Genomic DNA, 72,089 nt, shown 5'->3' on the forward strand with positions numbered 1-72,089 from the left:
TATGAATACTAACATCCCTTTTATTTCTAAAAGTTATCTTTACATTATATATCCATTAAAAATCTAGCCTCTAGGACTTGGTTAATCGTTTCACTCAAGAAGTTTTCATCTAATTTTGGTGCTTGATTAGATGGGAGTAATTAGTACATTTTAATGTCTTATACCCTTTTGCTAGGAAATTCATCCATTGAAATTATTGGGTTTTGATTATACATCATCTGGAAAGATAGACAGAGATGCAGAGATATCCATCACAAATAAAAAGTGATAAATAAATGTCATAAGATTTTTAAAATAAATTCATTCTCTTTTAAGTGATATCTAAACTGCCAACATTTTATGTGTGATAATTGATAACCATTCCAACAAAGTATTGTTAGCTAATAGAAATTAGAAAGGCTTATGCACATCATATGCCTACAAGTACAAACCTAAAACAAGTTTTAAGCACTACTGTTAACACAATCGAACTATTTTATTTATTCATCATGCATCACTGTCATATCACTTAATAGTACTGGCAAAGTCATAAAATAGTTGACCAATATTCGCAAAGATATCATGGTCTCTTTTCAGCATCTTTAAGTAACATTTCAGTAATATACTAAAACTCAATATTTACTTTATCATGTAAAAGGCAATATGAAAAGGTAGTTCACCACATGGTTAGCAGCTTAATCAAACAAATGATAAATGAAGGAATCACCTGCAACTTATGGTTATCACCAAGAATAAGAGGTTGCTGATTCACCCCCAAAAATAAGACACATTCAACACAGCAACATTTTCTCAGATCTAACAACTCCATAACTTCATTTTTTCTGTTCATTAACTCTGTATATTTTTAAATAACTCTTTTAAATCACTAAACATAAAATCAGAAACTCACATAACAATACAAATAAGCCAATGATCAGTATCACAAGAACAAGAAAGAGCAATCAAAGAGACTCACTAGTAGTTAACAAAAACAACACAGCAACCTTAACTAAAAAACAAATCACTAAACATTTGTATATTTTCAACACAGCAACATTTTCTCAGATCTAACAACTCCAGAACTTCATTTTTTCTGTTCATTAACTCTATATATTTTTAAATAAGTCTTCCAAATCACTACACATACAATCAGAAACTCACATAACAATACAAATAACCAAACACAAAATCTAACCTCTGACGAAGACATAGTTCTGTTTTATTTTGGGTTTTTGAAGGAGAGGGACTTGTTGTTCGGCGGCTCGGCCTCTGGAGTCTTGCTCGGCGGCTAGACTGGTTGGATGTTGGAGTGCTGCTCGAGTGCTCGACTTTGCCTTTGTTGCTCGGCAACCCTGCGACGGCGACCCTGCGACGGAGACCCTGCGACGGAGACCCTACGACGGCGACCCTTCGACGACGATGATGAACGACCTTGAGGCTTCGAGCGACGATTGGCGAGTTCTCTGTCTCCCTCAGCCTCTCCTTCTCTCAAGTATGGAGCTCGGAGGTGGAACCGTGGAACCTTCGAAGAATGGGGGAGAGAGGTAAAGAAGAAAGGTGTGGGTGACTGGCAGAGGTGTGGGTGACTGGCAGACTGGGTAAGTAGGTACAGGCTAGGTAGGGTTCGCGGCTGAAGAAGAAAGGGGAAGAACCGAAGGAAGAAGAAAGCTAGGTTATTTTTCTGAGTTTCCTTTTTATACCTAGGTTAACGGGGGCAACTTAGTAAAATCACACTCCACTGAACCCTCATTTTTCGGTTCGGTTCGGTTTTAGCAAAGGCAACCGAAAACCGAACCGAACCGATCGGTTTAGTTCGAAAAAAACCAAAAAAACCGGTTTTTCCGGTTTTTCAATCAGTTGTTGTAAAATTCGGTTCGGTTCTGCGATAATTTTCGGTCCGGTTTGGTAACTTACACCCCTACTTTACAGCATAATAAGACACATAGCGTTTGCACAAACAAATATGAGCAAAATCTACTCAAACAAACAAAAAGTTCACCTATTTAAGGAGATCTATGCAAGTATATCCATCATAATTCACTCATTGATCTTATATCTTGTCTTCTTTTGATTTGTTGTTAGAGTTATGGTTAATGAATCAATTCTTTTGTTAGTGTCTATCCAAATGCAAATACGAGGAAAGTGGAGGATTGTGTAGTGTTTGAATATATCAACAATAATTGAGTTCTACCATTTTTTTTTTGTTATAAAAGGTACTATCTTGAGGGTTACTTGGAATTGAGTTATTTTTGGGCCTAAACGTTAGATTCTGATTTTTTTAAGGGCAGCGTCCAAATTTATTGGTGTCGAGGTGTCGCCGTTCGAGTTCCTCGTGAGGAGTGGGTGTTAGTGTATTTATAGTAGAGTTGATAACCATCTTTTAGAGTAGTTTCATCTTTGATGGTGGATAGCCATTCCTTTTTTCTAAGAAAGTTGTTGAGATCTCCCTTCTAACTAGATGGAAGATATTTTAGTAGTTACTTATTCAGATAAGTAGAGCTGAGCTGTTGTCATTGTGTCCGACCTCTATGAGGTTGGATAGGTGTAGCAAAGACAGATTTCTATGTTGAGCCTTTATTTGTTTTGGGCCTGACTTTATCTTTGGGTTAGGGTATGAACAGTTCCCTTACTTGACTCCGAGCTTTACGAGGTCGGACTTAAGCATTTGTAGATTTGCCTGATCTTAGGATGTGATCAAGCCAAGTCGGGTATGCCGCCTTTTTGAGGTAAGTTGGGTGCTCGACGTGTTTTTCAAAAATTTGAAACGTTGCAATTTATCGTAGTAATGCGCATGTTACCCTACGATTGCCTTGGTAACCATGCACCATAAATAAGGGGGTATGGAATTACTCTTTTTCCCCTACTGTCTTATAAATACCCAAACTCATTTCTCATTTCTCTTTTTTCTTTTTCACTCCTTCCTAAAACGTTTGCATTCTTCGTTTTCTCTCAGATTTCTTCATAATTTCTTTTACATTTCAAGATTTGAATTTCTGCTTGAAAATTTTCCTTCATTCGTTGGAGGTTCTTGGATCGTTCGTGTCTTGCTATTCAAGTGCCCTTTTCCTGCTTTGCATTCCTTCAAGGTTGGCATTTTATCCCTTTCAATTTATGTTTCTGCTTTTACGCTCTGGGTGATGCTTTTGCTTTATTGTTTTTGCTACCTTTGGCCATGTTTCTTTGTTTATTTAAAACCTTTGCTTCTTTCTTGACTTTGAACTTTTGTTGCTGCCGTTGTGAATCTGAGTGTGGGGGATTTTATTCTATGTTGCCCCCAAATGGTGCCTTTTTGCATTTTTGAATATTGCGTCATTTCCACACTTGATAACGTGGTGTGTTTGTTTTGCATACGGGAGGTTATAACACTCTTTTGTGTTTGATGAAGACGACCTGACCTCTTGCAATTTTGTATGAATGCTTTTATTTTGTCCGACTTGTAATGATGAATCTCACTTTAATGTATTTGTAGGTATAACTTTTATGTCTCGTTCAGAAATTTACAACATGCCTTCTAAAGTTTTATCCGACCTTACCTAGGTAGATATATCTATTTTTACTCTCATCCTTGTTATTGATAAAGAGTACACTGAGACCTTTTGTAGGCATCATAGGTTATGTTTGAGTCGGGAGGATGAATGAAAACATGAGATTGTGGTTGCTGACCTTGAAGAGAGGGTTTATTTTTCCCGACTTCGGAACGTCATTTTATATACGTGTATGATTGTTTTTTTTTTGCAAAATTGGTAGTTAGCCCTCCTTTCTCTGACTTTGAATCTGAGGTCTTTAGGATCTGTAATGTTTTCCTTTCCCAACTTCATCCCAATTCTTGGGGTTTTCTCAAACTTTGTTAACTTTTTTGTCGAAAACTTGACATCTGTCCCTCTGTTAAAGTTTTCTTTTACCTTTTTGTTCTTACAAAACCCTTTAGATATAAGAAATAGGGTTGGGTCTCCTTCCAAGCTATTCAAAGGACGAAGGTCTTTGTTATTTTTTATGCTTCTTTCCATGACTTCAAAAATTACTTTTTTAAGATCCGATCTGTCAAAAGTGTCCGACCTTTCTTCCTGGATGAGAAGGATGAACCCATTTTTAGTTTGTATTGGAAGAAGAATCATGTAGTTGTTGAGTATGGCTTGGATGACTTGGATGAGGTCGAGGAGAGTGTAGTCACCTTATTTCAGGAGTGTTAGGGTCGAGTTCCTTACCTGGATACCAAGAAATATTTATGAAATCCAAGCCAAATAACGTCTGGTAGCATTTCCTTTTAACTTTGTAGATAAATTTTGTTTATTTTACTAGCTTGTCATAACCCGACTTTGATGTCGTGTAGAAAATATGGCTCCTAAGTCGGCTGCCATGAAAATTCTTCAGACTGCCAAGAAGAACGTTGTTGCTCGTACTATCTAGTTAAAAGAAGCTAGTGAGTCAGGCGACCTTTCTTCTCTTTCCAAATCAGACTCGGGTGACTCGGCCTCCCTCAAAGTTACTCCTGATCCAACTCCTCCTCCTCTCGTTCCTCCTTCTATCTATGGTAATCAAGCAATTCCCTCTGCGCCTCCTCCTCCTGAGCCTAATCCTAAAAAACATATGACTTATAAGTCAGAAAGCATTTATGAAACTCGTTTGACGATATAGAGTTCTGTGAGAAACACATCCTTTCATACAGCTTCATTAGTATGGATGATATTTCCATAAAGAACCATCTTCAAGTACTTGCCTGACATGGAATTCGAACGGTTGGGATAGCTTCTGCTATGTTGAGAAAGTTGGAGAAGACTCCCCTTAGTGCCACTCAGCACACTCTAACCGGCCTTCAAGCTAAAGTGGCATCTTTGAGATAGTCCAAAAAGGAGTTAAAGGTTAAAAATGAGGCGCTTGTTTCTGACCTTGCCAAGGCTCGGGAGAGGGTGAAACTATCCCGGAATCTTATATCTTACATTATTGGGCATTGTTACCATAATGAAAACCTCCGGTTCTCATACCATAACCTATTGTTGTTTTTCAGATGCAGGTTGTAACCCACTTCGGTGAGTTGTGAGATGGTGACAGAGCGGAGGATCTTGATTATCTTTTGGAGTCTTTATATTACTTTTGTTTAGTACTCTCACTTTTGTATTTTATTTTTCTTAGAGGCTTACCTTGAGAGATATGTTGTATACTGTTTTAGCTTTCAAACTCTGTATGTCTATATATAACTAGTCAGCTTAAACTCCACGGGTTGTGGCTAGTATCTTATGATTATTATACTCCTATATCTACTTATGTCTTGTTATCTTGTATCTATACCTTGTACCCTTACGCTCGTAGCTTCGTGTGAACATTTCGCGCTTTTGTAACTCTATTTTTGAGCTTATTTCTTCATTGGGCTTCTCGTATTACTACTTCTTTCTACTTATCTATATATATAATTGTATAAGCCTTAGAATTATCGTAACCTTTAATTAACCTTTGCTTTACGGCATGAGGTAAGGCTTAAGGCAACTAGGGTGTTACAACTAGGCGATTAGTGAGAACGGACATGGGTTGGATACTTTGAGTCTTAAGAGAATTCCGACAGCACAAAGAGGGAAGGTCCTAAGTACGACGAACGGCGCCAGTGGCAATCTCTTATTCCGACAGATGGACGACGGACGACAACAGGGATTGGTGGAGGCTAGAGTTTTTCTTTAATTTGGTTGAGGTTGATCCATTAAGGGGAGTTTGCTTTCTGAAAGAAGGAGAGTAGAGAAGGTAAGGTTAAACGAACGAACGAAACGGCAGCATTTATTATAAATCGGTCGGGTTCTTGTCCTGTCTGACCGGCCGGTTTAGCAATTTATATTCGGTTTTTAAAACAATAGTTTCTGTTTGTGAACTGAATCGCAGGAGCTGTCGATTCATGGTCAGACCGATCTACCGGCCGGTCCGGTCCGGTCTTTAGAATCATGACAATTGTATATAAATAAGTAATAATTATTAGAAAAAAAGAAAAAAAAAGAACTCAAGCTTTTATAAAGACAAACTTTTCTGTGACGTGTATTGACTATGTGTATTTATTTCTATTATTTTTATGGCATTTCCTTTCTCTACTAAGGACCTTTGATTCTCATCCCGTTATGCTCTCATGTTTTTTAGAAAATGGAAAAGAAGAAGACTCTTTGAGCTTGGATAAGCAGATACCTTACAGATTTTTATTTTTTTTCTTAGATGTTTCTCTCGCCTTTTTGTTGTTGTTATATCTTTTAAAAGGAGGGATAGAAGTTACAATTATATATATATAACTTGTATAAACTATTCTTGAAAATAAAAAATGTTGTGATGATTTGAATGTATTCATATATATTTATGTAATTTGTTATTAGAAGAAAAAAATCATACCACTTTTTAAATAGAGTTCACTAAAATTTGTATGTAAAAAGCTTCTACTTTATATAGACATATATAAATAAGTTATTGTAATAACTTTACTATTAAAGCGACGCAACCGAAAGCATGACATTCTGATAGTGAAAGTGTTTCAGCAATAGCACAACCAATCCGAACAACACAAGCGGCAGTGACACAACTCCTCCCAACACCATAGTACAGGCAGAATAAGGAAGAACATGAAAGGAGGTAGTGACTATAGTGGCTCTAGCATCCTCAACAACGAGCTCCGGACTTGCATTTTTGATGAGCAGGGAAACAATGGGGTAGAAGTAGGAAGCAGAGTAGAAACAGAATAGAGAAGGAGCAGCTCTCTCTCTCTCTCTCTCTCTCTCTCTCTCTCTCTCTCTCTCTCTCTCTCTCTCCCCTCCTTTTTTGGCAATAATGATGATAGCTTCCCACACTGTCGCCGTCGCCACCTCCTTCCTCTCCTTTCTTTGCATCACTGCCAGCTCCTTCATCTTCCATCGCTCTTGTTCTCTTCTCTAGTCACTACAAGAAAATAGGCCTATGGCCATGCTTTTTTTTTGCCACGCTTGAAAAGCGTGACCAAAAGTGATCAATAGCCATGCTTTTATGAGGGTGGCGATTGAATAGAGATTTGGCCACATTTTTTCTTGTCACACTTTAAAAACGTGGCGAAAAGGGTCAACGGCCACGCTTTTGGAAGGGTGGCAATTGATTAGAGATATGGCCACGTTTTTTTTGCCATGCTTCAAAAACGTGGCTATAGAGTGAAACAGGGTCGTTTTAAAAGCGTGGCAACAGATCTTCATTATGGTTGCGGTTATGAAGCGTGGCCATATACTGGCACTCTTTGGCACGCTTTAGAGCGTGGCCAAAAAGTTATTGAACAATAAAACTCTTTTGACCCAAAACAAAGCTTCAATCCGGATCTCCTCCTCGCTCTTTATTGAACAAACCCTTATTACTGTCATCACTCTCAACTCTCAACTCTCATCTCCATGGCAACCCTGGAAGAGGGCAGATCCCCGCTGTGCCATTAGCCTCGTCTCCTCCTCGTCACTAGCGCCGATCTCCTTTGCATCTTCCTGCCACCATGCCCTAACCCTCACCATTGCATTCCTCAGTCATCGCGCTACTACATCCCCTCCACCGCGCCTCCACCGCACATCTGCTACATCACTCCTTTCAAAAGCGTGGCGAAAAGCTATCGCAACGCTTTTTTCAGCTTTTTGCCACGCTTTAAAAGCGTGACAATAGAGTTGTTTTCTTGTAGTGAGTTCAGTTTTCAATCTCTGCTCCATCTCTTTTATGCCCCGCAACCGCAAGCACAGGACGATGGTTTGAGAAAATCGTGATTATAAACACTTTTAGGTCATTTTTTAAAATTATAACCATAATTTTTTTAAATTACACTTTAAAATTGTGTCTATAAATTATTTTAGGTCACACTCTAAATTTGTTATCATAAATTTGTTTAAGTCACGGTTTTATAATATCATTTTTATTTTTAATAATATCACTCTATAAATAATTATTATACATGATATTTTTACGTTATATTTTATATGAGTTTATTTATAAAAAATATATTATTAAAATGAAAATGACTATATTATATTGCTATGTACTTTTAACAAAATTGGATAAGAACACGAAAACAAAAGAAAAGAGAGAAACAAAAGCGATAAAGATGGAGATTTATGAGAGCAAAGAAAACTAGAAAAGATTGGGTGGGTGGACAAAATCAGACTCGCTCGTCTTTGCATTGTCTTGTTTCAACATGAAGGATATCAATGCCCTTTATTTTGGTGGCAGTCATCTATTTGGTGCTTGCGGTTTCAAATTAGAACACGGCTTCTTCCACAATCAACAGAACCTTACTATGCTCTCAGCAATATGCACTTTAATGAACTAATTAATTAATTAAATATAGTACTAATCAAGTTCTGTTCAGTTTGTTCCGTTGCATTAGCATATATCTTAGCACTGCTATGCGCTATTGGTGTTAAACTAATCCACTGTCACATCTCACCAAACCTATGCTGGGAACATCAATTATTACAACAATCAAAGGGAATAAAGTCAATAACTAAATGTTTTTAACAAAATATTATATGCACATGTATATCCCCTCCTCGTGGGGGAAGGGCATTATTCTTTTTCATGCTTTGAAATTTGAACTACTTGTGTTTTATATATTTCAACTTACTATTTAAAAACTAAATAAATAAAATTATGACATTAACAAACAGAAAATTAAAGCTTGTTCTTTTCCTAAAGCACGATCTAATGCGAGATCCTTTTTAGTAAGAAAGGTGACCAAGTAAACTCTTTGGTTCGCGCTGTAATCACTTTTTCGTCAATCAACCTGGGGAATTTGTTTTGACACGTAAAGATTAAAGAACTAATTTTTTAGGTTGGTTATTTTTACGATGAGATCTTCATGTAAAAATAATAATATGAATTATTAAATTAATTAATTTAGTATATTTAATTAAATAATAAAATAATTCATAATATTATTTTTATATAAAAACATTTTTATAGAAATATATAATTGCTTTTTTTAAACCCTCAAATTTTTATGTTTTTTGTATTTACACCCACTGAGTATCATTTAAGTTTAGTATGATCTGTCCCTATTTTCTATTCTCTTTTTTGGTTAAAACATGTTTTACAACTTAACTTCTTATTTTGCATTATTAAATTAGATTATGAAATAATATGTAACAAATCGAATAGTTTAATGGTTGATAAAGTCTTGTTCATGTGTATGTGTTCTAGAAGTATATTTTAAAAGGGTAGCGCTAGGTAGCCAATGGCCTAAGTGTACAATGTGTACAATGGGCTAAATTTTTGGTCCATGAATAAAATGAACATCACCCACACTATCCAGAATAACCATCCGAATACCAGGATAATAAACATCTCATGTCATAAAATCACTCATCCTAAAAGTTTAAGTTAATTTTGGAGTTCACTAAGGATCAAACCCTTGACCTTTCGGATCTAGAACTCTAATACCATATCATGAATTCACTCATCCCAAAAGCGTAACTTGACAGGACAATGTAACACTAATGGTCATATTTCTAATACTTCCTAAACCTCCATGGTACACATTGTACGCTTAAACCATTAGCTCCCTATACTTTTCCATTTTTAAAAACACTACAAAAGAATATTTTATTAAAAATTATTGAAAAGATCATTTGTTATATTTACAATACAATAAATTTATCAAAAATTAAAAAAATTATTATTATACTTTTAAAATATATATTTATAATATAAATTAGCTAAATCCTTATTGATAATATCATACTTATATAAAAATTATAATAAACAAAGAACATAAATATCTTTATTTTGAATTCGAATCCCATTTTTAACTTCAGGGGAAAAAATGTGCAGTAGCAACAATAGAGTAAATAAATATGGTAAAAAGAAGGCCCTTTAAGTCTTAGTCCTTAAGCACGAGAAAAAGTAATAAAGCGACGTCGTAAATATCAGAAGCAAAAGCACCAAAACATCGAGACTTGAGTGTGTGGTGGAGAGTGGAGACCACAATAAAACGGTGCGGCAGTGATGGCTTTAAAAACAAATAGCGGGAATCATGGGATGAATGAATGAATATGAGTGTCAGTGATTGCTATGAATAGCTAACTAGCTATACTTTGCGAATCCCCAAACATTAAAATGCAAACTCAAAATAAAACTTACTAAAAAAATAAACAGATAATATTAAATAAATTTTAAATATTTTATTTTTTATATTTTATTTTTAAAAATAAATTAAATAATTTAAATATCACAATAAAAAATATTATAAATTTTGTTAAATAGAAAATAATTAACTAATATATATGCTTTAAGAGACAAATACAAATATTAGTAATTAAAATTTTTATAAAAAGTTTAAAATTATTTTAATAATAATTTTAATATAGATTTTAAAATTGCATATTTATTAAAGTCTAAACATGAAATTCATAAAAACAAAAATACTAAAAATAGTAAATGCCTTATAGCTGGCTTCTGGCGAGGTTGGCCCCATGACGCCCTCAGCAATCGCTTTTATGAGATTATTATTACGATTGACGGTTCCAAGGGAGACACCAGTGGTTCTGGCCACAGAAAACCAAGCCCCCTGCTAGTTGTTACTATACACGGATACACACAAATATTAAAAGTGTGTTTGGTTTAGTGTTTAAAACATTAAAAGTATGTTTTGAGATTTTATGAAAGCTTCTATTTTTGTTTGATAATTTTTTTTCTTGTGAACTTACAATATAATTTTGTATTTAAATATTAAACTCACGTTTATAATTATTAACTTTAAAATTTTTTTTTCTATCAACTTTATCTTTCATATGTATTATTGTTTTATTTATAGTTTTTTTATAAGCTTTTTTTTTTATTTTTTTTGTTAATTTATTTGACATTATATAATTATATAATTGTACTGTGGTTCTTGTATATTATATTTGTTATTGTTATTTTTTATAATATAATTTATTAATCTCACTAGGTAGAATAAATTAAACAAAAAATTAATTATAAATAACAATAATAATAAAAAATTATAGCATATTAAAAAAATTTAAAATTAAATATACTTAAAAAAATAATACTATAATTTAATATCATTTTTTTTAATAATTATCTATCTAGAGATAATTTTAATTAATATTATTCAAATAATATTTATTTTATCAAAATCAATTTAATTTAGAGTTACCAAACATAGATCATATTGGCACAATATCACTTCTATTCAAAATCAATTTTACAAAATCACATTTATTCAAACTTCAATTTTACAAACATGAATCCAAATACTCACTACTAATTAAACTCAATCGAGATAGCATATTAGCATCTTTTTAATATGTAGTATCCACATTCGAAAATTTTGGTAATGTCGGGTGATGGGTAAAAACCTTTAAAAATATTAAGTGTATGAGTTTGTGATGAATATTAATTTATTATATTAATTTTTTGTTAGCGTTGTGCATGAGTAAGTGGTATAACTATTAATATTATATTTTTTTAGTAATTTAAGTTTTTAGAATGAGTAGTTTTATGTATGAGATATTATTGTCATTTCTTTCTCCTCTTATATAAGAAGCTTTTCATTTTTTTCTTTTTGTGATATTTTTTTAATCTCGCAGAATGTTAATATTGTAGATAAAATTTTTGGTAATTTATTATAATGATTTAGTGAAACTACTAGTGTGTATATATATATATATATATATATATATATATATATATATATATATATATATATATATATATATTATAAAAGTGAGTTAAAATATGATAAAAAATATGATGTATTTTATTAGTGTTAATTTTAAAGGTCCATAAAGTGTGAATATTCAAAGTGAGAATAAAAAAATATTTTTTTACAGAATATTTAAAAATGATATTTTAATTATAAATTTTTTAATTTATTTCAGATTGGTGTTTCTGGTTAGGTGCCTCAAGCAGTCAGCATGCCAAAAAGATATAAAATGATACCATAACAAAATGATAACACTTGAATAAATAATTAAGCTAGAAAAGATGGTATTTTGATAATAAAGTTTTGAAATGATGACTTATTAAAAAAAACATGTAAAACATTTTGTAATACCGTACACGAAAATGACAAGAATACGAAATTTAGATTTTTTTTGTTTACAAGGAATGAAGAGGATTTTTTGTTTATACTTCATTGGTTGCGAACTACTATTTTATTTTTTTATTTTTGTATAGATTAAAGTAAAAAATTAATTTAATTTTAATATGGAAGTAAACTTGGTGTAATGCAAACTAGGCGATTTACACATGTAGGGAGTTAGCTTGCTTTTCACAAATTGCAAAAACTAGTGTCGCAAGATCCCTTTTCGCAAGTTGCAAAAGGTCTCAGGGTGTTATTTGTCTAACATGCTAAGTCGGTGGTTTGCATTGAAGTTTAATGAGCGTGTGAAATAAAGATTTGAATTTTTTAAGTTTGAATTTTACTTTAAAGAGTAAAATATAATCTTTTATTTTTAAATAATTTTTTTATATTTATTTTTTATCTCATCTATGAAATAAATGATGAAAAATCACACTTTACTCTCTAAAATAAAATTCAAATTTTAGAAAATCTAAATCTGCGTGAAATAAATAAGTATAAAAGAGAGAGTCCGAATATGTGTGTTTTCACATAGTAGAATATTTTGAGAGGAGACAAGAAAAAAAGTCTATGGTCACGCTATTTTTTGTCACATTTTAAAAGCGTGGCGAAAAAAGTTTATCGCCACATTTTTATGAGGGCGACAATTGATTCGAAATTTAACTATGCTTTTACAGGCATGCTTTTAAAGCATGGCAAAAAATTTTTAATCTTTGACATATTTTTAAAGCATCTCCATTTTCAATAACTCTATTGCCATCCCTAAAAAAGCGTGGCAAAAAGGTTCCACTAAAAAAAAGAAACTCCCTAAATTAAAATCAAATGCACTACACTACCTCATCAGACCCTTCTTCTTCTACTCTTCTCCCCTAACACTATTACACTAACAGTCTGAAAACCCTAACCCTAAGACTCCGTTGCTCATCCCCTACTCAGACGGACTCATCGTCAGCGCTTGCACTCTCCCCTCTGCCGGCGCTCCCTCTGTCATCTCTCCTAATCCGTCTCTGGTGGCGCTCGCACTCCCTCGGTGCTCACTACTCATCGCGGCGGTCACCCAACGGAGGTCGCCTTTCCTTCCTCCGCACCGCTAGTCTCTGCCCTCCTTCCTCTATCGTCTCTTCTCGTCTGCTCCACCGCCTTTGCTATGTGCCCCGATTCACTCTCTGTTGTTTTCACCTCCCCTATTCTCTCCTCTGTTTATGTCATCTCTCTCCAGTCTCTCTTTTTCCATTTCTGCATTTATAATGGAGCCTTAGGTAATTTATTTGGTCAAATTTTTCTTTGATATGATTATTTGCTCTTGAATTTGATTTTTTTTTATTTTCTTGGTTCTTTATTTTTTCTGACTTTTCTAAACTACTATTTTTTTTTCTATTCTGATATTTGGTTTAGATTTTCTCCTAAATTTTTTGATTTTCTATTTTTGTTATGATTTTTATTTCTGTTAGACAGTTTTATGGCTATTCATATTAGGGGTAAAACAGATCTTATATTTGTATACTGAGCAGGTAAGAGAAAAATTCATGAAGTGGTGACTCTAGTTAGTTAATTAGTAAATAATGTGTGTATATTATGAGAGTTTTAATTAATAACTGTGTGCAGCTGCTATATGTTTCATGCTGGACAACTAGAGTGGCATGGATAAGAAGAAAGTCAAAGATTACATATTGAATTACCAGATTTGTGGAGATGCATTACCTAATAATGAAAATGAAATTTTGGCATATATTTATGTCATGTGCACTATATTTTATGAAAATAAATTTCATGTCTTTCACTCTTTCTAGTTTATATGTGATTCGCTCGTCATAAGGTCTATCGCAATATTATTGTACTAAGTAATCATGACAAGAGTGGGTATTCATCCACAATTATTGGTTTACATACAGAGGCAGCTTATACAGGCTATTACATCGGCCCAATGTTCGAATTGATGAGAAACGGCAATTGTATATGGCTCCTGATGTGATATGAGTTGAAAATGATTTTTTTCTATTTTTTTTAAGATGTGGCAGAGAAGGAAATTAATTATAAAGAATAGATTAAAAATATATTTCATAAAAATAGGAGGTTGTCCAATACCTATATGCCAATGTGAGCATCTTCCTCAGAATAGTCATTAGCTGAAAACACCAAAAGGAGTTCATAAGTATAATCCTATCCTGAAATATGTTCAGGGGCATAGAAGCTTTTAATTTGAGCATTTTTATTCCAACCAATAAAAGTAGCACATTGCCAAAACATATTAGCCTTTTTATTATTGTGAACCCCTTTATAATGAACCATCAAAAAGTGCTCTAAGGTTAAGGTTAAGAGGTCAACCGATTCTAACCAAACATCAAAATTTATTTGCAATTTTAATTCTCATGTGAATTTACGTTGCACTTTTCAGGCTAAAGGAATGAATTACTTGCGTACAAGCAATCCTCCCATTGTTCATCGAGATTTGAAGTCTCCAAATTTTCTTGATGACGAACATTGGGTTGTTAAGGTATTTATAGTTTCATACTTGATTCCTTGTTTTGAGTTTGTTTGACAGCTTAAATTATAGAAGAGGTAAAAGCGTAGCAACAAAAAAGCGTAGTTATAGGTCACTAAAAGCGTGGTGATAGAGCAACCGGCACACTAGCAGATGTGACTCTTTTAAAATAAAGCATGCCAGTTGTTTAAAAAGTATGGCGAAAAGCTATAGCTGTACTTTTTCCCATTTTTTGCTATGCTTTAAAAGCATAGCAAAGTTCTAATTTTCTTGTAGTAAAAGTGAATACTTCCACCAAAAAACTTGCTTCATTTGGGTGAGAAAAAAGTGAGATTTTTAGTGAAGTTTTTAGTGAGAAAGAGCAATTTTTTTGAAAAATTCTATGATAACTCAAGATAAAATATTACCACAAGATTATATTATTGAACATCTTTATAATTCTGAAAGTGTTCTTTTTATATTAATCTTTTTTATTTTTTTTTAATGTTGATGTTAATATAATATTGTATAAATCAGTGACAATATGATAAAGATATGTTGTAATTAGGGCAATGTAATTAATGCTTGTTGTTTCTTTGTCTATGTTATTTGTTATAATATATTTATAATTAGTGTTTACCATTATATGTTATACATTATAATTTGATAAGAAGAAGAAGAAAAAAAAGCTTTTAGCAATCTACGAAAAACTTAGTCCACCAATGGTTGTTTTTCGCAACGTGCAAAATAGTTCGGGTGTCAACAAGCAATTTCCTTCTCTGCAAGTTGTGAAAAGGTAAACCTATGTATAAGTATTTCATCTAATTGTTCCATTTGATGAAAAACACTACTTATTTTGATTCGATATTTAAATTTTTGATCCTTAAAAAGTGAAAACAAAGAGTACTGAAGGCATAATTTTAAAATAGACCGCTGTTAAAGTTCTTTGTGAATTGTGATACATTAGTTTAAATTATGTTGGCAAAATTTCATAAGAAACTTTTTAACTATTAAATTTTTTCATTTATTTTTGTTTTATTAATATATTTTGTGATAATTTATGATGTAATTTAACTTTAACGGATGAAGTTCAGCAATTAATGATTTTACTTTTGTAGAAGGATAAACTTCTACTAATAACGGCTTTATCGCTTTTGTAATCGTGTTAGAATTTAATTTGAAATGATCTTAAAAAATGATATCTCTAGTACAAATGTAACTACTATTATAATTCTTTATTTCTCAACAATACTTTTTTCAAATTATGTTAGTCAATCGCAATTTGTTTCATATGAACATTGGCATAAAATATCATCAGTTCTGAATTAAATACCAGTTAATTTATGCATATACAAATGAACTCATCATAATCTTAGCCTCCCTTAAACTAAAATCCATTCTCACTATAAACTCATCATCTATGATAACAAGAAGCTCTACTATAACAACACTACAAAATAAAATTAAAGAGTCAAATATTATAAATATTCAAACTTATATATTATAAATGAGCAACAAATATATAAATAGAAATATAATTTTTTTAAAAATAAATACACTTATATAATTACAAATATATAAATTATAAATATCATTCATTTAACAAATCTTTTAACTTCAACATCATAAATATTTAAATATTTAAATAAAAATATATAAAAATTACAAACATATAAATTACAAATACGTAGACATAAATTAAAAATAAATGTGCAGATGAAAAAATCTTTAACCTCAAATATATACATTATAAATATTCAAACATATAACCAGAAATATATAAAAATAATAAATATAAATATACTTATATAATTAAAAATATATAAATTAAAATATCATCCATTTAACAAATTCTTCAATCTCAACATCATAAAATTTTATATATTTAAATAAAATATATAAAAATTACAAATATATAAATTATAAATAAATATCTAGATGAAATTTTGTTTAATCTCAAATATATACATTATAAATATTCAAATATCTAACCAAAAATATATGAAAAAGTATAAATATAAAAATTATAAATATTATCTGTATGACAAATTCTTTAACCTCAACATTACATATATCCAACTATTCAAATTAAAATATATAAAAATTAAAAATATATAAATTGTAAATAAATCTCCACATCATATTCTTAACATTATAGATACCAATATATGTTATAACTATTCACATAACATCTTAGTTAATCTCAAAAAATATTTAGACTACAAATCTATATTCTACAAAAACATATTAATCTACAGTATAAATATATAATTTAGATTCCTGTCATATCCATCAACTAATTGCATGATAAACTTAATATTAACCATATTATATTATACAAAATTTAACTAAATTTTTAATGTAAATTTACTATATAAATGTCCAAATTAGATACTTACATTTGAGTATTTAAAAAATTTCAGGACATACATAATCTCTAGATCTAATGTGCATAAAATTTGGCTTTTTGAAAAATTACTGATTTGTTAATACATTTATCATCACTTCTGTTACATTTGTCTTCATAATACTATTAATTTGATCTTTATCTTCTTTTAGATTAATAATTTTATAATTATTTTCAAATTTCTTTTCACTCTTGTAGTTATAATCTTTTCATTTGATATTTTAGTCTACTTGATATTGTTAGAATATAATATATAAGTCGATAAATGACACTTGAATCAAGTTTATTTGATGATAAATTAAAAATATTTTTTATTGTTCGTTTTGTCGATGACATACATCATTTAAAATTAAATAAATCTACCAAACATTGATACATGATGCATATACAAAATATGACACCTTATTTAATATTTAAAGATCTTTCATTTCATAAATTACATACACCTTTTAATTCCTTTAAACGATATTATAAAAAAAAAAACAAATTCAAATAAATTCTCATATATAAATCTTACTCCCTCAGATATTTATAATAAAATCTTACTATTATATAATATACTATTAACATAATTCTACCTATCTATTTTATTTTTCTCATTCAAGAGCTCCTACTAACTACCGCAGGAAAACTGAGAATGAAACCGAGGAAGAAGATGCATGCGCCAAATGAGGAAGGATACTGAATTTAAACATGCATAACTAAATCTCACCGTCGGATTTATATTTACATTTTTTTAAATATCATTAAATATATATTAGACTATCCAATTAGCTTTTAAAAATTTTAAAAAATAAAAAAATCAAATCAAACTCTACAATTCATACCATCAAAATTTTAAAAAAATTTAAATAATTAAATCAGAATATCTGATTTATATTTTTTTAAATATTTTAATTATTATAAGCACCTAAATCACACGATATGATTTTTGTTAAATTGAAATTTAAAAAATTAATTAACAAAATACATCCTTCACTTTGTGTTTTTTAAAATGTCCTTCATACTTTTGTAAAACTCCAAAAATGATCATATGTTTGTTAATTTCTCATGTTTTATTCATGTACAAAAAATTTAACTGAATTTTACACGATACGATACGTGACTACTTCTATTTGAAACTAAAAAAAAAAAGCAACTTATATTCAACAAAGTCGTTTTTTAAAAGTAAAACATAAAATAAGTAAATTTCTAATTTAGAAAATATTCTACCAACTTTTGTTTATTCTTCTCATATTTCTGTAAATTATCAATGATCTCTATTTTTAAAAATTTCTCCTCTCAAAAAGTTATATTAAAATTTTTTAACCTACTACTAGCTAGCTAGTGCTTTTTTACCAATAAAAAAGAATTTATTATTTTCTAAAATAGTTTAAATTCATTCGAGAATATATTGAATCACAAATCTAATAAGATTCCTACAAGTTAGAAAATATTGAAATATAGTTGTTGCGTAATTTATAGTTTTACAAGTATGCATAAAACACGTAACACCTGTTAATTAAGGGAAGTAATATCTAATAGACTCACACAAAGAAAAGGACGAATGACGTGTACAGAAAGAGGACATGGCGGGTGTGGAGTGTGGACTATGGACTTATCCTGTTATCCATGTGTGGCCGCGGGACCAGACCAACACCCTCTCTCTTGTTGCTCTTGTATTCAACAACGCCCACACCACCATATACGTGGCATAACCACTGTTTGTCCTTGTCCGTTCGAGAATGCACGGTGGCTACAGTAACACTAAACTCTGTCGTACGTTTTTCACGTGTTCCAAATATGCTACTTTGCCCCCACATAACATAGCTAAGCTACCACTACGATTCCATAAAAGATACTTACGTACCTCAAATTGAAGGGGTTACTATTGTTGGGGACCTTTACGGCCATTATTGAACACATACACCCAATTTTTATTTGTTTAATATCTCTTTCTTTTACCATCATTTGTTCTTTGCAGCTGCTGCTTGTTCCTTTGCTAATTTGCGGTGCTGATGGCTCCCCTAAATGCTATGAATTCAAAAAATTTTATGTTGAAAGAAAAAAAAATAATACATATTATTACCAAAAAATATATTAATTTAAAATTAAAAAAAATAAAAATATATTAATTATTTGAATAAAAAAATAAAAATAAAAATTATATTAGTCGCTAAATTTTTTTTAATTTTAAAGATACTTTTTTCTTGTTTTTATATTTTAAAAATATTGAATAATTGTTTCATTATCTATATATGTAACCAAACAATCATTCAACCACTCGTCTCCCATTCGATTACGAAGTCGACTCTTTATGATATTCATAACAGAAAATGTTCTTTCAACTGATGCCGTTGTCACAAGTAGAATCAAAGCTAATTTTAATAAAAGAAATACCAATAGATAAACAATATGTTTTTTTGTCTCAACTAACTTTTGAAATAATCTATACTCCATTTATATTTGAGAATTGATCATCAAGACGTATATCCAATATAGAATTTTCAAGTTGATTATCAAGTGCCAAAATTGAGAAGAAAATTCATGTGGATAAATTCAGCTAAACGAATCAACTTCTTCTTATCAAATGCAAAAAATGAGTCACTTGGATTCAAATAAGTTATACAAAGAAGCAACTCAATATTTACCTCTGTAAAACGATTGTTAAGCTCTTGAAGTTGTCTATCAACCACTTGATAAAATAATTCAACTTGAAAATTATGCAAGTTTGAGACCTTTTGAATTTTGCACCTTGATCTTCCTTATGTTACAAATATGTCATTCATATTTGAAATAAGAATATTGTGACTATCACAAAACAATGAAACTTCATTGAGCAAAGAGGACCAACCATCGTCTCTTATATTTTGCAATCGTTGCTTGTACACTTTAACCAATGTCATAGCATTTATAATGTCTTGATCATTTTTTTGTAGAGCTTGAGACAACTCATTAGTAACTATTAATATACAACTTTTCATCAAATGTAAATTGAATACAAATTCAAAAAATTGAATATGATTCAACAATTACATGTTTCAGCTCTTTTTTTTAGAATTATTTCTATCTTTCTCAATGACTTCAAGAACTTCTACTACAGAAGAAAAAATAGAAATCAAGCTAAGTATTGTACCATAATGTGAGCCCCCATCGTGTATCACCTGTTTTTTTTAATATTGTTTCTTGATTTAAGCCACGTCTACTAGAAACATCTTCATTTTATAATGCAACAATTGTCTTTTGTGTTTGACCTTCATGAAGCATGTTTTTATGTTTACTAGAAGCACTAACAATATTGCACAAACTAACAAGTAAATTAAAAAGTAGTACAGTTTTAATCTGTTTCTCTGCAACAACCACAAGCTAAGTGCTAATTGAAGTTGATGAGCAAAGCAATAATGAACATAAAAAGCACAAGCATTTTTTTTTTAGGATCAAACTTTTTAAGCCATTAAATTCTCCCTGTATATTATTAGCTCCATCGTAGCGATGTCCATCTATTCTTGCTAAGTTTTAATTATGCTTTGCTAATAAAGATTCCAAAGCTACTTTTAACGACAATACATTTGTGCTAGAAACATGAATAAAGCTAAGAAATCGCTCCATTATAATACCTTCTTTATTCACATACCGCAAACAACACAGCCATTTGCTCTTTAACAAAAATGTCTCGAGCTTCATCAACTAAAACAGAAAATACATCATCTCTAAGGTCATCAATAATAACTTTAATAATTTCACTTGCAGCAGCTCTAACAATATCTTTTTGAATTTTAGGTGCTACTAGTTTAAGATTTCCACAAACATTTTTGAAAATACGATCAATCTTTGTATTATGTTGAGCAAGAAAGTCAAGAAGTTCAAAAAATTTTTCTTGATTGTTTGAATTGTGCACTTCATCGTCACCACGAAAATTCAATTCTTTCGCAATAAGAATCTAATGCACTCAATTGTTGCTGTTAAGTGAGTTCGGTAATCTGTTTTAGCTTGGTCTGAATGTTTTTTAAAAACAACTTTAATATGTTTTTTTACTTCATAAGTGCTATGCATTTTCTTTGAGCTTGATTATGAGCAATATCATGGTTTTCAACATATATTTATAATCGCTCATTCTTTTTCCAATTTGAAAATCCCTCTTTACAAAAGAATCACCGCTTGCAGGTTTCATAAGATAGCAATAAAGACAAAAGACAGCATCTTTTGAAATATGTTTGTGAAAAATCACGTTCTCTTGGTTGACATAGACCTTTTTGCAAATAAGCTCGTCTAACTTCATCTCTGTCATTTGGATCATAATTTGAAATTTTGTGTCGTTGTCCAGGATCAGCTACCAGGCTTTTCACATTAAATTCTAAGAACTTCTTTTTATTAGAAGAGACTAATGGAGTGACTTCAGATTCTAATGGTAGCTTTTTTTGAAATATTTTTTCATTACTATATCTAAAAATAAAAAATATATATTCTAAATTAAATTAGTAAATTAATCAATTCACTTTAAAACTTTATATGCAACATAATTATATATAATAAAATTGAACGAAAAGTAAACAAATAAATAATAAGGATCACTAAATTCAGGATAAAATAAAATATATAAATTCATGAAGAAAATAAAAAATTAGATTAATACCTAAATTATAATTGTTTGAATTAAAATTTATAATTGAAAATATCAAAAAGAGATATAATAAAATTGAAAGATACATAAAGTCATTGAAAGCTATATAAAAAAAATAAAGAATTTAAAACTTACATTTTGATGAAGAGAAGATGACCACTAGACAAGGAATAGAAAAAGAAGGTTAAAAATATGAAACTAAGAAAAGGGTTTAAAAGAATAAAGGAGTGACAGTTGAAATTTGAGAATGAGAGAAGACTAAATTTAATTAGGTTAACTAATAGTCAAAATTATAGAAAAACAAAGTGAGTTTGGGACTTTAAATAATTGGATTTAATTTATTTGTAGTGGAGACATTTAAAATGGGGGCATATTATATATGTATATTTAAAAAAATTAAAATGAGAGTGGGGCAAGTACCCCCCATTGGACTATGTAGGTCTGTGCCGGACTAAATGGTCGTGTATTCATGCTTCCAGATATAAATTCGTGTTTGTTTTGAAAATTATTAAAAAGATGTTACTACAAAATTTCAATTGAAAATTCAATTATAATGGAATAGAATATCGACTATGAGAAAAATCGAGTTGAGAAGAATCTAAGTCGAAATTTTACAATTGCACGTAATTTTATCTGGGAGTACTATACAGAAGAACGTGGAATTTGGAGACCAAGATAAAAACAAAGACGTAGGGTGTCCACTTTGGAGAAAAAAAAATCTTTCACAGTCAAGGCAAGGTCGTGGATTGTGAGAGTCTGAGAAAAAGAGAGATGTTAGATCATAAAAAGAGAGAAGCATTATGCAATCCATCCTGGTGATCTATAATAAAAGAAGTTTAGAAGAGTTAAGAGACTTCAATTTGAACACTTCGTCATCACATAAAATTCTGCAAAATCCAAGTCACACTAACGCCAAGAAAAATCATAGAGTTTCATTTCTCTGCTTTATGTATTTTATTCTTATTTCTTTTCTTCAATCAGTTTCCTTTCTTTCTATCCCAATTTCACTATCTTATCTATTTAAAGTTTTCATTTATTTTATATATTTTCTTTTATTGTAATTCTTTGCATTATTTGTCACAATTTTACTAAGTCTTTTCATACATTTCTAGCATAAATAATATTTCGACACAAACACTAAGTAAATTCTAGGTCAAGTTTATTCTTTTAAGAGGAGTCGTATTTGTTATCTGAATTGAGATCTTGATACAAGTTTGATTCGACTTCTTGTCGAGGTTACCAAAAATCAAGTGAAATAAATTGGCATACCGGGTGGGACCCTAGGTTAAGTTAACATGTCAAACTTTGCATGCAATTACGCAGTGGTAAATTAATAATGTCTGATAGAGCCTCTACTTCGACTGATACGTCAAATAGCAATACTGGAGAGAATACGAGAGGCCCAAAAATAAAGGTTGTTCCATTAGTAGGTACTTCAAGTCGAAGGATGAATTTTGTCATCACAGAAGGAATTTCTTCGACTCCAGGTCTGCGGCCACTACATGGCCTCTATATGTATTGTCTCCAAATTATTATCTACTATTGAAAAATCCCAACATGGGATATATAGGAAGTACAACTATGACAAGGAACAACCCTTGTACAATCTTACATTTCCTCCAGGTTACGCTCCCGTAGGTATACTAGCTAACTATAATCCTAATATGAAAAATTATAATGCTTATCAGTATTTGATGAATAATCTTCCATATTTAAGATCAGCACACATATCTTCACAACCTACTTTGATGATTCCAACACAGGGTACAAGAGCAACCCCAATAAGATTGCCAGCTAGTGAAGGACGTACTTCTATATTTTCATAAATGTCGAGACAAGTTCTTGTTGGAACAACATCTCCTAACATGGTCGAATCTGTCGCTGTGTTTAGACACCAAATTGAAGACAAGCATCATGACTTAGCCAATATGCTTGCTCAACAGATGGCAATAATTTTAAATCCTATGATAAAAAATAATAATACTAGAATAGAGCAAGTAGCTAAACGTGTCATTGATATTGCAGAAGTAATTAGTCGACCATTTGTACACTGATATGTGGAGTGCATGCAAAAATCCTCAAGTAATTCTAAATAGAAGAGACGATCAAAATGGTTTTAAACGAGGTTAGAGTAAATAATGCTACTCAAGATTATGCTCAAAACATAACCCAAGCCATCAAACAAATCTTGAACAGGGCAAGATTTAATATAGAGGTGACAAATCAACCCTATCTTATCTCTCCCTTTTCAGATTATATTTTGCAAGCTGAACTGTTCAGGAGAGTCAAAACCAAAAATCTTTCATACTAAATTTGTAGAAGAAAGTGAAAATTTGACTTTTGAGCATGTGGCTCGTTATACAGTCAAAATTGATGAACTAGCTGGTAATGAATATTTAAAATGAGATATTTTTTCTCTTCTTTAATAAAGAATGCATTCACATGGTTTTTAAATTTACAGCCTAATTCAATCCATAGCTAGGTTCAATTAGAAAAAAGTTTTCATGATCAATTCTTTAAAGGTGAAATGAAAGTAACTTTATCCGATTTATTCACCGTAAAATGAAAGAAATCAGAGTTGATCGATGACTATTTGGTACAATTCAAGAATATGAGAAACAAATATTTTACTCCTATTCCAGAACCTAAAATAGTCAAAATGGTCATAATAGTATTGACTTCAATATTCGAAAGAAATTAGTAAAACAACAATTCCTAGATTTAGCTCAATTAGCCAATAAGGTTCAACAAATTGAAAAGTTGAATAAAAAAAAAAGAAGAACATGAGTCAAGGAAAAGGAGAACTTTCTTTAATAAGAAAGTAAATTTGTTGATTGTATGAACGAAGAAGAGCTGCATAACGAGTATGCTTTTGCTGCAGAACTAAAAGATGGACTTCCTTATGTGTGTAGATCTCTTAATCTAGCAAATGACAAAACTCCTTTGTTAGGAGGAAGAAGTTATAATTTTTACATGACAAAAGCATAACAAATATTCATCATACTTATGAAAGACAAACAGCTCATACTTCCTGAAGAAAAAAGAATGTCATCTATTTCTGAAATCAGAAATAAGATTTTGTAAATTTCATCAAGCTCTTGCCATTATACTAAAGTTCGCAAACCTGAGATGAAAGTGAATTCAGATCCTTTCCAGATCACATGGAACTTTGCTGAAACTGAGGAATTGATTTTCTCAATCAACATGGCTTCTGTCGAGCCTATAGGGAAGGATGATCAATTCGAACTTGATATGTTCGAAGCAAAAAGGCCTCTTTATCCCATGACAGGGGAGGACTTGTTGGATCTTTTGCTAAGGAAAAAAGAAGAGGAAGAAAATATTGCTATCTGTCCTCAATGTAGTGCTTTCTTTGATACTTCAGCTGCTAAGGCTTTTGACTCGTACAAAAAGAGTAAAAAAGGTGTGCATTAGGAAGACTTGAGGCAAGTTTGACTAAAGCAGGGTGGTAAGAGTTAGCACTCTGCAAGCATTCTTGTTAACCCACAAATGCAAACGGTGGTTACTGTTGATCATAAATTCCAAGGGGTGTCGAGTCAAACTAGAGTTTCTCCCGCTAATGTGTCAAATAATAAGTGGGTACAGAACAATACTTCAAACTACTCAAGAAATTATAACTTTAATGTTCCTAGAGGAGGTTTTAGAAATTGGGCTGGAAACTTAAAAAGAGGTGCTTCTCGATGAGGAGTAAGCAGAAGAGGTAGTGGTCGAATTAGATCTCGACACAACTTTTAGGACAGAGCCCCTTAATTCCAAGAGCTGTGGTTTAGGCACAAGGGACTTATGTCAACACAGAAGATCCGTATCCAGAGTTGAGTAAAGAGAGCAAGTCACCCAATAAGCAGGAACAAAAGGAGGATAAAGCATCCTCGGTCAAAGGTCAGGAACCAAAGGATGTGTCGAAAGAGGTCAGGAATAATACATAATTTTTAATGACTCTAGTTTTGAATACATGACATATAATTTAGATTAGAACAACTTTTAAAAATTGTGTTTTCTCATAAGATTCGCTCGGACAGGACTAGCTTCAATACGTGACATATAATCCGACCTAAGGACTACGTTTGAATCTTATGAGAAAATGAATCGGATTTGTGTTTAACCTCTTTAATTAATTTATTGACCAAGACATTGGCGGTTGGTTAATTGAAGAGAAATTGAGGAGCCAAGACATTGAAAATCAGTTAATTAAGATTCGTCCTGAAAAGATCCTTTGCATGCTTCAAAATAGATAAACAAGGTTTAATTCCAAAAGACTTAAACATCTCTGAAATCCTTGACTCTCTCCATTATTTTTTTTCAATCAATATCACGGCCTCCGAAGCACTCAACTTCTAAGATTTCAAGCAAGACACAAATTTGCCCTCATCAATCTAGGTTTATTTGATCTATTAGAAATTTAACTCGATATTTACGTGCTCAATCCTTTAATCCCCATGAGAACGATAGCCAGTCACCGTGGTATTATTTAGACGATCCGGTATACTTGTCAGTATCCATGAGCTTCAGTTTTTGCTCATCAAGTTTTTGGCACCACTGTCAGGAATTAATTGAGATTGACAACATACGTTGGGTTGAATTTCTAAATTAGATGCTTATTTTCTTTTATATTATTTTTATCTTATCTTATTTTTTACTATTTCATATTACTTCTTTTCATTCCACATGGTACATTTGATTCAAGTTGGTGTTTGTATATAAGGAAGCAATGGATACCATGAAGACAATCCTCTTACTCAATAACTGTATATTTCAACAAGTCTCCTTATTCATAATACAAGTAGAACAATTGCAAGATTCACAAGTCCTTGGTGATAAGAAATTTTAAAGGAGAAAGCAATGAGAAAAAGGATAGAGAAAAAAAAATGCAACAGAAAAAACACAGCGAAAATATAAAGGATAGATAAGGATTTTTCTACTAGACCTCTAAAAAATCTATTCTTAGCAACCTAGGTCACCGGAAGGGATTCCCTACTAGACCTTCAAAGAACCTATCATTGACAACCTAGATTAGAGGGATGAAAATTGAAGGAAACTACCATGCATATCACCTTAGTGTTGGATCCTTCAATCTTCTTCTTGCAACAAGCGAAGCAAATTACTTACCTCACTTAATCACACTAAAAAAACGTGTATAAAGCAACTAAAAATTTTATTCATCAAAATTTGTGTAAATGGTCTCACCAAAGGTGTTTAAATAGGTCCCTAACAAACTAACAAAAAGATAAGATAAGATTTTAAAATTTAAATCAATTTGATCTTAATGGATTATATCAGATTTGATCTAAATTTAAAATTCCTAAAAATACTACTAAGCAAATCAGAACTAAACAAATCTTCTAACAAACTCTAACCACAAAACAAACTAAAACAAAGGCATAAAAATCCGAAATTTAATGATAAATTATGCCTCCCACTGAATTTGGAAAGCATTATTGGGCTTCTTGCTATCCTGACTTAGCCCAATGGGCCTTGTCCATTCTTCCTTGGTTAGAACTTGATATAACTCCTTATGCATAAGTTCTATCAAGTTCTCAAAGCTCTCTCTGAGCTTCTTTACACGTGCTCTAGTGATGGGACCCACTAAAAGTGTAAAATTTTTATTCTTCTCTTTTGCCTTAGAATACCCCAGTTGTCTTTTCGAGCATGTATCACACGGCTATGATATCCATGGAGGATCATACATGGAATATTCTTCAAAATCAGAGAGTAATTCATACTTCCCTAGACAGAGGAATTATCCTGATGATAGATGGGATAGCCAAGGACAAAGGTATTCGAATTGTTCTTACCAATAGCAAGTTGAGCTAATGCAATCACGAGCGTCTCTTGAGCTTACCATAGAAAGACTAAAACAAACCGTGGCTGAGTTTTCTCTTGAAAATAAGATAGAAAGATTGTCTCAAGCCACTGCTAATTTTATTCAAGAAACTCAATATTTTCTACAAGAAACAAGAACAAACTTTAAAAACTAATAAATCTCCATAAAAAATTTGGAAGAGCAAGTGAAATTTATTGCAAAAAAGTGGCAAAGGAACAAGCAAATTCCTCCCTAAGAGAAATAGTAAAAATTCCTACAAAAGAATATAAGACTATCAATCAGAGGAATCCATAAACTTGTTATTATAAAAGTTGCATGGGGGTTGATTTAATTGACCCATTTATCCAAGAAGTTCTTGATCAAGGAGCCCTTTGGAACTATAAAAGTTGCATGGGGTTGATTTAATTGACCCATTTATCCAAGAAATTCTTGATCAAGGAGCCCTTTGGAACTCTACGCAGCACCTAAGTCCCAAAAAAGAAGAAGAACTAAAAGAGGTGCGGTCAATAGAGGAATTCGCTGAAAGAAAGATCGTAGTCAACAAACAAGAAATACTATCTTGGAGAATAAGAAGGTCAACAAAAATTAATTCATCCGCTATCCTAGAAAGCGGTATGAGTCAAGCTAGTGATATTAAAAGAGCACTTGTTGGTAGGCAACCTAGTCGTAGGGGTGGAAATAGGCCATGCGGCCTGCCAGGGGCCTGCAGCCTGGCCTGATAGGAAATATGTCCAGGCTCAGGCTATTAAAAAAATCTATATTCTTTAAAAGGTCAGGCCTAGGCTTTTGAAATAGGCTGTTGGGCCTGTCAGGCCGGCCTGAGCCTGCAAATATATATGGAGAGTTTTATTATACTAGTAAAAATGCTATTAGAAGGATTTAAACTTGGGTCTTCTATCTTATAATAATACCTTTATCCACTCAGCCATTTTTCTCTTTAATTATATATGTGTATTTTGTATCAATATTATTCATAAATTTATTATTTTATATTTTATAATTTTAAAAATTAAATTATATCTTAAATTTAATTATTATTAAAAAAAAAACAGGCCTATTGACAGGCTTCAGGCTAGGTCAGATTTAACAACAGGCCAGACTCAGTACTCATTAAAAAGTCTATACCAAACTACAGGCCAGGCTAAGGCCAATATACTCTATTACAGGCCTGGCCTGTTAAGAGTAAAACCTGGCCTGACCTGGCTTGTTTCCACCCCTAACTAGTCAGTTAGTATCCTTTTTCTTCTCTTCTACATTAAGGTCCTTTCTTTTAATTAATTGGAGAAAGCAAAAAATATTTTAATGAATAATTTAGATTTTAGTTAATTTCTGCTTTCTACTCATAGTTTCTTTTGTTAATTTTAGTTTTCAAAACTAGTTTTCAAAAGCTTTCGCTACCATCATTGTTTGTTCTTCTTCTTTTGCATGCATCCTTCATATTTTGTTTACGTTTTTATTTTACTTTGAAAGAAAAAAAAATCATGCATACATACATTTATCACGTAGCACACTACTCAGCATTCTATTCCCCTCTATACTCTACACCAGTTTATATAATCAAACTTTAAGTTTGGTGTTCACCGAGCTGTTATATGGCTAAACTCTAAATTTGGTGTTGCCACTAAGAACAAGAATGAGGATAAAGAGAGCAACAAGGATAGATAATGAATCTGGTAATAATTGTACACGATGATTAGTAATTCTTTCTTTTAAGTTTTTTCTTTTCTCATTTCTTTTACATGATGTTTGTTTCTTTTACTTTTCTATCCATGCTTATTATTATACTTGTCCTCCAAGCCTCCTATCACATGAAAAAAATGACTTTTAAATGGAAAAAAGTTGAATCCATTAAATAAAAGGGTCCTAGTATAAAAGTGGTGGTCCATGACTTGTGATTTATTCCATGGATATAACAACATGTGAATGGTCTCGACTGAAAGGGAAGAATGATTCTTCATAAAAAAAGATTTAGAGAAGTATTATAAGATCACCAAATATTTTGAAAATATCCTTGAACTGAAAAGAAGAAGAAAAGAGAGAAGAGAAAGTAAGAAAGAAAGAAGTATGAAAAGATAAAAAGAGATTTAAAAAATAACAAAGCTTTGAGCATCAATGGCTACAGCCTAGTTATGTGTCTGTGGTATTTATTGTCCAAGAAGAGTCTTGGATAATTAGATTTGAGTGGTTCTTTATCACCTGGTAACTTGGGCCAATTGGCCCGTGATTATTGATTTAAAACCCACAATCAAGAGCCGTCTTGAGACAAAGCACTTAGAGTTAATATTTCAAAAATCTCTCTTGGTTAAAAGTATGAAGTAAATGATTCAAGGATCAATAAAAAAAGAGAAATCTCATAATATCATTCGGACTTGAGTTCCTGAAAATTCTTCACTCCCTAGATTTCAAGATTCATTAAGAAAGAAAAGTCCATTTATGATCACAAGGCTACTAAATCCATTGTTAAGATGGACATAAACTTTCAAAGAGATTAATTCAATTCTTCTTCATTAAATCCAATTCTTTTCTTTTCTTTTCTTTTTGCTTGAGGACAAGCAAAATTTTTCTTATAGATAAATAAATAAATTTTTTTAGTTCATAATATTTATTCAAAACTTTTAATTATTTAATTTAAATTATATACGAAACTCTCTTTTACTTCTAATTACTAAAACTTTGAATTTTAATTAAGCAAGAACCATTAATTTCAGTAAATCAAAAATATCTAATTATAATTGAAATTTATATAAAACCAAATTAATTTAGACTTCGAAGTCTCATAACCTTTCTAAAAATAAAATCATATATATGTAAACATAAATAATTCATTATTTATTTTCTAAAAATTTGAGATCTTACATTCCACCCCACTTATAAAAATTTTCGTCCTCGAAAATTAGCATATTGCATAAAACATTATATAGTTTCAACATTTTACCTTTTTAAAATACCTTGTAGAAAAAGTAAAAAGTCTCTACTCATATGGATACATATACTGTTTCATATACTTAGATTTTCATAAGATATAAAGAAGATAGGGTAGAAGTGCGATTGCAAAGCAGAAGTTACAAGATAGGCTTGATATCTCAGGAAATTCAAATAAACATACGCAGTTAAGATCGAACGAAAAATGCATAAGAACAAGGAACATGATTGAAGAATAATTAATTCACATCTTCAAGAAAGAAACCTCAGACAAAACTTCAAGACAACCCATAGAAGAACAAGATACGTAATCAAACAACCCCGAGACGTAACTTCTAACGTTCTCAAACCCCGCGATTCGCATAAACTATGAACTCTATTTGGCTATAACAATCTGTTAGTATTTTCGTATACACCAATCATCAGTATTAAGTTGGCCAAACCTAATACCATGAGAAATGCAACGATCGACTAGTAGCATTAATCAATAGATAGTCATGCATCTAAAACTCAAATTCTTGTCACTAGGACAAGTCATATTGCATGATAGACACTAAGAATATGCAGTGAAGCATAATCAGTCTATTCCCAAGGCTCTAACAGGAACGAACTGCTCTGATACCATAATGTAACACCCTAACTTTTAGCATGTCATGATCGTACCAAAAGTAAAGAGTTACTAACCTATTTTCCTTATTAATTATTTAATATTGAGCCTTTAGTTTGATATCGCATTTCAATCTTTATAAAATTCTAGAAAATTGTTTTTAGTAGTTAAAATCACATGTCAAAGATCTTCAAATAATAATAATAATCACATAATTACTACTAATAATAAATTCCATACAAATAAATTTAATATAAAACTTGAATACAATTCCTATCCCTCTGTATAAAATAAAATCTTACATACAAAGGCGAGGGAATTCTATGAGAGCAACTCAACGCATAAACTTAACTCAAATAAGACTAATAATCACTCGCAGCTTCAAACTGAGTCTTCAAACCTGTGTCATTGAAGGGTGGAAGATTTTGGGGGTGAGAATAAGCCACGCGTTCTCAGTAGGAAATGGGAATGCCGTAAAAGTAATGAATATAATGCAAACAATTAACTTACTCAATAAAACTATTTTGTTAAACCTTTGGAAATACTTTTTACTATTACTTTATATAATTAATTATCTTCTTTAAATTTTTGAACTTAAAACAAATATCAATCACAACCTCAGTTCTCAGTCACCTCAATACACAAACTAATAGCACAAGAAACATATCAACACACAAACAAATTATGACAAGACAAATAGCACAATCACAGAAACACAAAATAAGCAAACACAACCAAATACAAATGTACAAACAAGGATGATGCATGTCTAGTCTTATCGCAGGTAATGAGCTCATTTGTCGATTTCAACCCGCACCCAACGCAATCTGACTCGCAAGTCAGTTAAGGCATTCCACTAGCATAACCTCTGCAAGTTTCTACTTCTTGCGGGTGCTGATTCTCCAGCTGAAGTATGCCGAACATGACCTCTGTAAGTATTTGTGAGCACTGATTCTCCAGCTGAAGCATGTGCCCCTTTCTCCTAGAAGCCATTCTATACACACGGGTTTTCTCGCACAATCATTCACATATAAAGCCAACGGCTTAATATTTTTCACACCAGCACCATAACTATTTACTTTCCGTCACCCTCTCGTGACCTTTTAATCATTTCATAATCACACGTGTCGTGTTCTCTTTCCTTTTTTTTTCTTTTCCTTAACAAACTGAACTTATATCATAAATTAAAACAAAATCTCTTCTCAAAAGATTGAATTTAAAAAATTATACTTTCTTAATAAATTGAATTCGAAATAGAATAAATCTTTTTCCAACTAAATAAGTCTCAGATAATTTAACTTTCTAAAACAAATCTTTTGAAATAGCATTTTAAATAAAGTCCCAAATTTTATAAAAATTTTGGCCCACTTCGCTTAAAACTCGGGCTTAGCCACCCTTACGGGTTCCCTCTTTCTCAACAAATCACCAGCCCTTTACCAAAATTATCATAACAACAGATTCTCAATAATCATCTCATCATAAATTAGTTTAATGACTAACATCCTTTTAGCAGATAACATTCAGAATTTTTATCAACCATTCTTTGAAAGTAGCCCAGTCTAACATCAAAAGTTATAATTAATTTTCCAAAAATCAGCCTTTAACCCCATAAAATTTCATTCACTATCAAATTACTAGTTCATTTTCAAAACTACTATTTTTATCTGAAAATTTAGGTTTCAAGAAAATTGATTTAGTAATCAAACTTTAAGTCGTTTAACCCTTTTCAAACCCAAACCTAGTTAGTTATAAACCAATATTAACACCCATTATAGTGTCATCAAATGAACAATTCAATAGCAACCAACTTGACATAATCAACTAAAATCAGAATTTTCAGCAATTCTAAAATAATTGGAAACCAATAACAATCATCATTCTCAAACACAGCCACAAATCATTCTCAACACAATTTCATCACATTCAATCATATTCACAATCACTGATAATCTCAATTTCGTCAATTTTCATCAATTAATCAAACAGGACATTTATAAATTTTTTGCAATTACTCACTAAGCTTCAATGGCATTTGTAAATTAAAACAGTTAATTTTAAAATAAATCCCCTACCTCAGTTAGTCGAAATCCACAAAATTAAGCGTGACTATAACTTTGTTCTAACTTGCATCAGCAACAACAACAGCTCTAACAGTTTTCTGATGGCGTCAACACTATCACCTATGATAGTTCTAATAGTAAACAGGGAAGGCATAACAGTAATATTAAACAGAGATATAGTTTTTTCTTACTCAGAACAGAAAAAGACAAAGGAAAAAGATGGAATCAGAGAAAGGATTAAAGCTTACGGTTTCAAGAATGGAGGAATTGGAATTGAAGCAGCAATTCCCACGGCGGCTCTATCGACGGGAACAGAATGCAATGCAACGGTTTTGACCTTAATCGACAGCAACGGTGACGGCAAAGCAAGACGGCGTGAGGACGGATCTCATTTTCCCCCTCCTTATCGCATTTCTGCTTCTCTGTCTCATGTGCATCTTGTGTGTCTCATCGCTTCTCTTTATCTCGAGTGGAATACTAGCGACAACGGCCAGAGCACAGTGGTGGCGACTCCCTCAATGGCGACAGAACAGAATGCGATGTTCTCCCCAACAAGCCCTAGCAGCGGTGGCACATGGCTCGACGGTGACGCATGACGACTCCCCCGCGGACGACGGCGGCGGCTCCTTCTTCCGGGTCTCCTTTCTCATGCTCGTTCTGGCTCTCAGACGCATCACTCTCTCTCCTCGAAGCTCCAGTCCTGCATCCACAGTTACAACAGTAACGACTCGTGATGATGACAACGACTCCATAGGCGGTGACTGGACTCGATGGGGCTGACGGAATGACGACGGCAGCTGGGTAGCGATGGACGGTGGTGGGCAGCGACGGCAACCGGCGCAGGGAGCGGTATAGCACAGCGACCCTCCTTCCTCTCTTCTTCCTCTGTTCGCAGTCTCTGCTTCTCTCTCGAATCTCTCTCTTTTTCCCTTTTTCTTTCTTTCCGAGTATTCTTCAGTTTGTGTGTGGTGTGTATATGGGATGAGAGGTTGGTAGTGGGTTAGTGAATGGTGAAGAAGAGGTGAGCGTGGCTCACCGAGGCATGAACAGGTGTGAGGGTTATGTATACGTGTGTGTATTTTAAAAATTAGGGTTAGGATTAGTGAATTAGGAATTTGGGGTTTAAAATTAGGAATTTAGGGTTCGAGTAGGGTTTTAATTTAAAACCAAATTTAATAAATATAATTAATTTTAATAATGCTATTTTATTTTTCAAATTACAAATTATTTTTAATTAAATACCTCTAATTTAAAATTATAGATAAATAAATAAATTTTTCTTTTAGTTCATAATATTTAATCAAAACTTTTAATTGTTCAATTTAAATTATATACAAAAGTCTCTTTTATTTCTAATTACTAAAACTTTGAATTTTAATTAAACAAGAACCATTAATTTCAGTAAATAAAAAAATCTAATTATAATTAAAATTTATATAAAACCGAATTAATTTAAAACTTGAAGTCTCATAACCTTTTTAAAAATAAAATCATATATATAAACATAAATAATTTATTATTTATTTTCTAAAAATCTGTGGTCTTACACGCGAGGTTGTGGATCCGCTCCCGTAAGTCCATGATGGATTGATGGTCTTTTGGGACGGTGGAAGTGGACTATAATTAGAAAAGATGCTACTAGTGAATTCGATAAAGAGTGCTAGTAAAGAAAAATCATTTTCTGATATGCAATTCTTATCCGACTATCTAAGGGTGTCAAGTAAACTGTATTCGATTCACTTGGTTAAATAATTCTTTGCCTTCTTTGACACTCTGTTGGTGGCATCGTTAGGTTTGAGCCTTCATTCACTATAAGAAATTTGTTGAAAACTGTCGGAATTAAAAATCTAATTAAATCTTTGATCATATATTTTTTTAGAAAAATATTCTATTAATTTTAATATTTTTAATATAAAAATAACTTAATTATAGAATTAAAAATACTATAATAATTTAATAAAAAAATTTAATTATAAATTTAATAAAATTATAAAAACTAACAAATTAATTAATTTTTTATAACCCGAGACTCAACGAGTGATCTAATAACTTAGTATTTTGAGCAGATCAGTTGGTTTTGACTTTTGAAGGTTGTGGTAGGCTTAGAGAAGGAGGGTTGAATCTATGCCTTCCTTTTAAGTTGCTGTTATAACCTTTTTAAATCAAAACTTTCAATTCTGATTCTGTTTGTACTCAGCAGCAGAAATTTATGAGACAATTTATTTTTGTCTCATGAATATCAGGAAACAGAACACAGCAGAGAAGAGATAAGCTAACACCAGCATATATCCTGGTTCGGTTGCCTTGTGTTATGCAACCTACGTCCAGTCTCCTCCACAATAATGGAGGAATTTCCACTATAGTTAAAAGTATTACATGCACAAATTTTACATTCAAGTTCTAACCTAACTTGACGTTGGCTATGCTAACACCTAACTATTCACTCTTAGTGCTAACCCAACTAAGAAAGGGATACCTAACAGGTATAAGATACAAGACACTTAACCAATCCTAAAGAAATCAGAAAATAACTCTAGGTTTTTCTCTCAAGTGTATCACTCAGCCTTTTTCCACTCATGACTTTTACTTGAGCTTTCTCACAATGCCTTTTCTCACAAGAAATTACAGAAAGATAAACATAGAAAAGCACATTACAATCAGTAAAACATGAAGGAGATTGACTTCATCAACAGCCTTTGTGCTATGCGAAAACCAGATTAGCAAGCCTCTGATTCAGTTCTTTATACTGGCAGAATGCACCTTTGGTTAGGTTACACTGTCCAGTTAGTTGAACCTTTTCAAAGAACACTTCTCATAACAAAACCTCAATACTCTGGTTATCTCTCCTTGGTTTCTGAATGAACAGTAAACCTCTTTTATCTTCTTTCATGTTGCTTGGTTCTTCTTCCAAGGTCAACACCTTGAGCCTTGAGCTTCACCAACCCACAGATTCACTTTTTCTCAATAAACCTTAGAGTAGAAACTTTACTTTTGACTCCTTCATCTTGGCCAAAAGCCATAAAGCAGCAACCATAATAGTCTTCTAGTGGTCAACTTAATATGAACCCTTGAAAACCAACTTGGTCCCCAAGACAAGTTTAGGACCATGGATACACAGCAGAGAAGAACGAAAAATAACTTTCCTTTGTATCCCATTTTTGGACTGAGCAGAGAGTTGGAAAGAAGAGAAGAGACTGAGTTGCATGTATGAGGAAATGGCTTACCTTTGATCTTTTCTTAAGTTTGATTTGGCTTGAACTTGTTGATTTGACATTCTGTCTTTCAAGCTTAAACCTTCTCTCTCTTGCTTCTTTGGTTACTAGCTTAGGGAAGAAGCTCTTTCTCTCTTTCTTACTTTTCTGAGTTTCTGACCAACTCTTCAGAAATGAACGTTGCTTTTGGTAAGGCAAAAGAGAGGGATTTGCTTGCTGAAATAAAATCGGGCTTGGATCGGGTAGTGATATGCTTGGCCCGTTCTGATTTTGTTCAGTTTTTGATTCCTTGGGCTTTGTTTATTTTATTGACCCATCACTTCTTGTTTTTATTTTTCATTCTATTTGGGCTGCTTAAATTTAATTATGGCATGCAACATATAGTAAATAATTAGCAACATATACTTATTAATTAATCAACACTAATTATTTATTTTGCCAAAAATAATGTTTGTCATCACTAATTAATTTAGTTAATTTCTTAACTCAACAATCTCCCCCTTGATGACAAACACGATTTAAGCAATAATCAAAAGGAACTGAGTTTGAGTAAGGTTTAGAAACTCCCTTTGATTTTTGTCATTTGCTTTTGTGTTGCTCCCCCGTTCCTTTTCAAGATTAGCTCCCCCTGGATTTATGCTTTTCTCTTTGTTCCTGTTTTACATTGTACTTAAAAGAGAGCATAATAAATGGCTATACACATTTATCTTGTTTAAGGGATATCAAATAAGCAACACCATATAATCAACCCACATCAAGCTAATATTAGTAGCAAAAGGATTCAGCATGTGAAATTAAGTTTTAATGCAGCAATCAGACAAAAGTTCCAAAAAAATACTAGTAGCTGCAGCAAATGCCAAAAAATTCCTAGGACACATTTATCATCCTTTTATCCTAGTGCTATTACTCCCCCTTTTGTCATCAAGGGCGGATAATAAGCACGATTAACAAAAAATACCAATACAAACCCTGCAAGAAAAGGTTAGATCACAGTCCAAAGTTCTAACTAAACTAACAAAAGGACAGCAGTATTTAGAGTTATTACAGTCATCCAAGATAAAACAGTTCAATAATAGCAAACTAAACAGAATTCATGAGACAAAAAGAGAGCAGCATCAACAGTTTTCATGAGACAAAACTTAGGCATCAGAACCATTCCCCTCCAAAACAGCTTCTTCTTCATCCTCAGTGGCCTGATCTTCATCCTGGTTCAGATTATCAATGAACTTCATAAATACAGCCATTCTATCTCTTGTTTTTCGGAGAAAATTCTCATGCTAGCTAGCTAGCTTCCTTTGTTCCTTGCTCATGACAATCATATGATTGGATTGGGAGACAAACTCCTGAACAACATCCTTGACAACATTCAGCAGAGCGGATTGCTTCCCAGTAGAGATGGAAGTACCCTCGCTGGAAGGAGGAGGAGAGTCATCCGAAATGAACTCTTCATCATCATCATCTAGAACCACTCTCTCTGATCGGGTTGGTACTTTTTGCTGTTTCATTGAACCAACCCCTTTTAGGTATGAATGTCTGTTTTCATAATCCTTATTTGACAGGTCAACACCAAAATGCTCAAATATGCAAGTTAAAAACATGCCATAAGGTAGTGCTTTATCTTTCTCACTTCTCATAGAATCAAACTTGTATCTAGCCATCAAATAGGCAAAAGAGATTTTTGTTTTAGTGATTAGGGCATAAAAAATAAGTGTGTCTGTGTAAGAAACCCTTTGATATGAACCACTTTGAGGAAGTAAGATGTGGTTGACAATTCAGTGCAACTAAGCACGTTCATATCCTAGGGCTTTGTGAGTGGATGTGATGCCATCAATTGAGGAAACATGTTCACAAATGTGAGCCAAAGCATCATGGTAAGAGATACCAACTCCTTCATCCCACTTTACAGATGTATAAGCACATGGCCCAACATCAGTGTACTTCAAAAAATCACTGATAGTTTCATTATTTAAAATAATGTCTCTGCCCTTAACATAAGAGTGCACACTTCCTTCATGGTAAGTCATGTTTGCATAAAATTCTTTGACTAACAGAGGATACACAGGTTTTTTTATTTTAAAAAGGTGATTCCGGTAAAAAAATTCCGAATTTTCAACAAAAGGAAATCTTTCTTTTTCAAAGTAGGTAAATCCACAAGAAAAGAGGGACACAGAGTACGATACTGAATAACTTCCTCATAAAAATATTGGTTCATGGCAGATTTGAAATGATGGGGGTTATAGTCTGAGTGAGATGTCATGAAGTGTGATTCGTGAGCAAAATGATCAATGTCTGGTTCTCTAACAGATTTGAGAAGGAGATGAGGGTTACCTCTTTGTGAATGCACAGGAACAGACCTTGGCTTAGGTTTTGTTGTCTCAGGAACAGGTTCTTCAACAGCAGGACGCTTACACTTGGATGAACTAGGTTTCGAGGAGCTTGGTTTGGATGGCGTTGCCTTAGGTGGTGGCGTCGGCTTGACATGGGCTGGAAATCGTGGCGTTGTCTTAGTCCACGTCATGGGAGCAGTGCGAGGAGGAGAGCTAGGAGGAGAAGGTGAGGGAGTGAAAGTAGGGTCTTGAGAGCGAGTTGATGGTTGGTGGACGAAATTGTGATCCTTAATTAATAGCTCCTTGGCATGTGCCAAAGAGAACTAATTTAACTAACTGATTACTTTCTTTTCACAACTCCGTTCAACTAACCAGCAAGTGCACTGGGTCGTCCAAGTAATACCTTACGTGAGTAAGGGTCGATCCCACGGAGATTATTGGCTTGAAGCAATCAATGTTATTTTATTAATCTTAGTCAGGAGGCTAATGAAGTTAATTGGATTTATTTGTAAAAAGCCAAACTACAAACTACTTAAAATTGTAAGTTAAAATAATAGAGAATAATAGCGTTACTTGTTGTGCAATAATGGGAAATATGTTGGAGTTTTGGAGATGCTTTGTCCTTTGAACTTCAACTCTTCCTTGAAATCCTCTTCTCACACGCAAGTTCCTTCCATCGCAAGCTCTATGTAGGGTGTCACCGTTGTCAGTGGCTACTTCCCATCCTCTCAGTGAAAACGTTCCTATGCTCTGTCACAGCACGGCTAATCATCTGTCGGTTCTCAATCAGGTTGGAATAGAATCCATTGATCCTTTTGCGTCTGTCACTAACGCCCAGCCCTCAGGAGTTTGAAGCACGTCACAGTCATTCAATCCTGGAATCCTACTCGGAATACCACAGACAAGGTTTAGACTTTCCGGATTCTCATGAATGCCGCCATCAATCCGGCTTATACCACGAAGATTCTGTTGGGGAATCTAAGAGATATTCATTCAATCTGATGTAGAACGGAGGTGGTTGTCAGGCACACGTTCATGGATTGAGGAAGGTGATGAGTGTCACAGATCATCACCTTCTCCACAGTTAGGCGCGAATAAACATCTTAGATAAGAACAAGCGTGTTTGAATGGAAAACGAAGGAATTGTATTGAATCATCGAGACGCTGCAGAGCTCCTCACCCCCATCAATGGAGTTTAGAGACTCATGCCGTCACAAAGTATGTAATTCAGATCTGAAAATGTCATGAGATACAAGAAATGTCTGTAAAAGTTGTTTAAATAGTAAACTAGTGACCTAGGTTTACAGAAAATGAATAAACTAAGATAATTGGTGCAGAAATCCACTTCTGGGGCCCACTTGGTGTGTGCTGGGGCTGAGACTAAAGCTTTCCACGTGTAAAGGCCTTTCTTGGCGTTAAACTCCAGGTTATGACGTGTTTTGGGCGTTTAACTTCGGATCATGACGTTTTTCTGGCGTTTAACTCCAGACAGCAGCATGAACTTGGCGTTTAACGCCAAGTTACGTCGTCTATCCTTGCGTAAAGTATGGACTATTATATATTGCTGGAAAGCCCTGGATGTCTACTTTCCAACGCCGTTGAGAGCGCGCCAATTGGACTCCTGTAGCTCCAGAAAATCCATTTCGAGTGCAGGGAGGTCAGGATCCAACAGCATCAGCAGTCCTTTTTCAGCCTAAGTCAGATTTTTGCTCAGCTCCCTCAATTTCAGCCAGAAAATACCTGAAATCACAGAAAAATACACAAACTCATAGTAAAGTCCAGAAATATGATTTTTGCCTAAAAACTAATATTATTTTACTAAAAACTAACTGAAACATGTTAAAATCTACATGGAATTATCCCCAAAAAGCGTACAAAATATCCGCTCATCACAACACCAAACTTAAACTGTTGCTTGTCCTCAAGCAACTAGATGAATAAAATAGGTTCTAACAGAAATTAAGAAGTAATAATATTTTAGAGTCTTAAATGAAGCTTAAATTCTTATTAGATGAGCGGGGCTTGTAGCTTTTTGTCTCTGAACAGTTTTGGCATCTCCCTGTATCTTTTGAATTTCAGAATGATTGGCATCCTTAGGAACTCAGAATTCAGATAGTATTATTGATTCTCCTAGTGTAGTATGTTGATTCTTGAACACAGTTATTTTATGAGTCTTGGCTGTGGCCCTAAGCATTTTGTTTTCCAGTATTACCACCAGATACATAAATGCCACAGACACATGACTAGGTGAACCTTTTCAGATTGTGACTTAGCTTTGCTAAAGTCCCCAGTCAGAGGTATCCAGAGCTCTTAAGCACACTCTGTTTGCCTTGGATCACGACTTTAACCACTCAGTCTCAAGTTTGTAACTTGAACCTGCATGCCACAAGCACATGGTTAGGGACAGCTTGGTTTAGCCGCTTAGGCCTGGATTTTATTTCCTTGGGCCCTCCTATCCATTGATGCTCAAAGCCTTGGATCCTTTTTACTCTTGCCTAGTGCTCATGGCTTGTGAATATTGTGTTTTTTTTTTTACTGCTTTTTCTTGCTTCAAGAATCAATTCTATGATTTTTCAGATCATCAATAATATTTTTCGTGTTCCTCATCCTTTCAGGAGCCAATATTCATCAAATTCAAAGCACAATTTATGCACTGTTCAAGCATTCATTCAGAGAACAAAAAGTATTGCCACCACATATAATTAATTATAAATTTTATTAGTAAGAACTCGAAAAATATAAATTACTTCTTTATTCTAAAAGAAAATCTACTACTTTATTCATGCCTAATGATGATGAGAAAAATAAATTATAGCTTAATTGGAAATAAAATCAAAATAGACATATTAATTACTACTAAATATCTCCTAAGGTGAATTTCTATAATAATACTATTACTAAGTTAAAGCAGAAAAAATTGGAACTCAGCAACCTGTTGTTTTGAGGAGTGGATGCTCCTCTAATTCTTTGGGGTGTGGTTCAAGGATTAATTTTTGGCGCTTCAGCTCCCTTAGATCACGCCCTTGCTCCTCCTGTTCCTTGAGCAGTTTGCAAATCATGCTACCTTGATTATTCTGTTCTTCCTTTATTTGATCCATAGCTTCTTGCAATCTGGAAATAGAAGCCTCAAGCTGTTCCCAATATTCGAATTGGGGCAGTTCTGGGAGGGCTCCTTGTGCTCTTCTCTTGGTTGCATCCTCTTGCTGCTGTTGTCTGATCATTGATGTTCCAGTAATGGGCTTTTCAATTAGGATATATTCAGTTATTCCCATCTTTACTCCAGCATCTTTGCAAAGCATAGAGATTAAGCTTGGATAGGCCAATCTGGCATCTTTAGAGTTCCTGTTTGCTATTTTATATAGCTCACAGGAGATCAGCTGATGGACTTCCACTTCTTTTCCCAACATGATGCAGTGAATCATGACAGCTCTTTTGATGGTAACTTCAGAATGGTTGCTGGTGGGCAATATGGAACGACTAATAAAATCCAGCCATCCCCTGGCTGCTGGTTTTAGATCTTCTCTTTTGAGTTGAACTGGGATGCCAGTTGTACTGGTAGTCCACTTGGCTCCAGGGATGCATATATCCTCCAGAACCTTGTCCAACCCTTTATTGACCCTCATCATTCTCCTATTAAAGGAATCTGGGTCATCTTTCAGTTGAGGAATCTTGAATATCTCCCTGATCTTGTCAGAATTGGTATGAATGATCTTCCCTCTGACTAAGGTCTTATGGTCAAAGAGAGCAGCTCCAATGATTCTTTGTCTTTCTGTCTGCCATAGATTAGCATAAAATTCCTGAACCATGTTCTTCCCCACTTTCGTTTCAGGATTGGCCAGAATTTCCCAATTCCTGTTTCGAATTTGCTCTTGGATCTCCGGATATTCATCTTCTTTCAGATCAAATCTGACTTCCGGTATCACTGATCTGTGACTCATTATCTTGTAGTAATGGTCTGAATGTTCTTTAGTTAAGAACTTCCCTTGATTCCAAAGTGGCTTTGGAGTGCTTTCTTTCTTTCCTTTTGGGGCGGTTTGCTTTCCTTTAGGAGCCATGATCTTAAGTGAGTATGTTTTTGTGATCACGGATAAGCACACCAAACTTAGAGTTTTGCTTGTCCTCAAGCAAAGGGGAAGAAAGAAGAGGGATAGAAGGAGAGCAAAGGTTGGATGAAGATGAGTAGGGGGAGGCCGAATACAATATAAAGGGATGGGGGGGTGGGAAATTTTCGAAAAATAAGAAAGAAATAAGATAGAAGATATGATTTTAAAAGATATGATCAGAAAAAGATATAATTTTAAAAAGGGAAAGATATGAATCATAATTTATAAGATAAATTTGAAATTTAATTTTGAAAAGGATTTTTAAAAGGAATTGTTGATGTGTTGGAAACAAATTTGAAAAGAGGATGGATTGAATTGGAAAGCCATTTGGCTTTATGGACTAAGATATATTTAATATTTTTGAAAAAGAGATTTTAGAAATTAGGATAAAAACATTTGGAATTGAAAGTGATAATTTAAAATATGTTTATGCAAGAAATCATGAATTGAAACATAAAAATTTTGAAAAATTGTAAAGAAAAACGAAATTGTACCTCCTCCCACCATCCTGGCGTTAAACGCCCACATGGTGCATGGTTTGGGCGTTTAACGCCCACAAGTTGCTTCTCCTGGGCGTTCAACGCCCATGTGGTGCTTCTTTCTGGCGTTGAACGCCAGGAAGTCCTTTGTCACTGGGCGTTTTTCTGAACGCCCAGAACACTAGCAGATTGGCGTTAAACGCCCAGAAGGTGCATCTTTCTGGCGTTTAACGCCCAGAAGATGCTCCTTTCTGGCGTTTAACGCCCAGAAGGCTACCCTTACTGGCGTTAAACGCCCAATGGGTGCTTCTTTTGGGCGTCTAACGCCCAAAGTATTTCTCACTGGCTTTTTCACGCCAGTGAGCTTCCAAATTTCTCTGTAACTCTGTGACTTCAACCAATTTGCTATTTCACCTTTGAAGATACTTGGACTCAAACCTGTAAAGAAAAGAAAATTTATTTAATTAGTAATTAAACTTTGTAAATGGCTGGGTTGCCTCCCAGCAAGCGCTTCTTTAATGTCATTAGCTGGACTGTCACTGATCTTCAATCAAGTCTCAGTCTTGAGCATTCTTGCTCGAAATTACCTTCAAGATAGTGTTTAACTCTTTGTCCATTAACAATGAACTTTTTGTTAGAGTCACTATCCTGAAGTTCTATGTATCCATATGGTGATACGCTTGTGATTACATATGGACCTCTCCACCGGGATTTTAATTTCCCAGGGAATAATTTGAGTCTAGAATTGAATAGCAGAACTTTCTGTCCTGGTTTAAAGACTCTGGATGACAACTTCTTATCATGCCATCTTTTTGCTTTCTCCTTGTAAATTTTTGCATTCTCAAAAGCATTGAGTCTGAATTCCTCTAACTCATTTAACTGGAGCAATCGTTTTTCTCCAGCTAACTTGGCATCAAGGTTTAGGAATCTGGTTGCCCAATAGGCCTTGTGTTCCAGTTCCAGTGGCAAGTGACATGCCTTTCCATACACAAGCTGGTATGGAGAGGTCCCTATGGGGGTCTTGAATGCTGTTCTGTATGCCCACAGAGCATCATCCAAGCTTCTTGCCCAATCCTTTCTACGGTTAATTACAGTCTGTTCCAGGATTCTTTTGAGTTCTCTATTTGAGACTTCAGCTTGCCCATTAGTTTGTGGGTGATAGGGAGTAGCTACCCTGTGGTTAACCCCATAACCTACTAGAGTAGAGTAGAGCTATTTATTGCAGAAATGAGTGCCCCCATCACTGATTAACACTCTAGGGATACCAAATCTGCTGAAAATATGTTTCTAGAGGAATTTTAACACTGTTTTAGTGTCATTAGTGGGTGTTGCAATAGCCTCCACCCATTTGGATACATAATCCACTGCCACCAGAATATAAGTGTTTGAGTATGAGGGTGGGAAAGGTCCCATGAAGTCAATGCCCCATACATCAAACAACTCAATCTCTAAGATTCCTTGTTGAGGCATGGCATAACTGTGAGGTAGGTTGCCAGATCTTTGGCAACTGTCACAATTAAGCACAAATGCTCGGGAATCTTTATAGAGAGTAGGCCAGTAGAAGCCACTTTGGAGGACTCTTGTGGCTGTTCGCTCACTTCCAAAATGTCTTCCATACTGTGATCCATGGCAGTGCCAAAGGATCTTCTGTGCTTCTTCTTTAGGTACACATCTACGGATTACTCCGTCTGCACATCTCTTGAAGAGATATGGTTCATCCCAAAGATAGTATTTTGCATCTGTGATTAATTTCTTTGATTGCACCCTACTGTACTCTTTGGGTATAAATCTTACTGCCTTGTAGTTTGCAATGTCTGCAAACCATGGCACTTCCTGGATGGCAAACAGTTGCTCATCCGGAAAGGTTTCAGAGATCTCAATGAGAGGAGGGGACGCCCCTTTTACTGGTTCTATTCGGGACAGGTGATCTGCCACTTGATTCTCTGTCCCTTTTCTGTCTCTTATTTCTATATCAAACTCTTGCAGAAGCAACACCCATCTGATAAGTCTGGGTTTTGAATCCTGCTTTGTGAGTAGATATTTAAGAGCAGCATGATCAGTGTACACAATCACTTTTGATCCTACTAAGTAGGATCTGAATTTGTCAATGGCGTAAACCACTGCAAGTAGCTCTTTTTCTGTGGTTGTGTAATTCTTCTGTGCATCATTTAGCACACGGCTGGCATAGTAAATGACATGCAGAAGCTTGTCATGCCTTTGTCCCAACACTGCACCAATGGCATGGTCACTGGCATCACACATCAGTTCAAATGGTAATGTCCAGTCTGGTGCAGAGATGATTGGTGCTGTAACCAATTTAGCTTTCAGAGTCTCAAATGCCTGCAGACACTCTTTATCAAAGATAAATGGCGTGTCTGCAGCTAGCAGGTTGCTCAGAGGTTTGGCGATTTTTGAAAAATCCTTTATGAACCTCCTATAGAATCCTGCATGCCCCAGAAAGCTTCTGATTGCCTTAACATTAGCAGGTGGTGGTAATTTTTCAATTACTTCTACCTTAGCTTGGTCCACCTCTATTCCCTTGTTCGAAATTTTGTGCCCCAGGACAGTTCCTTCAGTCACCATAAAATGACATTTTTCCCAGTTTAAAACCAGGTTAGTCTCTTGGCATCTTTTCAGAACAAGTGCTAAATGGTTAAGGCAGGAGCTGAATGAGTCTCCAAATACTGAAAAGTCATCCATGAAGACTTCCAGGAATTTTTCCACCATATCAGAGAAAATTGAGAGCATGCACCTTTGAAAGGTTGCAGGTGCATTGCACAGGCCAAATGGCATCCTTCTGTATGCAAATACTCCAGATGGGCATGTGAATGCCGTTTTCTCCTGATCCTGGGGATCTACTGCAATTTGATTATAACCTGAATATCCATCCAGGAAGCAGTAGTATTCATGACCAGCTAGTCTTTCTAGCATCTGATCTATGAATGGTAAAGGAAAATGATCCTTTCTGGTGGCTGTATTGAGCCTTCTATAGTCAATGCACATACGCCACCCTGTAACTGTCCTTGTAGGGACCAGTTCATTTTTTTCATTATGAACCACTGTCATGCCACCTTTCTTAGGGACAACTTGGACAGGGCTCACCCAGGGGCTGTCAGAAATAGGATAAATAATCCCAGCCTCTAGTAATTTAGTGACCTCTTTTTGCACCACTTCTTTCATAGCTGGATTCAGCCGCCTTTGTGGTTGAACCACTGGCTTGGTGTCATCCTCCAACAAGATTTTGTGCATGCATCTGGCTAGGCTAATGCCTTAAGATCACTAATGGACCATCCAAGAGCTGTCTTGTGCGTCCTTAGCACTTGAATTAGTGCTTCCTCTTCCTGTGGCTCTAAGGTAGAGCTTATAATTACAGGAAAGGTTTCACCTTCTCCCAGAAATGCATATTTCAGGGATGGTGGTAGTGGTTTGAGCTCGGGTTTTGGAGGTTTTTCCTCTTCTTGAGGGATTTTCAGAGGTTCTATTATTTTCTCTGATTCCTCCAAATCAGACTGAACATCTTTAAAGATGTCTTCTAGCTCTGATTCAATACTCTCAGCCATATTGACCTCTCTTACTAGAGAGTCAATAATATCAACATTCATGCAGTCATTTGGGGTGTCTGGATGTTGCATGGCTTTGACAACATTCAACTTGAACTCCTCCTCATTGACTCTCAAGGTCACTTCCCCTTTTTGGACATCAATGAGGGTTTGGCCAGTTGCTAGGAAAGGTCTTCCTAGAATGAGAGTTGCACTCTTGTGCTCCTCCATTTCCAGCACCACAAAGTCAGTAGGAAAGGCAAATGGCCCAACCTTGACAATCATGTCTTCAATCACGCCTGATGGGTATTTAATGGAGCCATCAGCAAGTTGAAGACATATCCTGGTTGGTTTGATTTCTTCAGTCAAACCAAGCTTTCTGATAGTAGATGCAGGTATTAGGTTGATACTTGCCCCAAGATCACATAAAGCTTGCTTGGTACAAACACCTTCTAATGTGCATGGTATCATAAAGCTCCCAGGATCTTTAAGCTTCTCAGGTAAGCTTTTCAGAATGACTGCACTGCATTCTTCAGTGAGGTAAACTTTTTCAGTTTCCCTCCAATCCTTCTTATGACTTAAGATCTCTTTCATGAACTTAGCATAAGAGGGTATTTGCTCAAGTGCTTCTGCAAACGGAATCTTTATTTCAAGAGTCCTGAGATAGTCTGCAAAGCGGGCAAATTGCTTATCCTGTTCCGCCTGGCGGAGTTTTTGAGGATAAGACATTTTGGCTTTGTATTCCTCAACCTTAGTTGCTGCAGGTTTATTACCTACAGAAGTGGGTTGGGAAGCCTTTTTAGAAGGGTTGTTATCAGCACTTGTATGTGACTGATCACCCACAGGCATTTGAATGCCAGGTGTGAAAGCTGGAGTGGCGTTAGACGCCACCTCTGGCGTTTGAACGCCAGAACCATGTTCCTTTTGGGCGTTCAACGCCAGATCCATGCTTGTTTCTGGCGTTGAACGCTAGGAATGAGCATGGGCGGGGCGTTCAGCGCCAGCATCATTCCTCTCTGGGCTCTGATTGTCCTCAGAGGGATTTTGATTGGCTATCTGTTCATTTCTTAATTTCCTGCTGCTTTGAAGTGAGGTATTTAATGTTTTCCCACTTCTTAATTGAACTGCTTGACATTCATCTGCTATTTGTTTTGACAGTTGCTTTTCTGTCTGCTTTAATTGCACTTCCATATTCCTGTTAGCCATTCTTGTTTCCTGTAGTATTTCCTTGAATTCGGCTAGCTGCTGAGTCAGAAAGTCTAATTGCTGATTAAATTCATTAGCCTGATCCACCGGACTGAGTTCAGCAGTTACTGTTTTAGCTTCTTCTTTCATGGAAGATTCACTGCTTAGGTACAGATGCTGATTTCTGGCAACTGTATCAATAAGCTCTTGGGCTTCTTCAATTGTTTTTCTCATATGTATAGATCCACCAGCTGAGTGGTCTAGAGAAATCTGAGCTTTCTCTGTAAGCCCATAGTAGAAGATGTCTAATTGCACCCATTCTGAAAACATTTCAGAGGGGCATTTTCTTAGCATCTCTCTGTATCTCTCCCAAGCATCATAAAGAGATTCATTATCTCCTTGTTTGAAGCCTTGGATGCTTAGTCTTAGCTGTGTCATCCGTTTTGGAGGGAAATAGTGATTCAGGAATTTTTCTGACAGCTGTTTCCATGTTTTTATGCTGTTCTTAGGCTGGTTATTTAACCACCTCTTAGCTTGATCTTTTACAGCAAATGGAAACAGTAATAATCTGTAGACATCCTGATCTACTTCCTTATCATGTACTGTATCAGCAATTTGCAGAAATTGTGCCAGAAATTCTGTAGGTTCTTCATGTGGAAGACCAAAGTACTGGCAGTTTTGCTGCACCATGATAATGAGCTGAGGATTCAGCTCAAAGCTACTAACTCCAATGGAGGGTATGCAGATACTACTCCCATATGAAGCAGTAGTGGGATTAGCATATGACCCCAGAGTCCTCTTGGACTGATCATTCCCATTTAATTCCATAATGGAATAAAAGAGATGATATGTATGTTGCTATTATTTATTTTATAGTAGTGGAATAAATAAAAAGAAGTTAAAAATATATATATTTTTTTTTTGAAAAATTTTTTTTCGAAAAAAAATGAAATTAAAATCTAAAAATTAAAAAAAAATTTCGAAAAAGTAGTTGGAAAATATAAAAAATTTTTTTTGAATTTTGAATTTTATGATGAAAGAGAAAAACACACAAAAGACACAAGACTTAAAATTTTTAGATCTAATGCTCCTTATTTTCGAAAATTTTTGGAGGGAAAACACCAAGGAACACCAAACTTAAAAATTTTAAGATCAAGACACAAGAAAAACTTAAGAACACCTTGAAGATTCACAAGAACACCAAGAACAAAAGAAAGAACACCAAACTTAAAATTTTTTAGAAAACTTTAAGAAAATTTTCGAAAATTATAAAAAGATTAACAAGAAAACACTAAACTTAAAGTTTGGCACAAGATTCAATCCAAGAAAAATTATTTTTGAAAAAGGTTCCAAAGGGTATAACCAATTATCAAGAACAACTTAAAGATCAAGGAAGAACCAAGAACACTAACACGAAATTTTCAAAGAAAATATAAAATATGCAATTAACACCAAACTTAGAATAAGACACTAAACTCACGAAAATTTAACACTTAATTAAGAAAAATAATATTTTTGAAAAGAAATTTTTGAAAATAAACTATCCTATCAAAATTTGATGACTCTATAATAACAAAAATATATTCCTAATCTAAGAAATAAAATAGGCCTTCAATTGTTCAAACTCAACAATCCCCGGCAACGGCGCCAAAAACTTGGTGGACGAAATTGTGATCCTTAATTAATAGCTCCTTGGCATGTGCCAAAGAGAACTAATTTAACTAACTGATTACTTTCTTTTCACAACTCCGTTCAACTAACCAGCAAGTGCACTGGGTCGTCCAAGTAATACCTTACGTGAGTAAGGGTCGATCCCACGGAGATTATTGGCTTGAAGCAATCAATGTTATTTTATTAATCTTAGTCAGGAGGCTAATGAAGTTAATTGGATTTATTTGTAAAAAGCCAAACTACAAACTACTTAAAATTGTAAGTTAAAATAATAGAGAATAATAGCGTTACTTGTTGTGCAATAATGGGAAATATGTTGGAGTTTTGGAGATGCTTTGTCCTTTGAACTTCAACTCTTCCTTGAAATCCTCTTCTCACACGCAAGTTCCTTCCATGGCAAGCTCTATGTAGGGTGTCACCGTTGTCAGTGGCTACTTCCCATCCTCTCAGTGAAAACGTTCCTATGCTCTGTCACAGCACGGCTAATCATCTGTCGGTTCTCAATCAGGTTGGAATAGAATCCATTGATCCTTTTGCGTCTGTCACTAACGCCCAGCCCTCAGGAGTTTGAAGCACGTCACAGTCATTCAATCCCGGAATCCTACTCGGAATACCACAGACAAGGTTTAGACTTTCCGGATTCTCATGAATGCCGCCATCAATCCGGCTTATACCACGAAGATTCTGTTGGGGAATCTAAGAGATATTCATTCAATCTGATGTAGAACGGAGGTGGTTGTCAGGCACACGTTCATGGATTGAGGAAGGTGATGAGTGTCACGGATCATCACCTTCTCCACAGTTAGGCGCGAATAAACATCTTAGATAAGAACAAGCGTGTTTGAATGGAAAACGAAGGAATTGTATTGAATCATCGAGACGCTGCAGAGCTCCTCACCCCCAACAATGGAGTTTAGAGACTCATGCCATCACAAAGTATGTAATTCAGATCTGAAAATGTCATGAGGTACAAGAAATGTCTGTAAAAGTTGTTTAAATAGTAAACTAGTGACCTAGGTTTACAGAAAATGAATAAACTAAGATAATTGGTGCAGAAATCCACTTCTGGGGCCCACTTGGTGTGTGCTGGGGCTGAGACTAAAGCTTTCCACGTGTAAAGGCCTTTCTTGGCGTTAAACTCCAGGTTATGACGTGTTTTGGGCGTTTAACTTCGGATCATGACGTTTTTCTGGCGTTTAACTCCAGACAACAGCATGAACTTGGCGTTTAACGCCAAGTTACGTCGTCTATCCTTGCGTAAAGTATAGACTATTATATATTGCTGGAAAGCCCTGGATGTCTACTTTCCAACGCCGTTGAGAGCGCGCCAATTGGACTCCTGTAGCTCCAGAAAATCCATTTCGAGTGCAGGGAGGTCAGGATCCAACAGCATCAGCAGTCCTTTTTCAGCCTAAGTCAGATTTTTGCTCAGCTCCCTCAATTTCAGCCAGAAAATACCTGAAATCACAGAAAAACACACAAACTCATAGTAAAGTCCAGAAATATGATTTTTGCCTAAAAACTAATATTATTTTACTAAAACTAACTGAAACATGCTAAAATCTACATGGAATTACCCCCAAAAAGCGTACAAAATATCCGCTCATCAATGGTCTAGGATATCCTGGAAGCTTATGGATCTTTTTACGCGGTGCTCTTTTAGCAAGAACTTTCTTCCCCCATTTGGTTAGATTTAGGCTTTTGAGGAAAGAGAAGCAGTAGAGTGAGTGGGAAGAAACCGAAGGGTTTGAGGAGAGGTTATGGAGGGAGGAGAGGGAGTGTTGGTAACCATACCCAAAAGTAGATTTCCAAAGCCATGCAACTGCATTACCTTTTGAAATGACATGAAAAGACCTGACCTCATAAAAGAAATATTTTATTTGATTTAAAAATTAAAATAGGAAATTAATTTTAAATTTTGAAAAACTTTTAAAAAAATTAAATCAAACTGAAAATCTTTTTGGATCAAGAACATTTAATGAAAATCCTTTCAAAAAATAATTGAGCACACAGCCCAACAAACATATCAACCAAACAAAAATTGTAACATTCATATATGGGCCATGAGATTGTTGGATTTAAGAAAACACATTGGACCACTCTAGATCTTATTTTGAGGTTGCCCAGATTAGCTTTCACTTGAAACAAGCCTAGAACACGCTGATTTGAAGGAAACGTTCATCACTTGCCCAGAATTGTCTCATACCTATTTATGAGACAAAAAGCTCCAGCAAATACATCAGCATTTTTCAAATAAAGAATCATAACTCAAAATTTCTAGACAAGTCCTAAGCATGCAGAATCTATCCTCAGCTAATGGTTTTGTGAAAATATCTGCTAATTGCTCCTCTGATTTAACAAATTGAATACTAATATTCCCCTTTTGGACATGTTCTCTTATTGAGTGAATTTTCACTTCAATATGCTTAGTCCTAGAGTGCAAAACTGGATTTTTAGAAATATTGATGGCACTTATATTGTCACACATCCAGGGAATATTTTCAGCATTTAATTTGTAATCAGCAAGCTGTGTTTTTAACTATAAAAGCTAAGAACAACAAGAAGAAGCAGCTATATACTCAACCTCTACAGTGGATAAGGCCACTGTTGGTTGCTTCTTACTTGACCAAACATTTAAGGACTTTCCAAGGAAACAACATAGGCCTGAAGTGCTCCTTCTATCAACTCTATCACTAACAAAATCTGCATCACAATAATCAACTGCAGAAAAATCATCAATTTTAGGATACCAAAGACCAAAATTGGATGTGCCACGAACATATCTAATGATCCTTTTAACTGCTGAAAGATGTGACTCTTTAGGTTTGGATTGGAACCTTGAACACAATCTGACACTTTGCATAATGTCGGATCTAGAGGAAGTTAAGTACATAAGAGAACCAATCATTCCTCTATACCTAGTCTCATCTACATCTTTCTCAGTTTCTCCTTTATCTAATTTGGAATTAGGGTGCATGGGAGTTCTCATGGGTTTGGCATTTTCCATACCAAATTTCTTAACTAATTCCTTGGCATACTTCTCTTGATGAATGAAAATACCATTTTCAGTTTGTTTAATTTGTAGCCCAAGAAAGAAATTAAGTTCACCCATCATACTCATGTCAAATTCACTTGTCATGAGTTTTCCAAATTCAGAAAAAAGGGATTCATTTGCTGATCCAAAAATAATATCATCAACATATATTTAGACTAGAATAAAAGAATAATTAGAATTATTGATAAATAGAGTGGTGTCTGTGGTGCCTCTTTGGAAACTATTTTTCAAAAGAAAAGAGCTAAGTCTCTCATACCAAACTCTAGGAGCTTGTCTTAAACCATAGAGAGCTTTAGATAATTTAAAAACATGATCAGAATGCTCTTTATTTTCAAAACCAGGAGGCTGCTCCACATACACTTCTCTATCTATCACACCATTCAAAAATGCACATTTCACATCCATTTGATATAATTTAAAACCATAAAATGCAGCATAGGCTAAGAGAAGTCTTATGGCTTCCATTCGGGCAATAGGGGCAAAAATTTCATCAAAGTATATTCCTTCTTCTTGGTCATATCCTTGTGCCACAAGCCTTGCCTTGTTTCTTGCAATGCTGCCATCTTCTCCTAACTTGTTCCGAAATATCCACTTGGTGCCGGTCACTTTCTTTTCACTTGGCCTTGGAACCAAAAACCACACTTGGTTCTTCTCAAACTCAAGAAGCTCATCCTCCATTACTTTAACCCAATAAGGGTCACTAAGGGCTTCCTTGACATTTTGAGGCTCTATTTGTGAGAGAAGAGCAATGTTTGATCCTTCATTTGCCTTTCTAGTGGATGACCGAATTCTAACCCCTTGAGAGACATCTCCAATGACAAATTCCTCTGGATAATTCTTCAAGAATCTCCATTCACAAGGTCTGGTGAGCTTGGAGGCAGATTCAGTTACCAAGAGATTCTGGGTACTGCTGGTTTTAGGATTTCCTTCAGATTCGTGAGACAAAATGAAATTGTCTCTTAAATTTTCAGCAACAGCAGTTTCTGGTTCATCTTGAACAGAACTTCTATTTTCTTGATTTTGCATAGTTTCAACTTCCTTTTGAGCTTGATTTCCTGCATCACAATCTTCCAAAATGCTTTGCACCAAGTTAGTATCACAAAATGTAACATGTATGGACTCCTCAATAATCCTAGCATCTTGATGATAAACCCTATATGCTTTACTAGTTGTGGAATATCCTACAAACAAACACTCATAAGCCTTTGGATCAAATTTACCCAAATTATCCTTGTTGTTTAAAACAAAACATTTACATCCAAAGATGTGTAAGTAGTCTAAGTTTGGTGGGTAGCCTTTCCAAAGTTCATAAGGGGTTTTCTTCAAAAATTTCCTTATGATTGTTCTATTCAAAATGTGGCAAGTCATGTTAACTGCTTCAGCACAAAGGAATTTTGGAATATTACTCTCACAAAGCATAGCTCTTGTCATCTCTTGTATGCTTCTATTTCTTCTTTCCACAACACCATTTTGTTGTGGTGTCCTTGGACAAGAGAAGTTGTGAGATATTCTAAATTCTTCACAAATGGATTTAAATAAATTGTTTTCAAATTCAGTTCCATGTTCACTTCTTATAGAAGAGATTTTTAAATCCTTTTCATTTTGAATTTTCTTGTAAAAAGGTTCAAAGGCCGAAAATGCTTCATTTTTGTGTGCAAGAAATAAAACCCAACCAAACCTAGTATAATCATCCATAATTACTAAACCATAGTGTTTACCACCTAGGCTTTGAGTTCTTGTTGGACCAAATAAATCAATATGTAGCAACTCAAGTGGTCTTTTAGTAGAGATGTCTTCCTTTGGTTTAAAAGAACTTTTTGTTTGTTTTTCCATTTGGCAAGCATCACAAGTGATGTCTTTGTTAAACTTTATCAAAGGAAGACCTCTTACTAATTCTTTCTTTACAAGTTTGTTTATTTGAAACATACTTGCATGGCCTAATCTCTTGTGCCATAACCACTTTTCAGATTCTTTAGAGTGAAGACAAGCTACATTTTTATCCTTTAATTTATCAAGAGTAAGTCCATACATATTATTAAAATGTTTGCCAACAAACATCACTTCATTTGTCTTTTCATTAACAACACAGCATTCAAGTATTTTGAAAGTCACTAAATATCCTAAATCACACAGCTGACTAATACTCAAAAGATTGTGCTTCAAACCACATACCAAAAGTACATCATCAATGAAAGTAGATTGCTCATTACCTACTTTTCCAACAGCAATAATTTTACCTTTACCATCATCTCCAAAGGTCACAAAACCTCCATCATACTTATTTAGTTTGATGAAGTAAGTTGACCTTCCAATCATGTGCCTTGAACATCCATTATCCATGTACCACATGTCCTTTTTGTTCTTGGATGCTAGGAAAATATGCATGAAGAGTTTCAAGTAGCCTTAGGTATCCAAACTAATTTGGATCCTTTGAAGTTAATCCATCTTGGTTGCCCAAGTGCATTGAAATCGCAAACAACATTGTAAACTTTGTTTCCTACAATTCTTTTTTCAATGAAACATTGTGCATATGAGTGACCAAATTTCTTGCAATTAACACAATGATTTTCTGATGTGTGTCACTGAAATTTAGATGAGCTACCATGCTGGAAATGATTAAATGATTGAAATTTTTTGGTTTTTGGAAGAGGTGCATTTCTTTTGACAAACTGATTTTTGTTATAATTATTCCTCTTTGCAAAAGCATTTTCACCAGAATTTTTGAAAACCTTTGAATTTTTCGAATATGAGGTTTTGTTGTAAAATGATGGTTTCTTGAAAGCAACCAGTATTCCAAACCTGGCCTGTTTGAAGTAGGTTCGGTTCTTGGTGAAGGTTCAGTTTCGCTTGTGTGAACTTCATCAAATTTCTCCTCAAGTGTGGGAACATACCCAATACCAGATTTATTAGATGTGGTTTTTGTATTTGATGAAGAAGCCACAAACTTTATAGAGGAAATATTGAAAACTGCATCTTCCTTGGCTATGTAGCTAAACCAGATTTTTTAAACAATGGTCTTTGACTTGCAAGTAATTTGTCCAAGTTACTAGAACTTTGAGTAAATTTTGCTAAGTCACCATTCAGCCTTTTAATCATATCATTTAATCTTTCATTTTCAGCAATTAACTCATGAGAAGGATCCATAATGTGCTTTCCTTTTAGTTTTTCAAGTTCAGATTTTAGAAATCTGTTTTCTTCAATGATGTCCAAAGCACATTCAGTTTTCTTCACTTTTTCTTTTAAAAAATCATTTTCATCTCTTAACACATCTCTTTTAGATTTTCATTCATTGTATTTGTCAAGTATTTTTGAGGTGTTTAAAGTGAGATCATCAATAATAGCATGCAAGTCCTCAATGGTCAAATCATAATAATTTACCTCATCAAGATTGTTGTTTCCAGCCATGAAGCAGTCTTTGTCATCTCTTTCAGATTCTTCTTCTTCATTTGAGTCATTCTCAAGATCCTCCCAAGCTGTCATGAGTACTCTCTTTCTTTCCTTCTTTCCATTGTCCTCCTTTTTGAGCTTTGGACAGTTTAGCTTAAAGTGTCCAGCCTCCTTGCAGTGATGGCACGTCACCTTGCTCAAGTCGAACTTGTGCTCCTTTGAACTTGAATCCTTGTATTTGCCTTTGTTCTTCATCATCCTTCTAAATCTCCTAGCAAAAAACAAAAGCTCATCATCTGAAATACCATCACTAGACTCACTCTCTTTCGATTCTATCTGTGATTTGAGGGCTATTCCCTTTTTCTTCGAGTCTGTGTTTGTATGTGTGGCTTCATAGGCAAGGAGTTTTCCTCTCAGCTTGATGAGTGGATATTTTATACGCTTTTTGGGGGTAATTTCATGTAGATTTTAGCATGTTTTTATTAGTTTTTAATAGAATTTTATTAGTTTTTAAGCAAAAATCATATTTCTGGACTTTACTATAAGTTTGTGTATTTTTCTGTGATTTCAGGTATTTTCTGGCTGAAATTGAGGGAGCTGAGCAAAAATCTGATTTAGGCTGAAAAAGGACTGCTGATGCTGTTGGATTCTGACCTCCCTGCACTCAGAATGGATTTTTTGGAGCTACAGGAGTCCAATTGGCACGCTCTCAATTGGGTTGGAAATTAGACATCCAGGGCTTTCCAGCAATATATAATAGTCCATATTTTGCGCGAAGATAGATGACATAAACTGGCGTTTAACGCCAGTTCCATGTTGCAGTCTGGTGTCCAGCGCCAGAAACACGTCACGAACCAGAGTTGAATGCCAGAAACACGTTACAACTTGGCGTTCAACTCCAGAAACAGCCCAGGCACGTGAGAAGCTTAAGTCTCAGCCCCAGCACACACCAAGTGGGCCCTAGAAGTGGATTTCTGCACTATCCATCTTAGTTTACTCATTCTCTGTAAACCTATGTTACTAGTTTAGTATTTAAACAACTTTTAGAAACTTACCTCATGACATTTTTAGATCTGAAATTTGTACCTATTGGCAGCATGAGTCTCTAAACCCCATTGTTGGGGGTGAGGAGCTCTGCAGCGTCTCGATGAATTAATGCAATTATTTCTGTTTCTCATTCAAATATGCTTATTCCTATCTAAGATGTTCATTCGCGCTTCACTATGAAGGAGGTGATGATCCGTGACATTCATCACCTTCCTCACCCCATGAACGTGTGTCTGACAACCACCTCCGTTCTACATCAGATTGAATGAGTATCTCTTAGATTCCTTAATCAGAATCTTCGTGGTATAAGCTGGAATTGATGGCGGCATTCATGAGAATCCAAAAAGTCTAAACCTTGTCTGTGGTATTCCGAGTAGGATTCTGGGATTGGATGACTGTGACGAGCTTCAAACACGCGAGTGTTGGGCGTGATGACAAACGCAAAAGAATCAATGGATTCTATTCCGACATGATCGAGGACCAACAGCTGATTAGTCGTGCTGTGACAGAGCATTTGGACCATTTTCACTGAGAGGATGGGAAGTAGCCATTGACAATGGTGACAACCTACATATAGCTTGCCATGGAAGGAGCCTTGCAAATTCTGAAAGTAAGAAAGCAGTATGTTGCAGAGATTCAGAGGACAAAGCATCTCCAAAACTCCAACATATTCTCCATTATTAAGTAACAATTATTTATTTTATGCTCTTTTATTTTTCGTAATTCAAACTGATAATTATAATTGATATCCTGACTAAGAATAATAAAATAACCATAGCTTGCTTCAAGCCAACAATCTCCGTGGGATTCGACCCTTACTCACGTAAGGTATTACTTGGACGACCCAGTGCACTTGCTGGTTAGTTGTGCGAAGTTGTAAGAAATCTTGATTTTGATATTGGCATCACAATTTCGTGCACCACAGCTCATCATAGGTTATGGGACTTATGTTGTTGCTCTCGGTTAGGACAGTGGCAGTGTTTTCCCATTCTTTTGTGAGGCTTCTAAGGAGTTTTCTCACCAAGGTTTGTTCTGCATAGTTTGTACCCATAGCATCAAGGTTGTTGATTATGATTGAGAATCTCTCGAATGCTTCATCAATGCTTTCTCCATCCTTCATGCTAAACATCTCGTACTCTTTTCGTAGCATATCAATCCTCGTTTCTTTGACTTGTTTAGTGCCGTTGTGTGTAACCTGGAGTTTTTTGTAGATTTCTTTGGCTATCTTGCATCTAGACACCTTCCGATACTCTTCAAAGCTGATAGCACAGTGAAAAAGGTTAATTGCTTTAGCATTCAGCTCTATCTTCTTCTTATCATCTTCGTTCTATTTAGCTTCTTCTTTTGGAGTCACCACTCCATTAGCACTTGTTTTTGTTGGGATCTTGGGACTGCTCACAACAATCTTTCATATGTTGTAGTCAATGGATTGGATGAAGATCCTTATCTTTTCTTTCCAGTAGGAATAGTTCTTCCCGTTGAAGAAAGGTGGCCGGTTGTTTGACTGGCCTTCAGTGAGGGTGTAGGCAACTGTGGTTGTACCCAAGTTGTTCGCCATTGGATCTTTTCTCCAAGCGGTTAAGCTTGATTCTTGAGACCTTAGCTCTTGATATCAATTGAAGGTTGTGGTAGACTTAGAGAAGGGGGGTTGAATCTATGCCTTCCTTTTAAGTTGCTGTTATAACCTTTTTAAATCAAAACATTCAATTCTGATTCTGTTCGTACTCAGCAGCAGAAATTTATGAGACAATTTATTTTTGTCTCATGAATATCAGAAAATAAAACACAGCAGAGAAGAGATAAGCTAACACCAGCATATATCCTGGTTCGGTTGCCTTGTGCTATGCAACCTACGTCCAGTCTCCTCCACAACAATGGAGGAATTTCCACTATAGTTAAAAGTATTACATCCACCATTTTCACATTCAAGTTCTAACCTAACTTGACATTGGCTATGCTAACACCTAATGGTGAAATGTACGACCTCCAACTGAACCTAGCCCAAAAGAGTGTAAGCGAGGGATTCAAAACCTAGTTGATCACTTATAAAGTAGAAAATCTTATTCTATTTTGATTCCCAACATGCAGAAGTAAAAAACCTATTAACAGAGTGAGATAGAAACTTTTGATGGAACCTGATGATCTTCGAGGCCGTATCTTATACCTAACAGGTATAAGATACAAGACAGTTAACCAATCCTAAGAAATTCGAAAATAACTCTAGACTTTTCTCTCAAGTGTATCACTCAGCCTTTTTCCACTCATGACTTTTACTTGAGCTTTCTCAAAAGAAATTACAGAAAGATAAACATAGAAAAGCACATTACAATCAGTAAAATATGAAGGAGATTGACTTCATCAACAGCCTTTGTGCTATGCGAAAACCAGATTAGCAAGCCTCTGATTTAGTTCTTCATACTGGTGGAATGCACCTTTGATTAGGTTACACTGTCCAGTTAGTTAAATATTTTCAAAGAACACTTCTCAGAACAAAACCTCAATACTCTGGTTATCTCTCCTTGGTTTCTGAATGAACAGCAAACCTCTTTTATCTCCTTGCATGTTGCTTGGTTCCTCTTCCAAGGTCAATACCTTGAGCCTTGAGTTTCACCAACCCACAGATTCACTTTTTTTCAGTAAACCTTAGAGTAGAAACTTTGCTTCTGACTCCTTCATCTTGACCGAAAGCCATAAAGCAGCAACCACAATAGTCTTCTAGTGGTCAACTTAATCAGAACCCTTGAAAACCAACTTGGTCCCCAAGACAAGTTTGGGACCGTGGATACACAGCAGAGAAGAACGGAAAACAACTTTCCTTTGTATCTCATTTTGGACTGAGTAGAGAGTTGGAAAGAAGAGAAGAGACTGAGTTGCATGTATGAGGAAATGGTTTACCTTTGATATTTTCTTAAGCTTGATTTGGCTTGAACTTGTTGATTTGACATTCTGTCTTTCAAGCTTAAACCTTCTCTCTCTTGCTTCTTTGGTTACTAGCTTAAGGAAAAAGCTCTTTCTCTCTTTCTTACTTTTCTGAGTTTCTGACCAACTCTTCAGAAATGAACGTTACTTTTGGTAAGACAAAAGAGAGGGATTTGCTTGCTGAAATAAAATCGGGCTTGGATCGGGTAGTGATATGCTTGGCCCGTTCTAATTTCTTCAGCTTTTGGTTCCTTGGACTTTGTTTATTTTATTGACCCATCACTTGTTTTTATTTTTCATTCCATTTGGGCTGCTTAAATTTAATTATGGCCTGTAACATATAGTAAATAATTAGCAACATATACTTATTAATTAATCAACACTAATTATTTATTTTACCAAAAATAATGTTTGTCATCACTAATTAATTTAATTAATTTCTTAACTCAACAACTTTTGATAATTGTTTACTTTGGTGTTAATGTGTTATAAATTTGTGAATTTTTTTGCTAAACATTAATTTTTCTAATTAATTAATTTCACTTGTCGAAATATTGTGGTGCATTGAGAAGGAATAGTAAGTAGCAGGTAGGAGTTACGGGCAAGTATGAGAACTACAAAAGGGGATTGTATACTGATCTGTCAGATTATAATTTTGTCATTTAAATAATGCCACCGTAGTGACCGTACACCCATCCTACCCGATAACTTTTCTTTCTGGCTCTTTCACTGTACCCTTACTTTAATTATAAATCCCTTAAACAGTTAACACCCTCTCCTTTAATATCCCACTTTCAGCCAATTGTTTAAAATTTCCTACAAACTTAACAATAAATAATTCCATTAAACCAATACCAGTTTCGTAAAAACAAACCACCCCCTCCCCCTCTTCTCTTCCTCCTCCAAAAACAAAAGGTGGCACTATACTTTATTCTAATTTTCAAATTAGGTTTTGAATTATAGTGAAAGAAAGCTACAGCGCACGTGTTGGAAGTGAAATTGTCACAAAAAAATGCTTGGTCAATATGAAAATGTTTGGAAAAAATATTGGGTATTGGTGTATTTCATTAAATGCCATACGAAATCTTTAGTCTACGGTATTTTGACTAAAGAATGATGATTACATGTGAAGTATGTTCGATTGTCATAGAAAAATTATGACTGAACAAGTGATAGAATTTTATATTGAGTTAGTGAATGTTGGGGGTAGTTGTTTTTCTTCATGTACAGTCCCCCGACAAATTGTGCAATAGTACTTAGTCAAGTGAGAAGAATCAAATCCTCCACAAAAATTCGGTCTTCTCTCTGAATGGCCAAACCCGTGATGATTTAGTTTAAGAGTCTGAGTCAGATGAGGAGTGGGTCCAATTTGATTCTAATAATGATAGCAATGACGATACGGAATTTTTTCCAAAAACTCAATTATCATCTTTTACTTCTTCACTGCATATATTGCCACTACCGTCACCGCTTTTCTAGCCGAGTCCAAGTTCCAAGCTATTATTTAACATTAGACCTAGATGCTATGTAAATGGAATCGATGCCTTTCGGTCCGAGGGCACTAACGATTATAATACAGATGGAAATGTGGAGCTAAATACCGGCAATAGATTCTACAGTACAGAGTTTGTTTATATTACTATCAAGAACTATAACATTGATTGGAGTGTGAAATATCGGGTGGTTGAATATGATTATATAAAGTATCATTGTCGGTGTAGATATTATGTTGTAAGTTATCGGTGGAGCATTTAGGTTGCATATCGACAGAATCTTGGTTATTGGGAGGTTCGTAATATGAGGCTATGCACACGTGCTTTTCACCAACAGTGTCCCAAAATCAATCACATCTCGATAGCAACATGATCTGCAGATTTATCTTTTTCATGATAAAAAATAAATTTTTTTATTTTTGCATCTGTTTTCAAAAAAATACTTACACGTTTGTCATGTTATTATTGCGAAATTTAAAAATAGTTGACATATTAATCAATTTAGATTATCCTTCTATTTTTTATTAAAGTACTACAAAGAACAGTGGAGCAGAAAAGCACAGCTACATATTTAAATTGTCGTACAGAAAAGTTTAGATGGCGAAGTAAAAAATAATTGCTCAAATTTATGGAAATTGGAAAGAGTTGTACAACAAACTTCTGAAGTTGCTAAATGTGATTGAATAATATTTGTCTGCTATGATTCATGATATCAAGCTTGTGCAACGTTATGAGGACATGCTTCAAAACTTTGGTTCTATGTAGTTTGATAAGGTATTTTGGACATTTTCTCCCTGTATTAAAGCCTTCAAGTATTGCAAACCTTTGGTATCTATTGATGACACACATTTGTATAGGCAATACGAAGAGTTATGTTAATGACTATTACATAAGTCAGTAACTCAAATATTCTTCCTATTGCTTTTGCATTGGTTGAATTTGAATCAACAAATTCTTGGTCGATTTTTATAAGAAATTAGCGGTAGTATGTGACTCCCCGGCAAGATATTCTTGCCTTATCTTGGAGCTATACATGCCGCAATAAAGAGGAGAGTAGTGGATGGTATCCAAAAATTTCTACATTAAATTCAAAAGTCTCCCTAATTTATATATTTATAAAAATTTATTCCCTAATATATTAAAGTTATCTTAACCTTATAACTACTAACTAACCAACTAACAACTTTAATATAATAAACAAAAAAAATTAATTTAAATTCTAACTTGATTATCAATATGACTCGCGATATATCTGTCTTCATTCAAACGGTTAATGTCATTACTCTGAGCCATTGTAATAAAAAAAATTCTCCTTTCTTCTTTCTTTTTCTCCTTCTTTCTCTCCCTTTTCTCTTAAATCCGCAACGCTCAAAACTAAACAAATAATTTCAGGGTAACACACAAGGGCTGTTTGCATTGTTATATAGTGGTTCCAGCGCTTTTGCAAGCAGTAGTTACACTATCATGGGAGAATCGCTTTGCCTCTATTCTTCCTCTATTGCACTGTCCCTGACTGTGAAATAGGCACTACCTGCAAAATAACATATAATGATTAAAATGGTAAAAAATTAGTGTGTAATTACTAAAAACGGCAAAATAGTTAATATTTAATTTAAAAATATAAAAATTAATAAATTTTAAATATTTAAAATTTATGACAAGTAATAAATTAGACAAAAAGTAAACACTAAATAATAGATATCAACCACAGAATTGGCCTTTTCATTTTCTAGATACAAAAGGAAATAAATGCCAATGTTGTAATTTGAATATTTTTATTTAAAATATATTTAGGTTAAACCCCCAAAAACGCACTCAAAATATTTTGGTGCTGACAAAATTGTCTCCGAATTTTATTATCGATAAAAATATTCTCAAATAATTTAAAAACATGTAAAAAATACTCAGCCGTGATCCAAAGCATGCTTCGTTAATGAAAAAAAACGTAACGTGATTACTTATCAATTTTAGAGTCTCACTTTGTACATAAGAAACTATATTTGTTACATTATTATTTTTTCGTTAACGTAAAATATTTTAATTCACAAATGTATATTTTTGTCACATTTTTAAATAATTTGAAGATATTTTTGTCAATAATAAAATTTAAGGATATTTTTATCAGCGATAGAATAATTCAAATAAATTTTTCGTAGTTTACTCAATATATTTATCCTCTTTATGAAAAATTCACCCTAAAATTTTTTTTATGATGATTAAATCATTATTATCATCGATTTACTCCTAATCTAAATCAAGTCCACCGGATTTTGGTGTATTTATTTTGGATAAATTATCCTAAATTTATTAGCCATGGTGATTAATGAAACATAAATAAATAAAAAAATGAATGTTTGTTAAACAAAATACATGTTTTAAATATTTTTATTATTTTCTAAATATTACTAACAATCACTATCAAGATATTAGTTAAAAGAAAAATGTTATGCACACTGAAAATCAGTCACTAAATTATTTATTATATTTTTATTGTATATTTTGTGTTTTGATATATACTTTTATATAAGTTATAGCTGAGAGGATATCATAAATTGGAAAGATGTGTTTATAGCTTGATCAAGTGAGGTAGATTCCGACGAAAAATAATGAACGTGTATTTATAAAGACATTTCAATGTCTAAATTAGAGAAGTCAGTAAAATATTGATGTTTAAAGATTAGAATGTCATACCTAAAAAAATTGTATACTCCTCATTATTTATTGTGTCCCAGGACGAATAAGGAAGAGATAACATTATTCAATGGGATCAAATTTTTTCTTATTTGGAGACTTTAGAGGTGCTGCTAAGGTGATTTAGCTAGGCCGTAGTTCGGATGCCCTATGTCGTTATCGTTGGGCTTGGGGCTGAGGCAACGTGATTAGAACGAGCTATGGTACATACGAGGTTAGCTCCTGTACAAATTTTATATTAGTAGTGTTGGAGATGATATTAAACTGGTATCTAATGGCTCATAAAAGCAAGGTGTAACTGATTATGGTTGAATAATTTGTTGATAATATTTGTTTTTGTAACTTTAGTTAGAATGATAGAAAAGTTTATTTTGGTTAGAAGTTAAAGCTAGCAATAGTAATTACCTCATAATCATAGATAATTTATTTACATATTGAGTTAGGTTTTAGTAAGATTAATTTTCTAATAGCTATAAATAGTGGATAACAATATGTACTCCTTAGTACTCTGTGGTTTTTCTTTCAATTCTAAGTTTTGTATTTGTTCATATGACAAATTCACTTTCTCTGAGTCTTCTTCTTCCACTTCAATTTTATTTTCTTCAATAAAATCATATTCAGATCACGATTTTATCATGGTACGGTGAGCGTGGAGGATCGTGAAAGGGGTGAAGTTTTTGGATACAAATAAAGTATTGAATTAGTATAAGTGGCCAACACTCCTTCTGAGCTAATGTCGAGGGACAGCTCATATGAGAGCTTTCAACTTCGAAATCTAGCTCGCATTATAAGCCAACTATCGAGTTTGCAGCCACAATCGACTATCAATTTACTTGCAGATCCAGCAAGTGTTTACTTTCTATACCCAACTTTGGGCAATTCAGTTCATAATTTCAACAATATCCAAGCAGTGTTTCTAGATAAAGAGAATGAAGAACTCGTGGAAGTAGAGGTGGACCTATTCTTATTATCACAAGGCAGGGCATCTTGTGGATACTTGTTACCACAAACATGGATTTTCACCTCATCTACAAAGGCAAAAATGGCCACGAGAGACTAGCACTGGAGTTATGGTTAATCATATTGCTGCTGAAATTGAAGAGAGCAGCACCCAAAATGTCAAGCAGGACAAGGAAGCTGATGGTCAATCCCAATTCAATCAGAGTTTGAGAGATGCACTGCTTACCTTTCTTCGGCAAGAGTGTGCACAGGTTTTTCAAGGAGCAGATATGAGAGATGTCAGTCAATCAAATGCAGGGAGTGTAGGTATACCTTTAGAGACTTATAAACTTTGCATGAGCTCTCATATTGCGCGATTTTTGTTAGTAAAGAGTTTTTTCTCAAATTTTTGGGTGCTTGATACAGGAGCTACTGATCATGCATCACACTCATTGCATTTTTTTACAAATTTTAGATATATTAGACCAATTCTAGTAAAATTACCAGATGGAACACACACAAGTGCAACTATAAGTAAAACTGTGGTATTTTCAGCTACATTCTATCTCACGGATGTGCTGTACATACCAAGTTTTCAGATCCAGATCACATTTTATCAAGTAGTTTATTTGGTGGCTAATTTTTATGTACGCATAGTATCAGCGATGAATCCAAAAAATTTAGCAGTGGGAGCAAAAATATATAAAATAAAATTTAAGTATAGATATATTTTTTTGTTTTCCATGATATTTTCAACCCAACAAGTCAAAGACTAGTGTGTGTTTGAATTGTGGTTTGTCAAACTGGAGTTTGAATAAAAGTGATTTTATAGAATTGATTTTAGATAGAAGTAAGTTTGTGTCAACATGATTTATGTTTGATAACTCTACACCAAAATTGATTTTGATAAAATAAATATTGTTTGGATAATATTAGTTAAAATAACTTTTAAATAGATAATTATTTAAAAGGACATGACATTAAATTATAATGTTATTTTTTATACATGTTAAATTTTTTAGTACGTTACAATTTTTAACTATTATTATTATTTATGATTAATTTTTTTATTTAATTTATTTTACCTAATAGGATTAATAAATTCTATTATAAAAAATAATAATAAATATAATACATAAAAATTATAACTATAAAAATATATAATGTAAAATAAAAAGTTAATAAAAAATATAAATAATAAATAATAAAAAAATTTATATAGAGAAAAATAATAAGAATCGTATAAATAATGCAATAACATATATAAAGGATAAAGTTTGTAAAAGAAAAATAAATGTTGAAGGTAGTGGCTAAACCACGTTATTGCAATGGAGAAGCTATAATTATTACTTCTTGTAAACGTGATTTTATAAACAAAATCACTTCTGCGTTTGTAGAGAAGAAAATTAGCTAAACAAAAAATTGAAACTTTCAAGAAGTTCTAACGTAATTTTTTCCTTCAAACATGTTTACCAAACACACCTTAATTAGTTGGCTCAGAATTCGGTGGTCCCGGAACCTTTGGACCACTTAATGGTCTCATTAAAAAACATGTTTTTAGAGTTTTTTTAACAATTGCTATATAGTCCTTGAACTAATTTTAATTGTAAATTAACCCCATATATTTTATTTAATTATAAAAAATATTTTTTATTTTATAAATTATTATTTTATCAATTATCTATTATATTTATTAACAATCAAATACAAAAACAACAACCAATTATATCCTCCATTGATCCTAATAAAGCTTTTGGCCATTCCAATCGATTAAAATATTAAATTTGATCTCGTGACGTTCGTCCGTGGCTTCTAAATCGTGTTTCCTTGAAATTTAATCGATTGGTTTATCAAAACAATCGATTGAATTGTAACTCAATCGATTGAATTACAGTGTATCACAAAACAATCGATTCAAAGTTGTAAGGTAGAATGGTTTTCGCTTAAGCCAGTCGATTGTTTATAATTTCCAATCGAATGAATGCCCAAAAACAATCAATTGTTTTTGTTATTTAATCGATTGAATTCACGAAAACAACATGGATTTGCCAAATACAATCGATTGGAAAGTGATGACATTGAAGTTTTAGCCAAATTCAATCGATTGGTAATGTAATCCAATCGATTGGAAGGTGATGAAGTTGAATTTTTTGCCAACTTCAATCGATTGATAATGCTACCCAATCGATTGAAATGTGTCCTGTGCCTATTTCAATCTTGTTATCTTTTTAGAAATTATCTTATTATTCATCTATCTTATCTTTAAAATTCTATCTTCAATTTTTGCTGTTTTATTTTGATGTAGATAAACTAATCTTATCTTTTTCTTAATATTAATGTAAATTTTAAAAAATTGAATAAATTTATATTTATTTTGATTACATTCAAAAGTGAATTATATGTATTCTTATAATCAAGAAATATACTTAACTTCTTTTATAATAAGTAAGTTTTTTAATAATTTAATTTATTAAAAAAATCTCATCTTTTTATTTATCCTACGAAATAAAAATTCATATTAATAGTTTTGAATAAGACAATTAAAATAAAATATAAAAATAAAGCTTAAATAAAAAAAAATACAAAGTTTTCAATCTAAAAATATAAAATAGTTAAAAAATAAAAAAATTATTTAAATATGATTTTTCAAGACACTCTATAACTTAGATGAATAAATATTATTTTTAAAATGAATCATGATATATTGATACAAAATTTATTGTATGTAAATTTTTTTAAAAATTAATAAACCTCTCTCGTTAATAACAATATTGGAACTTAAATTTGAACGCTAATTGATATTATATATTGTGTAAGTATTTAGAGTACATTAGAAAAGTACGTTAATAATTTGAAGAGAAAAATTATTAGTGTAAATTTATTTTTTTAAAAATTAATCCTTATTGAACTATTCTACTTTTATTCCTTCAAAACATATCTTAATAAAAATATTTGTAACAATAATTTACATCCAATAAGAATATCTTAACGAGCAGTTACATCATTCTGTCATGAGTTAATGCAAAATTTACAGAACGTGAGTACGTGATTGAGTATGTTGTTTTAGATTATAAACATAGGGGTAAAATAGGAAAAAATAATCGACATCAAACCATCTGTATTCCTAATATAAATTGTTATAGATAAGTATAGTTTCTTAAAATTTTGGGTGTCCAGGCCACTGTTCGCCCCTCTAGGTCCGTCCCTGATTACTAGCTAATTAATTAATTAATAATAAAAAATAATAACATCTATTTACTTTTTAGTATTTCTCAATTTTTGTGAATTAATAAAAGATAAAAAAATATTTTTTCCTTACACAATCAATTTCACAAATAAAGTATCAAAACGAATAATTGCAAAATTAAAGATTCTATTCACTGACCTCGATTTTGTAATCAAAACGATGGTTTGTTTTTTGAACACTATAATGAAAAACTTGATTGGACCTTTGCTGATTATTGCAACGGTGATTAACGATGAAGAAATAGTGGATATTAAATAGACGGATAAAAAATAAAAAAAATTGAATATTGAGTAGATGGATGTTCCAAAGAAAAATAATTAAATTTTTTATAATCAAAGAAAATGATACACGATTTCAATGGTGGGATTGAATAATTAGTGATGGATTATTCACCAATTTATAATGTTAATATTAAGGAAAAGATAAGATTAGTTTATCTACATCAAAATAAAACAGCAAAAATTGAAGATAGAATTTTAAAGATAAGATAGATGAATAATAAGATAATTTCTAAAAAGATAACAAGATTAAAATAGGCATAGGACACATTTCAATCGATTGGGTAGCATTACCAATCGATTGAAGTTGGCAAAAAATTCAACTTCATTACCTTCCAATCGATTGGATTACATTACCAATCGATTGAATTTGGCTAAAACTTCAATGTCATCACTTTCCAATCGATTATATTTGGTAAATCCATGATGTTTTCGTGAATTCAATCGATTGAGTAATAAAAACAATCGATTATTTTTGGGCATTCATTCGATTGAAAAGTATAAACAATCGATTGGCTTAAGCGAAAACCATTCTACCTTACAACTTTCAATCGATTGTTTTGTGATACACTGTAATTCAATCGATTGAGTTACAATTCAATCGATTGTTTTGATAAACCAATCGATTGAATTTCAAGGAAACACGATTTAGAAGCCATGGACGAACGCCACGAAATCAAATTTAATATTTTAATCGATTGGAATGGCCAAAAGCTTTATTAGGATCAATGGATGATATAATTGGTTGTTGTTTTTGTATTTGATTGTTAATAAATATAATAGATAATTGATAAAATTATAATTTATAAAATAAAAAATATTTTTTATAATTAAATAAAATATATGGGGTTAATTTACAATTAAAATTAGTTCAAGGACTATATAGCAATTGTTAAAAAAACTCTAAAAACATGTTTTTTAATGAGACCATTAAGTGGTCCAAAGGTTCTGGGACCACCGAATCCTGAGCTAATTAGTTGTAGATCTAAACTTTATTTAAGGATCTGTTACTGCCAACAGATTATTACATCCATAAAATCAAACTTTTAACACTTATTTAAATATAAATGACTGAATTGACCACTCGACTAACTTAAATTAGTTTAAAATTACTTAAAATTTAAAATTACAGCTATCTATATGTGTTGGAAATAATTCTAAACGACATATGCATGCATTGCAATATTCAAAATAATTAAAAGATAATTTATAATTGTTTTCTCTTCATGTCTAATATGAATAAGTATTATTTTTTTACGTGTTCTTAAACAATTATTTTAACTATTCATTATCTTCTATTTAATTGTGAAATCTATTTATTATAGTATTTATTGTATAAAGAAATTTTTTAGCAAAATAATTACTATAATCAAAATTATTTTAATAAAGAATATTAATACATTATATAAATATATAGATAATATATTTTTATGTTAAATAATATTTTAAAAGAATCACTAATTCAAATTGTATTTAATTAAAAAACTAAGTTTTAATTTAATTATTAACTAATTAATTAGTATTGTGAAGTTAACTATCACTATTTTAGTTGATTTTTTTAAATTATTCTACTAAATCAAATTTAATAAGATAATTACTATTATATGTTAAATTTCACCAATATTTTTTAATCAAAAACACAAAAAAATAATTTATATTTTATTTAGAGACAAACATAATATAACAAGAAGAAAATATATATACATTTATATATAATTATTAGTCTTTTTTCAATATTTTTGTGCGGACAAATACTTCTTCTTCTTTTTATTTAAGTTCGTCTTTAAGTAGTATGATTGTAAAATAAAAATATCATATAAATAAAAAATATTAAAAAATGCTAATATTTTCTAACGTAAAATATATTAATTTTTATTTTAACAAATTTTAAAATATTTTAACTGATTCTATTTTTTTAGGCTAAAAACTTCCGGTCATTTAATCTTTCAATATTAACATCTTCTTTTGGGACAAAAATTAAGTTATGATAAAAAAAAATAGGGTAAAAAATTCAAATAAGTTAAGGGGTATAAAATTTTACATAAATTCGCCAAACCAAAATCTGTTTTATGAATCTACTAATGCACATTTACATGTAATTCGAACTAGTCTGATTCGAACTCTATTTCTATATAATTCGAACCAGCTTGGTTCGAATTATACACAAACACACGCACACACTAATTCGAACCATCTGGGTTCGAATTATAGACTTATTAAAAAATTAATAATTTAAAAATTAAAAAATATATATTTTATTTTATACATTAAAAAAAAGCTAACAAAATATTTAATTACGAGAATTCTTTAAAATATTAATGAGCTATCAATTCGAATTCCATACAATACTCTTTTGTCTATTTTTAATAGCTCATGAATATTTTTTAATAAATTTATTTAAATTATACTACAAAAAAGATTTGATCCTATGCAAAACAATTTAAAAAAAATGGCTTAAAAAATGTTAGGAGTACTATAAAAATTTGTAATATCCTAATGACTTAGGACATTAAAGAAATACTCTACATAGTCAATAATTTAGAAATTAAAGAAAAAATATTTTTATCGTGTATTTACCTGAATCACTAGAATATTACCAACTTTTATAGTACTCATAACATCTTTTAAGCCATTTTTTAAAAATTATTTTGTATAGAATAAAATATTTTTTTAATTATTTTATATAGAATAAAATATTTTCTTTCATTTCTAAATTATTATTGACTATGTAGAGTATTTTATTTAAAATTTGAGTACATGCATGTATTTACCTAAGTTATTATAACGTTACAAACTTTTATATTACTCGTAACATTTTTTAAGCAATTTTTTTTAAATTATTTTGCATAGGATCAAATATTTTTTGTAGTATAATTTAAATAAATTTATTAAAAAAATTTATTAAAAAATATTCATGAGCTATTAAAAATGGACAAAAGAGTATTGTATGGAATTCGAATTGATAGCTCATTAATATTTTAAAGAATTCTCGTAATTAAATATTTTGTTAGCTTTTTTTTAATGTATAAAATAAAATATATATTTTTTAATTTTTAAATTATTAATTTTTTAATAAGTCTATAATTCGAACCCAGATGGTTCGAATTAGTGTGTGCGTGTGTTTGTGTATAATTCGAACTAAGCTGGTTCGAATTAGTGTGTGCATGTGTTTGTGTATAATTCGAACCAAGCTGGTTCGAATTATGTAGAAATGGAATTCGAATTAATCTAGTTCGAACTAAATATAAATTTGCATTGGTAGATTCACGAAACAGATTTTGATTTGGCAGATTTGTGTAAAATTTTATTCCTCTTAGTTTATTATTGTAATTTGCCCTAAAAAATAATATAACTATTAATGAATATAAAATAAAAGTTAATAATTAAATTAGTTTTTAAAAATAATTTTTTTAAATTTATTTTTTAAAAAATTTATTAATAAAATTATTTCTTTAAAAATTACAAATTAATTATATTCATTCTTTTGTCATTCTTTTATCATTCTTTCAATAATTTTGGTCAATAATTATAATATAAAATGTTAATTAACAATAATATAAAAACAAAAATATTTATTAATTTAGTCATTAAGTTATATTAGA

General features: G+C 33.0%; 2 long non-coding RNA genes across 2 annotated transcripts; one reads left to right on the top strand and one right to left on the bottom strand.

Annotated features, from left to right (window-relative positions):
* The first annotated feature begins 12,734 nt into the window (after positions 1 to 12,734).
* LOC112799707 (uncharacterized) lies at positions 12,735 to 13,944 on the top strand. The gene is made up of 2 exons (XR_003201182.3): positions 12,735 to 13,278; positions 13,625 to 13,944. It is a non-coding gene; the product is annotated as an uncharacterized lncRNA (long non-coding RNA).
* A 17,100-nt stretch (positions 13,945 to 31,044) lies between these two features.
* Positions 31,045 to 33,955, bottom strand: LOC140173303 (uncharacterized). Its single transcript, XR_011861820.1, has 3 exons — positions 33,164 to 33,955; positions 32,928 to 33,046; positions 31,045 to 31,255 (listed from the first exon to the last, which is right to left on the bottom strand). It is a non-coding gene; the product is annotated as an uncharacterized lncRNA (long non-coding RNA).
* Positions 33,956 to 72,089: the final 38,134 nt, after the last annotated feature.

The sequence above is a fragment of the Arachis hypogaea genome, chromosome 1 (genome assembly GCF_003086295.3).
Source record: "Arachis hypogaea cultivar Tifrunner chromosome 1, arahy.Tifrunner.gnm2.J5K5, whole genome shotgun sequence".
NCBI classification, from domain to species: domain Eukaryota; kingdom Viridiplantae; phylum Streptophyta; class Magnoliopsida; order Fabales; family Fabaceae; genus Arachis; species Arachis hypogaea.